This window comes from Syzygium oleosum, unplaced genomic scaffold, assembly GCF_021117445.2.
Source record: "Syzygium oleosum isolate NSW1041296 unplaced genomic scaffold, Sole_v2.1 Sole_v2.03, whole genome shotgun sequence".
In the NCBI taxonomy this organism is placed as follows: domain Eukaryota; kingdom Viridiplantae; phylum Streptophyta; class Magnoliopsida; order Myrtales; family Myrtaceae; genus Syzygium; species Syzygium oleosum.
Genome location: NW_026607487.1, coordinates 16,108,247 through 16,179,966, shown reverse-complemented (window position 1 = coordinate 16,179,966; position 71,720 = coordinate 16,108,247). Strand labels below are relative to the sequence as shown.

Genomic DNA, 71,720 nt, shown 5'->3' with positions numbered 1-71,720 from the left:
CACATTCGCCTTCGGGATCGGCTTCTGGCAGCAGTAACCATGTAAGCTATCATCCCTTCCTACTTCTGCTTGGTACTATTTAAAGGAACTGTACATTAAAAAACATTTATTAAAGAATTTTATTTGCTCAATAACAGTGCCTAAGAGATAGGTCATTAATAAATTAACTGGCTACAAGCTGAGGAAAATGTGGGAATCAGTTCTTCGCCCAATGCCAAAGAAGAATTGTATACTGGTCTCGCATGAAGTTTTTTAGGCGGTAATTTATTGAGAGACTGATACCTAAATTAACTCTTATGACATGACGAATGATATTTAACTTCAGATTAAAAATGATATTCTGCGATACTACTGATTACATGACACATTTTAGAGTAAATCAACTGTGGCGATTGAATCACTATGTGTGCAATGAAATTCCAGTGCTTGGATAAACATAATCCTCCAATGACTGTGGCATGAGTAATCAAAATTGTAGAAACTAGACAAAAAAGAAGAAAATATGATGTGAACATTAATAAGCTCTCTAGATGGATATCGAGTTTTATTACTTGGTTAGTGATAATAAGTCATTCTCTTGGTTACAGGAATGAAGAGAATTGCAGTCACAAACGGCATGACAGAGGATATTTGGAGAGCACGAGGGCATATCGGATGTTCCGGTATGCTGATGCTGTGTATCAACATAAGAGGAGCCGTTGTACTTTCCTTCTTCTGCGTCCTTTTTATTTTGCTAAATAATGAGCTACTAGATCGAGCTATTTTAGAGTTATCTAATGTTGTGATATTAATTAAGTTTCTATGCGTATGTGAAGCTTTATGTTTTATCAGTCAATATAGTATCTTAGACTAGGTCCCTAATTAGCTCAAATTTATTTCACACATACCATCAACTTAAGGGTAACCGTGTGAAAATTCATTTAGAATGACAATCAATTAACCTAGCTAAGAAAGTTCTTTTTCTTCTAAGAGTTGGGACACAGTTCATGCTGTGGCTGATCCAATTAATTTTGAGGAGGAATGATCAGTGCCTTACAGTTCACTCACTCATAACCTTGTATATTGGGGAGTTTAACAAAACATGGAATGCTTAAACAAGCATTAATGCTTAAATGTGGAATTACTGGATTCATGATTCGCAGAGAGACTTCAGCTGTATAGGATCAATTACCTGACTGATAAATACTTGGATGATTGTTCTAAAAGACGGTCGAGAAAAGAACTTTCTACTGACTACTTATGCATAAATAGTCTAACAAGCTTCACAAGTTCTTGACGAAGTGTATGAAAATCACTAAGTATTTCAATACTGTTATATGCAGTCCATAGGGTGCTTCGACCTTTGGAAATGTGTGGACTTCCGTTTCACCAATTTCTTCCCATCTACAATGAATGTTACCAATTGAAACTTGTAAGAATGCCAGAACAAAGGGATAGCTGTGTATGTTATCGAATGTTTGAAAAACCGTTGCAACACCGGATATAGATATGTACTGAAAAACAAAAGACAAAAATTACTTTAGGTACATTGAAGATCTTATTTTCCACAATAAATTTCAGAAAATCCATATGACCATATGTATTCCTAGAAGATCCCAAGTCAGTATAGCGTATTTGGACGACATGCCGTGTGTAAGTTAGGGTTTTGAAAAAAAGAGTGCATTATGTTTGAAACCCTGTCGATTACATGAATCTTTTCACATAAATAATCTTATTCACATGATCACTCAAATTGAAAAATAGACATTGTTACTATTTTAACACTGTATGTACAAAAAACTAACATTTCCCACCTTACGAGTACACTCTAAGAGTCCTAAAATAAAATGACAATGACTGATAGCTTAGAGATAGTGATCAAGGAGTGATGTAGTTTAATTACCTGTCTTTGTCAAAATGGAAGCGGCAGTTATGAGATTCCAAGCGCTTATCCTGCGTTATTTCAGAAAGAAAACTCAAATAATGAAAAAAAAGCATAAAAGAAACTTAATTAGTGCACTAGAACTTGTCGATCTCAGTTCAAAGAATGCAATTTGACCAATCGTCTCCATGGTTTGAAGCTAAAATGGTTCTGGATAGAGCGACGGGTCATAGTTGATCTCTCTCGTGGAGATGTAAATAGTCCATCCTTTTGGAATGACAGATGCTGCGCATTCCAAATATAAACTTGTTACAAATTTACCAAACATGCTTAATTTTTTGAAATTAGAGAGTTAAAAAGCTGTTTTATGATCAAGTCCAAAGAATACTGAGGATGAACTCTCTACTTAAACCATCCTATATCAGTCCAACTTGCTTTGCTTGCGAGTGAATAGTGTTGTTTAAAATGGAAAATGCAAGCGATCGATCGAAAGAGAATTTAAGAGAAACGATAAAGCAATAGTACAGAAGTTTGCTTTCGAACATCCTTAGACAATTTATTATTGCACCTCTCAATTCGAGTCTTTAGTGGTTTTTCTCATCAAACCATTCACTATTGGGGCCAACCTTGAGGTTTCCAAGATAACCTGCATGGAATTAGTGTCAATAACTTAAGAATTTGTTAAGTAGTTGATTAAAAAAAAAAAAACCGAATCAACGTAAACTCAATTCGCCCTTACAGCACGAGTGAAATTCATAGATCTGTAATCATTCCAATTAACTGCTTCCTCTGGTCCTTTTGTTTCCTGTATCACGAAATGCTCTTCCTACACGAAGAGGTTTTTCGAAAAAGACAAGGAAATTATAGTGATATGCATTGCAAATATAATAAACGCACAAAAGATTTTCATTCTTACTCGCATTTGTTGAAGAGCGCTAGGGTGATCATGCACACTGCTTCGTAGCCTTGATATAAGACGGTAATGATCTGATCAAATATCTCGTCGTCGTTAAGACTGTATCCCAATTCGTCATTCATAAGGTGATGTAACATGTCGTCGTGAGATGCTGAAGCAGCTCTTCTTGCCTGAGACATACCGATGACACCTTTTCTTGCCTGAAATATATGGTCAAGCAGTTAGTCAAGAGTCTGTAACACCCAGTGATTGGTAAACAATCTCCTCTGCTCGTCAATTCTCTCTACGAAGCTGTCTTCGATCATGTCTGGGCCGACTAGAGATAGAAGGGCGCCTCTCACGCGCTTGTGCGCAGCGCCAATCACCGAAGCAACGTTTAGATTTTCGACCATCTTCGCATGTGATTTTGGGTAACCCGGCACGAGCCCTTTCCCTTCGTTCAGAAGGATGCATCTGGTAAGCTCCGCGTGATGGTCGGAGCACCTAGGAGATGCGATCTGAACACGCTTCCTGTGTCTGTTGAAACGAGAAATAAAAGAGGTGAAGATCCTCATCCGAGTTCAACTGCAAGCCTACCTCACTGCTAAAAAATTTCCATGAGGTTTGGGTGGATTAATGTACTTTCAGAATTCAGAATTATAATTTGGGCAAACAATAAAATAAAAATAAGAGAAGATCATATAAAGGCTATATTCGAAGAGATTGAAGTCAAAAGTCTGCTTCAAGATTTTCGCAGGCGATCAAATTATAGAACAAAAGAGGAGCATTGCACTGGTTCCTCAAGTACTATTATTCTTTTAGCAAAAAAAAAAGTACTATTATTCTTCCAAATTACTCCTTTTTTTCACTCCTTGTGCACTCATTTGAGCTAGAAAAGTTTGGAATTTAGAAAAATTATGTTGGTAAACCTTAACCTAGTTGGTAATTTAATTGAAGAAAAGTTGATTATTCACTCAAATAAAAGGTGGTAATTTCACGTGAGAGTTGGTAAAATGTAAGCTTTGGTAAGCAAGTCAAATAAAATGCAGATAATTTCCAAACAATCAAATAAATATCAACAAATAACTCAAATAAAAGCTGGTAATTTAATGGGAGATAAGTGAGTAACTCAAACTAATAGAGAAAATTACCAAAAAAGTTTTAAATATATTGCGATTGTGCCAATTTTATCTTAAATCCTTTTTTTTGGTCTAATTGAGTCTTAAACCTTTTGCATTTTTGTTAATTTAGCCCATTCGGCCAATTTTAACCGGAAATAGCTAACATGGACACTGGCTGTCCTACGTGGCATGGCCGGCGACCGGCGCTAATATGGACATTTTAAAATAATATTTTAATAATTTTTCGAATTTTTTTTTATTTTTTCTTTTTCCTGCTTTTTCTTTTCTTTCTTTCTCTTTCTTTTTTTTTTTCAACCCTTCTTCCTCTAGCTAGTCACTGGCGATTGGCTTGAGGCGAGGGTCAGCAAGGGCGAGCCTTGCCCCCCCATGGCAAGGCTCGACCTCATCGTTGCTAGGCGAGGTCGGCCTTGCCAGTGGCTCGGCAAGGCTCGACTTGGCTAGCCCGGTAATGATGAGCCTCGTTTGCCCCTAGCGAGTGACGGTAAGGTCGAGCCTCACTAGGGGTGTGGGAGGCTCACCCTCACCAATGGCTAGCGAGGTCGAGCTCGCGGCTGTCGCCTTGGGCTAGTCTTGGAGATATGGCGACCGGCTAGAGGAAGAAAGGAAAAAAAATCGAAAAATTATTAAAATATTATTTAAAAATGTCCACGTCAGTGCCGGCCAGCGTCCATGCTAGCGATTTTTGGCCAAAATTGATTAGATGGACTGGATTGGCACAAATGCAAAAGGTTTAGGACTGAATTGGCAAAAAAAAAAAGGTTTATAACCGAATTGGCACAATTTCAATAGGTTTATAACTTTTTTAACAATTCTCCCCAAACTAATATGAGTTGGTAAACTCGATGCATCGATAAGGTATACAAACAAGTTGTTAAAATAGTACAAAAGTTTGTAAATTGCAAACTAATATAGCTTGTAATTAATATCTTACAAATGTTTGTAAATTAATAATAAGTTACTGATAATTTATTTCGAACGATAATTTTTTTCACTTATTAACTCTTTTAGAAATTTGCGGCCGTAAAAAAAAAACCCTTCTTCTTTTTTTGGCAACGGAATTTAGAATCGGTCGCTAATGCGAGAATGTAACGAGGGAAAAACTTGATTGCCGACAGATCACTCGAAGAACATAGCCACGCGATGCTCCTCGATCCGAATACACACTTAGGTTAGAGATTAGATTAGCTATTCAATGGGTGTCAAATGCAAGAAAAAAAAATTAAATGATTCGAGTTGACCCTTCAAGAAAAAGCAATCATAAGCACAACCCATTGGTACAATCATCAAAAGAAATGATGCGATGAACTTACCTTGCTTGCATCTTATTCAAGAAGTTTGGTCCTTGCATGAGAAAAGCTATATGCTCTCACCAAAGAGTGGCCAACCCAATGTCCCTGGAGGCAATCCTGTCCTGCCATACCTAATCTCATTCCACTTCAACAGTGCAAAATGCACAAGAACACTGGCCACAATTAACCCTAGGGTGATCTAAAAGAGAGTCATTTTGTGTTCCCAGAGGTGACAATTTGACTTTAATCCTTCCCATAGTTAGATGGATTATATTGGAATTGAAACTGTATGCAAAACTGCAAATAGAAAAGAGAATATGTTTTCTTCTCTAATTACTCAGGATGTGGTCCGGCTACCAAGACGCCTCTAGAGGCTCATGGAATAATCCACATTACGAACTGCTTATGTCCATGCATATGGCTTATGCAAGTGGCTTGATTTAGAGTAGTTTCTACACTGTTGGTGGGATCTGAACATGTGAACTTCAGTATTTAAAGTAGAAATCTCCTAATGCTCCACTAATTACACCAACTCTAAGGGTTACAAAGGGAACAATATTTCTATAGAGCTATGCTCGGTTAGCTTAGATTGGTTATATAGTAAACGGAGGAAAATTGTCCAAAAAGTCCTAAACCTATTGCATTTTTGTCAATTCAATTATAAACCTTTCAATTTTGTCAATTGAGTCATAAATCTTTTCACATTTTACCATTTGAGCCCATTTGGCCAATTTTATCCGGAAATCGCTGACGTGGACGCTGGCCATCTTACATGGTATGGCCGGCGCTAATGTGAACAATTTTTAATAATATTTAAATATTTTTTCAATTTTTTTATTATTCTTAATTATTTTTTATTTTCCTTTTTTACTTTGCATTTTTTTTATTTCAATGTTTTTTTCTTTGTCGGCAAGGGTCATCGGCGACCCTCACCGACTGCGGAGGCCCAAACTAAGACTTTTGTCACTGATGTACCAGTTTGAAATTTTCCATGGTATTAACCCAAAAATTTATTCAAATCTTTTTCTTTTATTAACTCTAGTTATGTCTATTGTCGTATTCCCATGCTATGGATCCAAGTAATATAGCGCGGCATCTTCAATTGTAGTCCTATCTAAAATTTCAAATGCATTATGCTTTATTACTTTTATTATTAACTTTAATCATCTTATAAATATAATATTGGATCTATCAAAATGGGTCATAAATCCATTTCTTAACCCATATTTGATGGGCTGAGTTGTTATAGTTATATTTAGTAAATTAGTCATAAATAAGTTTAGAATGGTAAACCTTAAAATAATATGGATATTAAATGGGTTTACAATTTACTTAGACTAACCAACCTCTATGACTCTCTCTCGCCCTCACTTGATATTGCGTTCACTCACTCCGCGCTCTCATCTCAGTTTGGGTATGAGTTTTTCTCAATTGGGTTAAATATGAAAGTGTTTTAATTATATGGATTGGTTCGGGTATGGGTGACTAAATTTCTATTGCATGGAAATAGGTTAAAACGGGTTAAATGGATTAAATTGGGTTAGACCATTTTTTACTTGACCCGACTCACCAATTTGACAGGTCTATAACATAATCTAAACAAATTGCCTTTCGAACAAGCGCAAGCATGTATGCAAGTCATAATTGAAAATGATGGTAGTAGACTTCACTAGCAAACTACTGTCGAGTCATGTGGGAGTTGCAAATCAAATCGAATCGGCTCAGCTCAATATGTCTCTTAGCTCTTGACTTCCTCATTTTCCTACTAAACATGGAGACATGCTGCAGATCATTTGGCCAGTGAGACGTGCCACGAATTGAGTCATGTTATAAACATAAAATCGACGAGGTTTCGATGCCAAAAATAATTGACTCTCTTCACGCCGGGACCTTTCTTCTTCCCGAGAACGAGGCAAATGAATTGATAGCGCTTGTCCATCACACACATGCACTCGAGAGATGGAAAGAACTATTAAAGAATTGCAAACTGGTGCGCCTACAAAGTCAAAAGATCGGACCTTTTTCACATTGGTCTGTGATTTGCGAATGTCATCAAAGTTTACTCATTAATTTTATTTGGTATCAGATCTCGAATCATAACACATATCTTCAATAAAGCGACTCTAATGTTTACACCAAAAAATAAAAAACATTGCTCGTATTTTTTCTTGTATTGTTAGATCTACCGAGATAATTAAAAATGCGGTAGATTCTAGATAAATATTAGATGTGACCTGTTTATTGATGTCTATTTGCAATTTGTCGCGTCACTTTGCTTATGCTTATGGTAAACTTAGTCTCATGTAATAATTTTTCTCGCGGCGCTCAATTGTTCTCAATAATTAGCTATGAGGAGGGATCTTTAACTATCTGATTGAGAAGAAACCAAGAGAAGAATTTAGGTAAAAAGACAAGCAAAACAAGACAAACAATTCTGATCTGTACATCAAAGAGAAAGAACTAAAGGGGACTTCCAAAGATGCTGATCATCAGCAGGAAAAACAAACCAAAGCAAAAAGTCTAGGACGCGATACTGACAAAAGAGTATAAAAAATCAAGATTGATTAGCCGCAATTGAAAGGTACTAATTACAGCTCAAAATGCAGCACCAGAAACTGCTGTTGATGTTGCTGATCCTCTCTTGATGCTCTCAATACAAGTGGTCTCGTATACCGGCAACCCGCTCGAGCAGTAACCACCGAGGTCGTAATTCTGCAACTCAAACAGATCGGAGCTTGAGTCGCTCTCTGCGCCATCGTCTTCTTCTTCCTCATTGAATCTCTTCACGTCTGTGCTCTCCGATGCATGTTTCTCGAATCCATTGTTGCCGAAACTCTTCTTCTTCTTCTCCGAGCTCGGTTCTATCAGCTTGAACTTCTCGTCCAACCAACTCAGGTCGTTGCTTCTCTTGTTTCCTGAGACAGCTTCGTTTCCCAAGTTTGGCCCTTTCACGTGCTCGTTGTCGCGGTTATTCTTCGAAACCACCACTTGCTTGTGATCAGAGTAGCTTCTAAATTCCTTATAAGACTTGGTGGGAGTGTTTAGTATGTATGCTGGAGGAGTTTTGGACCCAGAGCTCAAAGAGGCATACACCGACTTTGAATCCGCCACAGCGCTCGAGCTCCTGAAATGGCTGATGCTGCTCCGCCTTCGCCGCCTCCACCCAGGGCTCTCGTCCTCATCCTTCATCGACTGCGATGAGGAAGGCTTCGATGATGATTTCTTCTTCTTCAAAGAGGACTGGCTGAAGAGGGAGTTCAAGAAGCTGGCGAGCCGCCCCCCAGGCGAGCTCGGTTGCCGCGGTTTGGAGATCTTGTTCTTCTCTTTCGTTTGCTTGTTCTCACTTGGGATGAGATGAAATTGCTGATGAGCGACAACTTGCTGATGTTGATGATGATGGTGGTGATGTTTCATTGGCACGTCTAAGCTCATTCTTCCCCCTCTAGAATTGGCTTGCCTTTCTTGATCTCTCACCATTGCCGCCTTTTGCACCGAGGTCGGGGCGTCGTAGCCGGAAACGACGTCGTTGTAGCCGGAGAAGTACCGGGCAGCCTCGAACACATCGAGCTCGCCGGAGTCATTCCTCCGGTGGAGCGATTTCCGGCTGATCGTCCTGTCGGCATCTGGATATGGAGTGATGGACATGACTACTGCCAGGGCTCCGATGTTCCTCTCTTGTTTTTCGTCTGTGCCCTTTTCTCGGAGGTTGCTGTGTTTCTAAAGCGTGGGAGGTACTTATGATGAGGAGAGAACTGTGGGGAGAATGGAGATCATAAGACTTAGAAAAGCGAGAATTTGTGAGGTTGTGTGGAGAGAAATAAATCACTGATGCGACTGTGAATGATTGAGAGGTGGGAATAAGGTGGCCTTCAAAAAATTGTTAGTTCTTCACTGTTCATAATACAGTGTATGATGAGTAATAATTGATTTCGATTGGTTAACGGGTCAAGTCAATCCACCTAATAACATACATTTACGAACATATTTGTAAGCTGTCATTTATGTCTGTCCATGGCATTATACAACGAGTCTATATAAAATAATTTTACATCATCACATCAAATATTGGGTAACCCTCTTATTTTTTCACTCATATTTTATGTAGTCCACGACGTTATTTAAGTTTTTCACGTATCGAGCATTCTATTTTCAGCCCAAAATCCGCTTACATCTGTATAAGGAGGCTAGCTTTAGAGGTTTTTGGACCACACATGATGGATTTTTCTTTTCTTTTTTGCTTTTTCCATCTATGAAGAAAGAGGTGTGGGGGCAGAAGGGAACAAGCTTTCATGATTTTATGCTTCTGAGATATGAATTTGCAGAAGTGATGTTGGGGAAGATGGGGGGCAATGATCTGTGAACAACCTTGGATTCTAGGGTTGGACTTTGGTTCTTAGTGGAATTGATGCATCTATGAGCAATTTGTACTGGATGGGGGCTTAGCCTTTGATGGTCCGGATGATCATGATAGTGATGAAGAAATTTTTCATGGTGTCCCACTTTGTTCTTTTTTCAGGAAAGACATTATGTGCTCCTATCTGTATCCCCTCCATGTTAAAAAGTAGTTGGAAAGTATATATCAGTGGTGTGGAATTGAAAAGAAAAATTGACAGTTTGGTCTTTGATTGAGAAGTTAGATAGACAGTCCACATTATTCGATTTGGGATTTTCTATGGCACAATATTGCACCGTGCAATTTTTCTTGCATGGCATTATTGCATAGAAATAGAACGAAATGTCGTAAAATAAGAAAAACTAACATTTTACTAACGAGGAAATGTCGGTTGCACGGTTTTCATTATTGTACTATGGACAATCCCCATTGAATTTTATTTTCTTATCCTTGGATTGAAAATTCTTAAGGAACAATGGGAAGATAAAAGCTTCCAATAGCCCATGCATAGCCTTTGTAAGAGAAATATAAATCGTACTGCTTTAGATCTAGCGAGGTAAATTCAAATTTACCTCCTTGGTCGATATATTAGCAATCGAATTGGAGGCCCAAACTAGGCTACATCTTCCAAAAATATCCTAATTTTATCAAAATATCTTCATTTTTGTGAGGAAAGACACCAATCAAAGTCCTAGTCTTAAATTCTCCCCTAGGATAATGATACAAATGGTTCCTAAATTTTGGTTCAATGATTTGTAATTCGTTCAATAAGATCCCTTAACTATTGGTAAATGTTGAATCTAGTTCCTATACTATATGAAAATATTCAATGGCATCATTACACTAATTCAAGTTAATGGAATCTGCTCATGTGGCTTCAAATCTGTTAAGTTTGAACAATGGACAATAAAAAAAAGTTACATGTAAATTATCCAAGTAAGATATTTATCTCAAATTAGGATATAATAATCCTGGTCATCATATATTGATGGGCATGTTCCATAATTTTTTTTTCCTTTTCTATAGTAGATGGATAAAGAGATGGACATTATTGACTAATCATTTTTAAAAATCTAATTCATCATATAAAATAATCCGCGTCATCAGATAACATCTAATTTGTCGTTTGAGCAAATAGAAGTTCTACATTGAACATTTACAAATAGAATTTGTCGTTTTTATGAATAGAAGTACTGTATTGACTAATCATTTTTAAAAATCTAACTCATCATATAAAATAATCCGCGTCATCAGATAACATCTAATTTGTCGTTGGAGCAAATAGAAGTACTACATTGAACATTTACGAATAGTTTATGGATCATATTGAACTAATTAAAATTACAATGACGACATTGAATATTGAGCCAAAGTTTAGGGACCATACCCTCTCTCTTTGGTCTATCTAACCCTCCCAGCATAGTACTCTTCTATGGGACTCTTTCTAACATAACTCACATATGTATCAAAACAATCTCCCCTTCACATGTGATCTTGTTGTTATATATACTCCTCCTGAATTTAGGTGTTCATCTGCACCAACATGTCTTAACTTAAATCTCCAACGTCCACCTTCATTTTTGGTTTCTTTCTTCAGACCTTACCATGAAGGGTGGCCATCAGTTTAGCCAGCTACACCACTTGCTCGGAAACGTTGGTCACCAGATTCATTTCTTGAGATATTCACCAAACACTAATACACATTGGAAGTAGGCTACCAATCAACCATCGACTCTTATACCATTTGTTGGAAACGTGCAATAGAAGCCTGATATCTTTACTTGGGAAGATCGTCAAGAGAAAGCTCAAGTGTGAGTCCGTCAACATATTTAGTTGGATTCACCTTCACTTAAAAGTTTCATTCAATGAGTTATGGGCCAACTAAGATATATTAACTGTTATACACCATATCAATTCTCTGATGTGGGACTTTTTAAGATAATTCATACGTGCATCTCAACAATACATAGATGAAGAGTGTGTTTATTTCGAGCAAAACTTCATAATAATTTCTATGGAAAATGGTTAATTTTCGTTTATTGGTGGTGTGCTGAAAAAGTGTGTTTGTAAATGTTTTCAGGTGTTGGGATTTCGTCTGGACAGTGGGTATTGAGTTTTTGTGAGTTAGTGTGTTTGTTCATCAGCAAAGAACTAACGAAGAGTGCACCTTGAAGAAGGTGAAAATGGAACCAAGCCTCGGCAAAGAAAAGTGAAGAAAGTGAAGAAGAGCGTTTGTTAAGAGAATTTTATACTTCAAAAAATGATTTACCCTATTTAGAACTGGAAATCCATTTTCCTAATTTTAAGTATGGATATTTTCAATGACCATAAATATTTTTTCGTTGACTAATCACTTTCAAACCAAGCGCGTGAAAGTCCGGAAATCTAATTCGCAGAAAATTCTGTCATTGAAACCAACACAACCGAAGCTTACATTTTCACTAAATGTTCGAATGTCATTAGTAAATGAAGGTATTCCCTCTGACACTTTTCGCAAATTTGATTGTGCTTCTAATACGGTGGATCATATGACGTAAGTATACCGAATAAACATCCAAAGAAGAAGTCATACAGCAACCCATCCTATGCGTGAATATATTTTAGTGCATCCAAGTCCTGAAACATTAAAGGTTTTTTGGCACTAATATCGACTTCTTTTTCAAAAAGCAAAGCAAACCAAGCATGGCCCAGTAATATTTGCATGCCTTCCACTTACCACGCCGGTGATGGAGCCTTTAGAAAAAGGAGTGTGCTCCTAATTTGCATCTTCCTTGATCTCTGTGTCTAAAACGGCTACGACTTCTATTTATCTAGATACAAAAATTAGAAATGGAATTGATGAATACCTAGCTATGTGTTCGTCTGGCTTCGAGCCACCTTCAACTCTACATCTATACTGTAATGCAAAATAAAAAGAACCTCTTATCTTTAAGATAAAGATTAAGTTCGTTGGAAGTTTTAAAACTTGTCACGAAAGTATAATTGAGTCTCAAATCTTTCAAATAGTGCAACCAAATCTTAAAACCTGTCAAGTTAATGCAATCAAGTCCTTGCATTAACTCTGTCTAACTTAATAAACGGAAAATGCTAGCAAGTTTTAGGACTTGATGGTATCGACTTGATAAATTTTAGGACTTGATTTCACCTTATGAAAGTTTTAGAACATGATTGCACTTTTATGATAAGTTTCAGGACTTGATTACTCTTTTGTGAAAATTTTAGAACTTAATTGCATTTTTGTGACAAGTTTTAGGTTTTTCAGCGCACTTGTCCCTTTAAGATATCTCAATCTTTTTTCCCCCAAAACCGTATCCCCTGTCGGCATATGTGTAAGTCAATAATTCTATTTTGATCTCTCACTTGTTTCCAATATTAAAATTTATATTTTTTCCATCCTAAAACAACCTTCCCGAATAGTTCAAATCTTGAAATATCTTTATCTTTCTACATATAATTATACAGTTTCTTTGTATTGTATATATTTGTCTATATAATTTATCTTCACTATTAAATGATTTGAATATTACATAAGAAAGTAGTTTCATTTTATCTTTCAAGTGTCATTTTTTGTACACTTGCAATGCATGTGCACGTTTCTTACTAAAAAAGATTTAGAAGGTGCCGCATGCCAAGTTTGACTAGGAAATAGGATATCATTTTTACGCGAAGCATTTAATGGGCGTGAGATATATTAATGGGCTCAAATTGAACTCCAAATGTTAATAGCTCAAATTCGAGTTTCTTTTTGGCAATCTCTCGAGTATGAAAGTACAAATGGTTCTACTACTCGCTCTCAACAAGTAGCATCGGAGCTCATGACCGATCGCATGAGCCGCACCCTTAATGTGTATGTACATTTTGTGCATATCTCATGGAAGAAACATCGGATAAATCTTGAATCAGGTGGCAAATGGTGAATCAAGAGGAGTTGGAATTTGGTTATTGCCGAGTTTGGTTAGGTCAAGATGGAGATTTGAGTTGAAACATGGTTCAAAAGGATATCTAAAGTAATCTAACATCAAAGACACACACGAGGAGAGATTTTGTTAAGATGCAAGTGTGGGAATGTTGATGAAGCAAAATCACACGTCCAATAAATTATGTGAAACAAAGCAATTCAGCAATTCTGGGGATATTAGTTTGCGCTCCAACTATGTGACTTCTTAGAATGTCTTAGAGTTTTGCTAACACATCAAGATTTATTTTTTAGGAAAAATAAGAAGTACCATCAATGATCAACAACTTTAATAAGATAAATGAAAATTTTCTGATAGAAAAAATTTTGCTATGTCTTGTTTGGAAATTGCTTTGAAATGACGAGGATGAGAAACAAAAGAAAAAGAAAAAGTGAAAGGAACTTTTGACTATAAAAGAACAAGATCGAAAGAGATAAAAAGAAGATACTTATTAAGTACCTCGACAGAGAAACATCTTTCTTTTTTGATAATTCAGTGACATGACCGCATAGACCTGACTATCTGAAAATCAATGAAAAACTCTCCAAATCTCATGAATAAGTAAATTACGAACTTTGAGCATGTACAAGTAGTCTTGCTCTAAAATCTTTATTCTATATAGGCGGCGTGTTCAATAACAGTTTACACGTAATTTGTGGGATTTTAAGAGTTGATATTCGATTTCCGAGCCATAAATTAATCGCGTAGATAAATGCGAGTGCTTCGACAATACTTGTTGATAAGAATCTATAAGGATTTGCACATTATTTAATCCTAAGAGATTAGCTAACAATCACTTCATTTAGGTCCATAAAGAAGAGCTCCCTTCTCCTTTTGTGTCGGCCTGCACTCGTGCCATCACACATGCAAGCATAGAATTCCACGCAAGAACACATCAAACCCAACTAAAGAATATACCCAAGCAAACAAATTTGCCAAAACCAGACCGGAAACTGAGATGATCTGATCTCGACAGTTGCATTAACAATACTATGGTCTTGTCAATATCCAACAGCGATCACATTTTTGCCATGGATTTTGGGGAATAGCCTCAGCTTCGTAGAGATTCAATGGCGATGGTCCCTTGCTCTTTCATCAGTCGCCACCACAGTTTGGCCCAGCACCCAATCCAGGACCAGCATACACAGACCTCGAGGGGCTGTGATCATTCACTGTCAACGTTCTTCTTGATTGAATCTTTTGTTGGTATGTTTCAGGAACTTGCATGTAGAAACCCCATGTGAGAGTTTGCGAACTGCAAAAAGCAACCTTTCTGTTGGAGTTTAGAAGCATTTTGTCAGTTTGCAGATCATGTGATCAGACAGCCTTCTGGGAAAATTGATGCTTTGGTGTGAAAATGACGGAAGACAAATGGTCTCGGTACTCCGTTCATATTTTAAGTTCAAACACCAGAAGTAGACAAGAAAATCAGTATCAATTCAATCGTGACTGAAAACTAATATTTAGAAGCATCACCTTCTTATTTACAGTCACATAATGTTATAATCAAGATAATACGATATATACCTATAAATCTCATTATAAATTTAAAAACTAATCTGAAAAAATTTATCGTGGGATACTCATCAGTACGCTCTACTTCACAAGACTTGATGCCTCCGAATATTTTGCAAGTTTGGGGCTTATTTAGCAACGTATACTATTTTTTTGAGGATAGGATTGATTGCCGGGAGACATGGCGATTCTGACAATACTATGTCAGTAGTCCCACGAGTAAGTTAGACACAACTGTGATTCATGCCAGAACATCGGAGTGAGGTGTACCTTATTACCGCATTGTAATGCAAGAAAATCGAACTGTCTTCACCAGGTCAAGGAAGTTCCTAACCATTTTACCATTTTCTTTTGGATGGTTGCTGTCTACTTTGTTTCACATTACAAACGTTAGATTCTGAAAGACTTATTTTGTGAAGTTAGTTGAAGCCTTGTAGATACATTAAGATGGCATCTCGCCCTCGCCCTCGCCATCTGAAGTTGTGTTTGGTGGATTGAGATTTCTTAATAGGATTGGATAGGATGAAGGATGAGACATCTACCGGATAGTGGTGTTTAGAAAAGGACTGGAAATTGCTCCCAATATGCATGTCCTGTTTTGTGGAGAGAGAGAGAGAGAGAGAGAGAGAGAGAGAGAGAGAGAGAGAGAGAGTCGCCGATTGGTAGAAATCGCCACGAGAAGTTGAACCTGGACCACAAATACGATCAACTCAACCCTAGGCCTACCATTTTTTTTTATCTAGGTTATATGCATATTATGTCAGACTTCATTCGATCTCACTAAACGCTTGATAGGATGTCGGATGTCTTTTATATCCATGCCTCATATTTTGTCGGCTAAACTTGGCCCTGGACTTTTATTTTGGTCTCGTTTATATCTTTTATGTATAACTGTGTGCGTTGCTCACAGAGATCGAATCCCGGATATAGTATTCTCCGGCCCACCCATTCAATCTCTCTACTAGTAGGGCCGCATGACTTTCGGCAACTTGGCCATGGACTTAAGAAGCTAGACAATGTAGTTAAATGGGAAGATTTCTAGTTTGATCCTGATAAACAGGCCAATAACTGTCAAGTATCATATGCCATTCACATTGCATGGTCGAGAGAAGGAAACAAGCTCCATTGACCAGCCCTATCTGGTGCCCCATCTCAGAACTCCATGGAGGACCCACACCCTCGCCAAGAGAAACCACCGATAAGACACTCACCGGAGCCGAGTTACACCATGATAAGATCGACTGATTTTTGTCCAAAAATAAACCATAGCCTCATCAAATCCGAAACATTTACATATTAAAAAAAAACCCAATTGCGGTGAAATTTCTCCGTATGATATTGTCGATCACATCATGGAATCAAGTTTACGCAAAAAAATGATTTTAGGATGGGATGAGTTTGGGATCGCGAAGCTCGAAAAGCGCGTGCGACCCGTTTTGTCGCCGTACAGAAAATTGCTTGACCTTGCCTCCCCACCCGCTAGGCGAAAACCGACATGCATATCATAGTTTATCTCGGGGTCGATCTCTCGTTCTCTTTCTTATCTTTTGGTAGACACATTTGTCTGCGATGTTCCGTTGCTTTCTTTTGTTGCGCACCATGAGTTCATAAAGTCAGCTTTTATGGCCTTGGTTCGTCCGTGAGTCCCATCTAATGTCGCCCCCTCGTGTCCACGTTCGGTGTCCCAAAAAGTCCCCATTGAAAACGACGCCCTAGTGTCGTTATTAGGGGTCCTCGAGAAGTGCCATTCTCTTCTCTGGGTCGAATGCCACAATATACATGTGTTGTCCTTCATATTGACGGGAATGAATGCTTGGAGCCAAAAGAGTGTCTGTCACTATTGTTCAATGAACGCGGCTGCGAATCGATCGATCTTGATTGTGTCCAATGCTCGGTCGAGTAAGAGAAGATCGTGCTCGATCGAGTCTAGCTAACATTTTTTTGTCCAAGAGCATCTCATTCATGGAAAGTAGTGTTTAACGTATGCACGCGAGTGCGTGTGAGCTTAATTTGGTAGGGACAAACTAATAAGAGGGAAACATAACATTAAAAATGTTTTAAAGCTTGATTTTTTTTTGCTAGAAAGTTTTAAAGCTTGATTGGTTTAAAGACCACCGTAAAGTTTTCGTGAAAATTTAGACTAGCTATATCTAATGCATATATAACATGCTTTTAAAAAAATGCAACTGAAGTGGGATCTCTATCGAATTGTAAGGATTACAGTATCATTCACTTATCCAAATCCGGATCGATGATATGTTTGCATTGCTCAAGTGATCTCATCCTATTTCTAGGATTTGTCCTGTCGATCATGAAATGAGCTCAATGTGGTTTAAGCTTAGAAAACCTCTACCTAATATGGGGATTGTCGGCTGATGAGCTAGCTAGACATAAACCCCCATTCCAAAATGGAATAATAGCTGGAAAAGGAACTAGCTCAAAATAGATACAAAGTGGAGCTTTCCCGACACCCTCATCAAACCCTAGTTACATATCTATATCCTCAATCCTCGTAGATAGCATTATTTTCTCCAAGCCAAGTCTTGATTTGAGAGTGCATGCTTCCTCCAATTCATCGGACCTACAAGACCCAACAGGAATTGCTCATCATGCCAAGTCCAGATGGGACACGACCCGAATCTGTCCCTTCATGCCACCTCAAAGCGGTCATTAGTGGTCTGGTTTGGCTGGAGCTAGAGGCCCATCCCCAACTGAAATGTACACTCAGTTCGAGTTGGCCAGTGCTTACCTACCCATAAAGAGTACGGATGAGATAAGATGAACATGGGTGATGTGAGAGCTCTTGGGTTTTGAAGCTCATTCATAAAAGCAAAATACATATATTAATCTGATACAGAAGTGACAGAGTAGTGATCTGTGAAGTGAATCTGTCGATGCGAGCTATGCCTCCTCCTCTTCTGAGTTCGAAAAGGCATATCTTTTTTAGGTCAAATGGAGTAACGGGGCCATGCTAGCTGCACCTAGAGTGCTGCATTTTATAATATTTGTATGCTTTATCGTCTGAGTCCGAGTGTCCATGGAAAGGCAAAGCTCCATGCGGCTTATCTTCTTGGGTGACCTCCCAAGTTGATGAGAGATAGACCTGATGATGATGTTGATGCAAGTAGACAATAGAGCACATACGGGGCATGTAATACCAGCAGCACACCATAGTGGACTTCAAGGCCTTGCTCTTCAAAAGTGCAACCGCACTACTGAATATGTAATCCACTACCTAGATCTAGTGGGACTTCTAAGTGAGCTAGGCGGGGAAAAAAAAGGAGGGAAAGTGGTCCACTAGCTCCGCTCCTTCCATGAAATTGGCACTCTATGTTTGCTTGAATTTCGCAAACAATTTGAAAATTCTTAATGGACATCTGTTATAGAAAATTATGAAACACGCATTCAAGAGAAAGTCTCGAGTATAACCACATATTCGAGATCCAATTGCTGCGGACCACGGGCTTGGGCACGAAGGTCACGGTCGAGGCCGCGAGAGACCTGGGCCTAGCTGTCGGGGTCCCAAGCCTATCCTCGAGGAACCAAAATAGAGAATTGAAATCGATAAGAGCGTCGTAGATTCACATGCACGTAACTGAAAAGCCCAAGATCATAAGAATTTGATTTTCGCAGCCGGACCAATTTTCCTCCCTAGGTGGTTAGATGATTTCTCTAGGACACATATAATTTTTAGGATCCTGATCAATTGAGTGAATAAATCGATAAGTTTGATCTCAAGCAATTCTTCGGTTGGTAACTTACCTCAAATCTAGAACGATTGAAGATTCTAGAAGTTCTAGTTCTGCTCTTATCTGCCCTGTTGGGCTCTATGACGAGGCATACCTATTGGAGAGTCCTAAAACTCAGATTTTAGTATTCAAATCGATATTATGATGCCCTAATCATTTTTGCTTCTATAGACAATTGAAGTCGGCAACATCATAACATTAGAGACAAGTGATATATTTAACCAAACATTATAACGTCTAAACAAAGCACGAAAATTGCACCTAGACGTTAGTGTCACGGGCCGGATAATCTAATGTTCCCTTACCCATGTGGTATCAGCCATGGCCTATCATGGATAAGGAAACCTCTGGACCGTGACATTAGAACTTTAACTTACAACCAAAAGAAATGAACAAAAAGAGACATGACAAGGTTGGTAACTTGATTGACAATAGTACTAACAAAATACAACTGTCTCTAAGCAAACTAAATATTTATTGAATAATTCCCCTGCTCTCGTTCGAATCAGCAATTGGTGGGTCGAACATGACAAAAAAAGTCCTTTCATTAATCAACTGCTCATACGGAAAATTATTTAATTTTGTCAAGCTGGATGGGGTATACATCATCTTCCAAATCACCCTTGCCTCCAGTAAGGCAGACATAATGTTGCTTTGTATTCTTCGATTTGACGAGGGGTTCTTACCACTGGGTCCAAATTGGAATTCGCAAACTCGGAGGAGGATGATTCTTTGTCCGGCGTCTCGGTAAATTTTTCTGACGCACACACTTGTCTTTATATAATTATATAGAAGTAGATTTATTTGCCTCTAAAAACATATTTGAGGCATGTAAATTTACCTCTAAAAATCTGTTTTGAGGTAAAGACTTTTGCTAATTGCCAAACATACTTGTACTTACCCCGTGTTGTTGCATTAATAATATTTGGAGGTAAATTAATTCCGCCGATGTCAAACTAATCAATTCAAAATTTGAGAATTAGAAGGAAAATCATGTAATTGGCTAAAAAATTTCGCTTCTATTTGTTATTGCCATTGTTGCAAAAAATCGATGGTTGCGATTGAAATCGATTTTGCCAATCATCTGAAATCAATTTGTGTTCCTATTCATCTTGTGGAGCACTTCTGCTCTTAACCACAATTGGATCGTCCGGGCCCAATTACCACCCCCTTTTATTCAACACACGGGAAGGCCCAACAAAGGAAAACCGGCCCATGATTGATCCGACCCGGAATTCCCGACCCGTCATGAAGAGGATTCGGTTCGGATCCGACCCTCCCCTCGTTCATCCATTACTTTAAATTTGGAGAATCGGTATGTGCCAACGAAAATGACATAAACAATCTCTAAAATTTGATCAAATGTGTAACGTGATCCATAAACTTTTCATTTGTTTAATATAGTCTCTGAATTTTAACCCACTGTATAATATGTATAATGAATTTTTAATTTATTCAATGTCGTTTCTGAACTTTTGGTACATATTCAATTTAGTATCCGAATTATATGAAAATATTCAATATAATTTTTCCATTAATTCAAGTTTAATGACTACATTCACGAACTACTTTGAACATTATTGTATAGTGTATGGACTTTATGAAATACGTATTAAAAATTTATGGATCATATTGAATAATATTAAGCTAAAATTTAAAAATTATATCGAATAAATTAAAAATTTAGGGACTGCATTATATATGTGAGCAAAATTTAGTTTTTTATGTCATTATCCCGTCATTCGACTGGTCACCCTCTCCATAAAACTCTCATAAACCCTAAAAACCCTTTCAGTGTCAACCGTCTCTCCCGCACCAATTTCAGCTGGGAAAATCCATCGCCATGGCGAAGAAATCCGGGCTCGCCGGCTCCGGTTCCGGCGACGGGGCGGCGAAGAAGAAGAAGGGCAAGGGCAGGCCGCGCCCCGGTGCGGTCGCCATGAAGGCGAGAGCCCCGGAGCCCAACCCTTTCGAGACCATCTGGTCCCGCCGCAAGTTCGACGTCCTCGGCAAGAAGCGCAAGGGCGAGGAGCGCCGCGTCGGCCTCGCCCGCTCCCGCGCCATCGAGAAGGCAATTCCCACCGACGCCGGCTCGGCCATCCCGTGTGCCTTTTTGTGCTTCATGCGCGGGATTTGTTTTGATTGGGGGTGTTTCGGTTGAATGCAGAGGAAGAATACGCTGTTGAAGGAGTACGAGCGGAGCGGCAAGGCTTCGGTCTTTGTGGATAAGCGGATTGGGGAGGATAAGGAAGGGATGGAAGAGTTCGAAAAGGCTATTCTGAGGTCCCAGCGGGAGTACAAGGTAAGGGATGATGTGAGCGCACTACATTTTGCGTGCCCATTACTTTTTACTTGCTTGCGTTTAAGTAGCAAGAGTTAAGTTGTGGTGGCGGCCGGGAAGTGTCTATACCCTGTTCGCGTGGCCAACACTTTGCAAAGCTGTGTTCAATGAAGCAACTAAGTTTTGAACTTTCTGCAGCGCACTTAACAGGGATGATGTCCTCTTCGGGTTGATATTACACGTTTGCATTTAAGGAGAGGAACCCGTCGTGTTATTTAGTATTGCGTGCACATAACATGCTCGGCCACTGCTGCAGGATTCAATAATTTGTTTAATGAGATTAAATTGGAGTGTTTCCATTCACCTCTCTATAGTGTTCATCGTAGTGTTGTAATTGTATCTTTCATTTTGCAGTTGAAACTGAATAAAAAGAGCAAGTACAATTTATCTGATGGAGAAGAAGATGATCATGAATATGAAGCAGGTGCATTTATGGGAAGGGACGATTTTGAGGATGAAATGTTGCCGGACGATGATGACAATGGTGGTGGTGCCGAAACAGCTGGATCTTACAGTATGTCATGACTCTAGCAATTTCGTGCTAAAGTACTACTGGCCAATGATGTAGGAAATTGAATCTATCTATCTGATAGTTTCTATTTGATCTTGTGAAGAGCATGAATACCTTATTCTCATCGCTGTGCATGATTTGGAGCAGGCATTGGATTAATGATAGACTAGCAACGCAGAATCCAATGCATAGATATTGAATTAGTGATGTTATTTCCTTGCACTTGGGGATGAATGTAGAAGGACTTTGGGGGGCCAAAGTGAAGAAGTTTTAAGGAAGCAAACTACTTTCATTATTGTTAAATGTTAACTTCATATATGTGGAAAAGTCATTTAGATGAAGAGTCTAGATTTGCTTCCTCCATATAAGAAGTCTCCCTCCCAAAGAGCCACCTTTAATGAGGTGAATATCTAGAGAGATGCAGTTTATAGTAAGAATGACTGTGTGGAGTTGATGACATATTTTGGATTTTGACTGAGAATAATAACCCCTTGGATTTTGACTTATGATCTTGCCCATGTCCATTCTTTTATTTGTTTTTTTTAAGGCCTTGTCAATGTGCATCCTTGTAGTTTATTCAATGTCCATTCTTTGTTGTCTTTTTTTGGTTAGCCCTGTCAATGGCCATTCTTATGATTTATGCGCATTTGGCTTGGCTGCTGATGACTCTTGCTGTTTCCCTTTTGGATAGTATTGATATCTGGTAACACTAACTCGTCTTATTGTAGAGAAGTCATCTATCTCAAAGCAACTCTCTACTCAAGGTGCGAATTCACTTGAAACAAATGTAATAGAAGGTGAAGAGAATGTAAGATTTGCTGTATTATCTCACTTACTGCTTATTATCTAACTTACTGCTTTGACATCATTTGAAGTGTGTTTATGCTTTTAGCACTAGGAACTATCCTCCTGGTTGCTAGCTGCTACATCTCCTGTATTATGTTTGAGATATTGGGCGAAAGTTATTTCTCTTAATTTCTGCTTGTGCATCGGTATGGAGAGCCAATGTGATAATTTGGTTTAAGTTGCATCTTTGTATTGTCGATATTATACTTCTTCCTTTGAGTTCCAAATATTCTTTTTATTACTGGGCTACCCTCATGATTAGACATACACCACTTTCTAGCAATTTTTTGTTTTATGGTGAAAGAGCGATGCATGTCAGTTGATGTGACTTCGGATATCTTCCCGTTGTTGCATTTGCACCTGCATCATGCATTCCAATAGATTGTCAACTGATGCTAGATACTGATGTGGTCTTCTTTTGATGGCTTTTGACTTTAGAAGCACAAAAGCAAAAAAGAAGTTATGGAGGAGATTATATTTAAGAGCAAGTTGTTCAAGGTGGGGACTTTTCTTGTTATTGTGTTGCTTCATTCTTGAGGCTGTATTGCACAACGTTTTGATTCTTCTCAATTTTAACCAGGCTCAAAAAGCAAAAGATAAGGAAGAGAACGAGCAATTAATGGAAGAACTAGACAAAAATTTTACCTCCTTAGTGCAGTCTGAAGCTTTACTTTCTTTGACTGAGCCTGGCAAGATGAGTGCATTAAAGGCACTTGTCAACCAGAGTGTCCCGAAAGAGCCTCTGAAGATTACTAAATTCACCGCCACAGAGAAAGCAGAAACTTTTGCTCAGGTAGAGTTCTATTATAATGTTTTTTCCCCATTAATTTGTATTTATCATTCTTAGATAATTTGAACCTTTTGTTCTGTTGGTAGCTGTCAAAATGGTCTCTATCTACCTTGTTATCGGTTCCATTTTGTAGCTTCTGCAGTGTGGCCACCTTTAACACTGTCAGAATTTTTAATCCATCCTGTGAACTGTGATCATTTGTCAGTGTCAGACGCTTAATTGGATCTACTTGTGACAGGACAAGCCTGATACCTATGACAAACTTGTAAAGGAAATGTCATTAGATATGCGAGCTCGGCCATCCGACCGGACGAAGACACCGGAAGAGATTGCCCAGGAAGAAAGAGAACGACTTGAGCAACTCGAGGTATAAAGTGCAATATTTTGTATCTTTTTCTCTTTGATTTCCATCCAGGGCAGTTCTATTTTGCTGGAGTTCTGTAATCAACCATTTAAGAACGCTATCTTCTAGTTCTTATATGGATGGGAAACAGTGGATTAATAGTGGAAAAGATACTGTATTAATGATGTTCGATGTCGTAGCTCATACTTTGTCCTTTCTGGTGTTAGATGTGCTGTTATTGTCTTTGAATAATATCGTCTCTTTATGGTGGAACAATTCAATTCATACAAAATAGTTGTTCTCAAATATTTAGTTTGGTTCAAGTTGATATCTCATTCAAAATTTTGAAGAATATCATTTACTCAAACCATTGCATCACCCTATTAGATTGCAAGTTGTCAGCTAGCTTTCAGCAGTATTAAGGAGGAACATGGCAACTACAGGTGCTCTAATCATCTCAGTAGGACGCTTGCGTAGTTTTCTTTGACCATGCTTATAGTGCTTGTGTGGGCTTTGCTATTTCACCTATGAACCCCATCTCTGACAAGGATACGCTAATTAGGTTTTGGAAGTTGGACGTCCTCTATTAGCTTATAATTATTCAGAAGAGATTGAACCCTTCATTTCAAAGTCGAATGTGATTTTTCACTTTATGATTTTTACTACATGCCAGGAAGATCGTAAGAAAAGGATGCTTGCTACTGATGATAATAGTGATGAGGATGATGAAGATGGTGAGAAACTATCTACTGAGAAGATTAGATCCTTATCAGGCGATGACCTTGGCGATTCCTTCTCACTGGATGAAGAAACCCAGACTAAGAAGGGCTGGGTTGATGAGATTCTTGAAAGAGAGGCTGCTGCTAACTCTGAGGATGAAGATGAGGATTTTTCTGAGGAATTAGACAGTGCTGAAGATGATGGTGGATCTGATGATGACAAAGATGATCATGACAAAACATATCTTCTCAAAGACTGGGAGCAAAGTGATGATGAAACACTTGATGCTGATCTAGAAGAAGAAGAAGAAGGGGAAGAAGAAGAAGATGAAGGGGAAGAAGAGGAAGATTACAATGATGCTGGTGAGAATAGTAAAGTACAAGTTGGGCATGTAGACAATAAAACAATGAAGAATGTGGATGTGCATGAAAATAAGAAGAAAGTTGCCAAACTTTCTGAAGGGACAAGCATCCTTCCCTTTTTGATTGAAGCACCAACAAGCTTGGAAGAATTTAATGTTCTGTTGGAGAATCGTTCCAATTCCGATATCGTTCTATTGATTACTCGAATTCGGGCTAGCAATGCAATAGCTCTTGCTGCAGAAAATCGAAAAAAGATGCAGGTATGAATCATTATCTGGCTATATTATGCTTTGACAGGACATTCTACTGCATGTAATCTTCTATTTCTTAACTGTTTACTTTAGCCAATTAATTGTGTTTCACTTGTGGTTTTCTCTGATTTGATAGAGTTCTGAATTATTTGATATAATTATTGTTTAGGGTAAATGTTCATTTAATAAAATAATAAGACCTATACAATCAAAGTAGGCATTTATTGCCTACATAAATTCAGGTTGTTTTCCAGCATTGTATTGTGTTGAGTATCTATTTGTTTTCTTTGATACAGGTTGAAAAACTATCTGTAGTTAAATAGAACATTTTAGGCCGGTTTTACAATTTCATTTAGAGTAACTTTGCCCTTTTCTTAATGATTTTTGGTGATGCATTTGAGGAGTAGCCAAACACTCTACTGTCCAAATTTGTTGCAGAAGCCTATGGTCTGAGTTTTCACTTCTTGTCAATACAGTTCGCAGGCATTTCTGAGGATGATCTGAGATGTATCTCATTTTGCAGGTGTTTTACGGTGTACTGCTGCAGTATTTTGCCGTCTTAGCAAGTAAAAAGCCATTGAATTTTCAGTTGTTAAATATGTTGGTCAAGCCATTAATAGAAATGAGCACAGAGATTCCATACTTCGCGGCAATTTGTGCTCGTGAAAGAATCCTAAGAACTCGAACACAGTTCTGTGAGGTCATTAAGAACTCAGGTTAGCTGCAGGGGAAAATTATATAACAATCTTATTGCTGGATGAAAGTTTGGAAAAGTTTTGTTGAATGTATTAGATGCTAATTGTCTGTTGTTCCCTTTACATTGGATAGACATCAGCAGTTGGCCGTCTCTGAAGACGTTGTTCCTTTTGCGGCTATGGTCACTGATATTTCCATGCTCCGACTTTCGTCATGTTGTCATGACCCCGGCTGCCTTGTTAATGTGTGAATATCTAATGCGTTGCCCCATTCTTTCGGGCCGGGATGTTGCTCTAGGGTCTTTTCTATGCTCTATGCTTCTCTCGGTATGTTCTCAAAACATATTTCTACTTCAAGTTGTTGCATATTGGATTTCTTTCCACAACAGGTCACTGAGATATATTTTTTATTTTGGTCAATAATGGCATGCAATGCACTGTAGTTCAATGTCACTAATTTGAGGGTCCATTATCGCTTTTGTGCCTTGGACTTGTTTGGGTGTGTGAACAAGTTCTTTTAAAAACTCCTTGTTCCTCTCATTGTGGTTCAGTTGGTTACTTTTTCTTACCGTGTGAGTATTTCCATTGTTGTGTTGTGGAATTTCTTCTTGTGGGTAGTGCCTTCGTACATGCTTAGCATTTCGTTAAGATCAGTGTACATTGTCACAGCTGTCCTACAAATTAAGGTCAATGGTAGTTGCTAAGTGATTGATTTTATTGATTTATACTTGCTACCATTGTGTAGACCATGTATTATTATCCATAATTCATAAATGTTTTTTTTCATGTCCTATAGGTTGTTTACAATGATTGGACATGATGTAAGTTAATTGCTTGCTAAGAATGCTTGCTGCTGGGTTTCTGCTTGAGCTAAATAGTCATTTTCTTCAGCACTCTTGACATGGTGTTTTCAGTTTTTTACATTCAATTTGCAACCTTGATTATATAGTGGTTGGTATTTTGAAGCTTCATTATTGGTTTTTAGATGTGCAGCTGCAATTAACTGATGTCACTTGTTTTTATTGAAGGTAACTAAACAATCTCAGAAGTTTTGTCCAGAGGCCATAATGTTTCTAAAAACTTTGCTCTCTGCAGCGATGGACAGGAAAATAGGACCTAACCAAAATTCTCAGGTACATGTCATGGTTTTCCTTTCCATATGTGAATCTGCCTGACAACTTGGGAATTTCAAGGAGACTGATGGGTTGCGATGAAATTGACTGGTATACATGTGTATGTTTTCTTGTGACAGTTTGGCGGTCTTATCGAATTTAGAGTGCAAAGGCCTCTACTTTGTATTCGTGAATGTGCAAGTGAATTTAGCCCTTTGAATTTTCTGAGAATAATTGACATGCCTGAGGAATCCCCTTTTTTCAGCTCCGATGGTTTCAGGTTAGTATGTTTTGGGTTTATCTTTTATCTCTTCTTTGCCCACCGTTCTTTTTAGTGCAGTACGGATGTTAGCTAATTGCAGTTTTCAAATGTCCATCCCTGTAATCAGAAGAAGTGAAATCTGCTCACAAGGATCTCATTGTGTATAAAATGTCATGATGGCTAAATGCATCCGTATGTCTATCTTCAGTCAAGTAATCTAGGTGGTGAGGTGGTGGTGTGTGATTGAAACTATCGTACGACCAGGGTACCTACATATATTTTCTTTATTGAAGAGTTTCAGGAGTCATATCATTTTGTTTAAAATACGAACTCGTTTATATGCAGGGCTAGCGTATTGGCTTCTGTGATTGAGACCCTTAGCGGTTTCGCCAGTATATATGGGAAATTAAGTTCGTTCCCTGAAATATTCATGCCAATTTCAACTTTGTTACTTGAAGTGGCACAACAACAAAACATGCCAAATGAGTTGCAAAATAAATTTGAGGATGTTGCTCAACTTATCAAGAGAAAAGCTGATGAACATCAGATGCTCCGGCAACCACTTCAACTGCGGAAGCAAAAGCCAGTGCCCATCAAGCAACTTAATCCTAAGTTTGAGGAGAAGTACTCTCTCTCTCTCTCTCTCTCTCTCGCAGATGTGGAGGTGTCATGCATGTAGTGTTTTGAATACGTGTAGTGCACCTTATTCACTGTATGCTTGGTGAAGACTGCATTCATCGGAATTTTTCCCTCTGTTAGTAAATGATTTACGTCAAGTATAATCTGATGGAGATATTTCCTTTTTTTTTTCCTGACAGCTTTGTTAAGGGTAGAGATTATGATCCAGATCGTGAACGTGCTGAAAGGAGAAAGTTGAAGAAACTTATCAAGCAGGAAGCCAAAGGGGCGGTTCGTGAACTTCGTAAAGACAATTATTTCTTATTTGAGGTGAAAGAAAAAGATAAGGCATTGCTGGAACAAGAAAAATCGGAGAAGTACGGAAGAGCTAAAGCTTTTCTGCAAGAGCAGGAGCATGCTTTTAAATCGGGACAACTTGGAAAAGGCAGTAAGAGGAGGAGATGAAAGCAGGACTTGGCAATACTTTTTCATCAAAGAGTATGTTGGACTGTAAAGGAGGTTCAATGCTTGGGACTTGTGAATTCGGCTTCCGATTGTAGAAGAGCTGCTTGTTGCGTAGTAGAGGATATTGATGCAATGCGGCTGAGTACGTGCGGCATATAGATATTGCAGCAGATGAGTAAGTGATATACCAAGAGCAGTTTTTCCAGTCATGCTCCAGCTTGTTGAATCAAGGGCTAGTGTGAAAAGGAATCCAATATTTTGAGGGACATTATTCCTGTAGGAATGTCATTTGAATTTTGAAACAGTTATGTAAAACAGTGCTAATATTATCGTATTGGCTTTTGGTTCCAATACCGGCGATTTATGTTTGATTCTAGTTAAAATACATGTATGATCTATGGTTGTTGCTAGACCATTTACAATATCTAAAAGATATGAGAAATGAATGTAACGGAAGAAATCCTTCAGTGATGGCATCGCAATGTTGAACTGTGTGAAATCCCATTCTTTTTGGTTATTGAAGTCCAATTAAATTTCTAGAGTAACTTGAGGAAGTACATATTCTCGAGATTAGGCATCACTGGATCTCTTCAAGAACAAATGCAGTGCCACTTTGAATGTTGATTTATCCAGCTTTAAGTCGGATGCCACAGTAGCATATATAAGGCATGGATGACAAATTATGCTCGTCTATTTACTAATAGTAAGTTCTCTAATTATGCTTATATGTCTATATAGTATTTTCTAGCCATATATGTATTTCTATACATCTGTTGAATGTAGTTACATTGCATTTGGCATATGACATGAGCGTAGCTATTATTTCTCAAGAGTTTTGTCCCTCATCTTTAGAATATGTTGGTAGCTATGACCTGTGAAAATTCAAGATTCATCTTGTATTCAATTCTCTAAAAATAGCACTATGATAGAGTTGTTCTCTCTAGGATCCAGAGCGACATCCGAAATTGGTTGACTGGATCGCATTTACCCTTTTTTCTGTCCGAACGAGACAGGTTGCGATTCCTCTTTCTCTGTACGGGTTGCCAGTTGCATGTACTTTTTTCATTTCTGGAGTGGAGAGTGATGAGCAAAGATTGATACGAAAGTGAAGAAGAAGACCAAAACAGCAATTACACAACGGGATCTACTTGAATTTAAGTTTTACAAGGAGCAGCAGTGAACATAAAGATATAGCTACACAGACAATAGCCTCTCTGGCTTCACTTATTGATCCTTCATCGAGCAGAAGGGTGGATAATTTCAGAAAATTCTGCCCCGATATTCATATGGGAGTTATATAATTGATGAGCTGCTAATATTGACGAATCGCCGGTAAATATCTTATTTGCTGGACCACAGAGCTTTTCTCCGTCCGCCCTGCTCTGCTGCTGCAAAGCTAGCTCTAGATTGCATAAAACTTCTCCCATTGACGGTCTCTCTCTTCCCGTTTCTGCCAAACACTTTACTGCTATATCAGTGAATGTCTTGAAACATCCAGGGTCGATCTTTCCTTGTAGGTATGGATCCATGATCTGACCAAGCGTACCTGAATGATAACATTTTAGGGCCCATTCAGCCAGACTCTGCGGTCCATCCTCGTTACCATGTGCAATAATATTGCAGGTTTGGCACAGAGAACTTCAAACAACACTACTCCGAATGAGTATACATCTGACTTTGCTGTAAGCTTGAGACAGCGATAATACTCGGGGTCAAGATATCCTATGCTTCCTTTTACCACAGTGCTAACTTGCATGTCGGGTTGGTTCATTGCATCGGCCCAAGTTTCGACAATCCAAAGTCGGACACCTTAGCTTCCCATCTGTTGTCCAACAGTATGTTGCTGCTCTTCACATCTCGGTGGATGACAATCTGCTTGGAGCCAGTGTGGAGGTAGTGTAATCCGCGTGCTGCGCCAATGCAAATTTTGAGTCTTTTCTTCAATGGAAGTGGAGGGCTGTTGGTCTTATATAGATGTTCTCGCAAGGTCCCTTGACCCATGAAGTTATAGATGAGTATCATTTCTTTGTCCTCCAAGCAATACCCTATAAGAGAGACAAGGTGGTGATGGCGAAGCTTTGAGAGCATGGATATTTCGGTTTGAAACTCGTGTAAGCCCTGGTGCGAAGAAGGATCGGCACGCTTTACAGCAACCAAAGTCGCACCGCCATCCAAGGATCCCCTATAGACCTTCCCAAATCCCCCGGTTCCGATGAGAACGTCATCAGAAAAGTTGTTGGTTGCGGACTTGATCTTTGTCAATGGGACGGCATTGTCCCCAAATGGCTTGCAGCTTTTTGAACTTCGGTTTTGGCATAGGGAGATTGCGCCAGACCACTCTGAAGGTATGTACAACAGTGTAAAGGAAAATAGAAAAAGCACTGCAACAACCCCATACATGATGCCAAAACCAATTCGAGTAGCTTTATCTTCTCTGTAAAGCGAACCATGAGAAGTTGCTGTACCAAATGGATCGAGCCCTGCCAAATTATCACTGTAGTCTGGTAATTTGAATATCTCCAACCCATTCAAGATGCCCAGACAATCACATTCAGGTGGACCATTATCTCTACGTATTGTGATCTGCAGATGCTCCATTCCTCCATCTTGTTCTGAGCAATTAATAATATAATCTCGATAGACTGGCCTCCCAGGCATACCACTCCATCTCACTATATCAGCGTTATTTTCGACGGTTATATTATTGATGTAGACTTTGAAAACCCTTCCATTTTGTCGGATCTCTCTTGTGATATCGCAGAAATGAAGCCTGACAAGGTAGCAGGACCCCGAATTCACGAGGAATGACCAGTTCATATCTCCAGCAGAGTGTGGACTTAATGTTCTTGCTGTCGAGTAGACCTTCTCTGGTGCAGTGTACGCAGGCACCTCAGGGCTGTACATTATTTCAAGCTCAGATCGCAGAATAGAAGTGGGGGGTCCATGGGCAATGAAGTAATATTTATCTCCTAACCACAAGCGCGACAATCCGGCATCGCGCTCAGGAGGGATGTCATGGCCACCTACATTTACCCTGTGCACTGTCTCGAGCACTGTGTAATTTGCAGCATATATTCGGGAGGAATTACCAACAAGTGGATGTGGAACATCTTGTATGTATAGATTCGCAGGCATAGTCACGACTTCGATCTTGTTCACAAATGCATAGGCTTCGGAATGACTGGATGAAGGGGTAAATGTGATGCTTAGCATTTGGGCATCCACCTTTAGGACAAATTCTCGAATCACATACTTAATATCTGAAGGATCTCTTGAATAAGAGGACTGGGAGGTTCGCAACAAAGTGTATTGACCGATGCTGATAGAGAATAGTGCATCCGATACATTTAGGCCTGGATACGTGGCTAGACAGAAATGAAGTCTGATGAACTTGTGTCCAGGAGAGACAGTAAAGTTGTGGGTAAATTGTGTACGAAATATACAAACAAATATCTTGGAATGCACCGTGGTACCAGAGTCCTCGAGATCGGCTTCATTGGCTTCAACTTTGAGGCTGAGACTTTTTATCTGGACATCAGATGTTATCACTTCCGCGGAAGAATCACAGTAGTATGTCGTTATCTCCATTGGCACGGGAGAGTGTTCATCTGCATACACGACTATAAAGTTTTTTTCTAGGAAGAGACCGAGGTAACATAGAACAAGAATTAGTCGCATGTTGGTTTTGACCATGGTGTGTACGTACTACATGGAACTTGAGAAGAATGATGATGCAGAAACGGAAATTTGAAACTCCCACAGAGCAAGTCTTTTTGGTTAGATATCAAAGTCTTGTTAGCTTCCGTAATACCGCGAACAGAAATGGACTCCTGGAGCTTGACCTCTTCCTGCCATCTAATTCTGAGATAGAAGTAGAAGAAAAAGGCAATGCAGATTACGTGTTCTAAGCGAAGACTTTGGAATATGACACATCAAGTCTGCTCAAGTGGCTATCCTGGCTGGATCCTACAATGGAGATTGATTGTGAATGCAGAGAGGTATATGTTTCTTTTGGCAACGGGTACATTGTATAGATGCCAAAGGGAAATCTTCTGAGAGTAATTATAGAAGTATTGATGATCTCAGAGAATTGATATAGCAACTCTTTTGGTTAGACAGCTGTCCTACTACAGGGGAAAGATGTAGCCTCCTAGAGTTTGACCTCTGCAGCTCAACAATTCAGACACAAAGAAACAAAGGAAGCAGTCAGTCACGTAGCATATACGTTCTTGGCGAGACTTGACTGCTTAAATTGGCTAGTTGTCAGTCCAAATCAAAGACCAATTAATTCTGGGATCAATTGTCAAGAGTGTCTAAAGGCCGCTCAATGTAGCAATGCTAGGAAAGTTACTGGACATAGGCGCTTCAGTACATTCCTATCGACCATCACCGTCTCAAAGTCCTAGTTTTGAATGGATCAACGTCGTTGGAGGATCTGAATCTCTTGAAAGAAGTCATCGAATGAACCTCTTGATATATATATTTTATTTTTTTTCGGCCATTACAGATTCCCATAAGTCAGGTTCTACCCTAAAATCACGTTCACCCCTTATCTCTTTGACTGCATAGCCAATAAAAAGCAATCTCTCATGTCTCTTTATCCTGGGGGTTTTCGTCAAAAGGCAAAAGAATTGTCCCATTGACAATGAGATATAATGATTTCTAACCATTGGCTAGGCTCAGACAATGGAAGAATACTTTAATATAGTAAGAAATGGTTATGTGATGAAATTTCAAATTCGTTCTTTTCGACGTGCAAATATTGACTCGACATACGAGCTATAATTAAATGATAAGAAAGTTAGATAGAATGAAGTTTTGTGGTTGAGCCTCATCATCACAAAGCTCCATTCTCTCACTCTTCCCTTTACATTACTTAAAAACCATTACCTTTTATATTAATTAGTAAAAACAAACTTGAATAATCCACCTAGTTCACATTGATGCAATATAAAGCGGTCATGCGTAGTTACTTATATATGCTGATTGATATGTGACTTAACTTTATATGTTGGCTAATAAGAAATACAAGCTGATTGAAATAGTTTAAAAATTATATTAACATAATAAAACAGTTAGTTGTGTCTACTTAGAAACCATTACCTTTTACATAGGCTAGATAAATAAAACCTAATTATTTCATTTATCTAACATTGGTTTCCTAAAAGATTTTAAGATGGATTCATCTCTAATTGTATTATCATCTATAATCACCTTATATACATATAATTAAAATTAAAATGTTGCGCATTAATTATTTACAAGTTAATGCTTTAATAATTTAATTTTCAAGTAAATCGATGATGTTTTATCTTGGAATATGTCATGATGGGGTGGTCCACGATGTTGTATGATCGGTAACGTGACGGAAGCGGATCGTAACTTTGCAATTAAATCGGGAGCCGTAGAAACGATAGAGAAATAAAATAAGAAACAATAAAATGACACGAGAAATTTATGTGATTCGGTCCGAATGTCGAAATCTACGTTCACGGGGAGAACCGATAAATAATTCACTAATAAATCGGAGAATTATAGGATTATAATCACTCACGCTTAAATATTTTCTAGCCCTAATATATATCTAGTACCTATAGTATTTAATAACTCAACTCGATGGACTCTCTCTCTCTCTATGCACAAATATCTCCGAGCTCACGCCTCTCTTCTGGAGCCCTCTTCTCGGCTTGCTTTTTTTCTCTACGTCCTCTGCTCCCCCTTTCATAGGAGAATGGATGTAGAAATGAGACAAATGGCGCCCATCTTCAGAAGCCAATGCGTCTTCGTGCAATTAATGATGGCATGTGCGCATGACCATCATGCACCGCCACAAGAAAAATGAACAAGGCTTCTGCCTTCTTTCTTTCTTTCTTCATTTAACAACAAAAGACAAAGGAAGCCCACAAAAGTTGACCAAAAATAGAGAGAAAGAGGACAGCGGCGCTCACTTCTTCCTCTATGGGCGTGCATTCACATCATGTGCATGCATTTAAGAGGAAGAAGAAAATGGACGTGGAGGCATGCACATAAACCCATGTGCAGAAGATTTGTCCATCTTCATTTAATGCTCCACGATTGGCGCTGTTCTTGTTGAATGCTCCACGGATGTTCTTTTCCTTTCCAGAGTATTAATAAACGTTGAGCGTGCGAATTAAGTATCACGTATGGCTCAAACTCGAGACACAATTTAACACACGAAACAAAACATTACAGAGTATATACTCAGTACACACCACAACGGGTTGCCAGTTGCCTATACTTTTTTCATTTCTGGAGAGTGATGAGCAAAGATTGATCCGAAAGTGAAGAAGAAGACCCATACAGCAATTACACAACGGGATCTACTTGAATTTAAGTTTTACAAGGAGCAGCAGTGAACATAAAGATATAGCTACACAGACAATAACCTCTCTGGCTTCGCTTATTGATCCTTCATCGAGCAGATGGATGGATAATTTCAGAAAATTCTGCCCCGATATTCTTATCGGAGTTATATAATTGATGAGCTGCTAATATCGACGAATCGCCGGCCAGTACCTTATTTGCTGGACCACAGAGCTTTTCTCCGTCCGCCCTGCTCTGCTGCTGCAAAGCTAGCTCTAGATTCCATAAAACATCTCCCATTGATGGTCTCTCTCTTCCTGTTTCTGCCAAACACTTTACTGCTACATCAGTGAATGTCTTGAAACATCTAGGGTCGATCTTTCCTTGTAGATATGGATCCATGATCTGACCAAGTATACCTGAATGATAACATTTTAAGGCCCATTCAGCCAGACTCTGCGGTCCATCCTCATTCCCATGTGCAGGTACTATTGCAGGTTTGGCGCAGAGAACTTCAAACAACACCACTCCGAATGAGTACACATCAGACTTAGCTGTAAGTTTGAGACAGCGATAATATTCGGGGTCAAGATATCCTATGCTTCCTTTTACTTTGGTGCTAACATGCATGTCGCATTGGTTCATTGCATCAGGCCCAAGTTTAGATAATCCAAAGTCGGATACCTTAGCCTCCCATCTCTTGTCCAACAGTATGTTGCTGCTCTTTACATCACGGTGGATGACAATCTGCTTTGAACCTGTGTGCAGGTAGTGCAACCCGCGTGCTGCACCGATGCAAATTTTGAGTCTTTTCTTCCATGGAAGTGGAGGATTTTTGGTCTTGTACAAATGTTCTCGCAAGGTCCCTCGAGCCATAAAGTTATAGATGAGTATCATCTCTTTTTTCTCAAAACAGTACCCAATGAGAGAGACGAGGTGGTGATGGCGAAGGTTTGATAGCAAGGAGATTTCGGTTTGAAACTCATGTAAACCCTGGTGCGAAGAGGAATCTGCACGCTTTATAGCAACTGCCCTGGCTTCTCCATCTAACCATCCCCTATAGACCTTCCCAAATCCGCCGGTTCCAATGAGAACAGCATCGGAGAAGTTGTTGGTTGCCGACTTGATCTTTGTCAGTGAGATGACATTCTCCCAGTGTGGCCTGCATGGCTTTGGGCTTTGATTTCGGAATCGGGAGAAAAAGCTAAACCACCCCGAAGGTATGTAAAGTATACAGAAACACAGAGAAATCAATGCTGGGATCCCACATACAATAAACAGGACAATCCGGAAAATTGTCTGATTGTTGTGAAGCGAGCTCTGAGAAGTATTGGAACCAAATGGATAGAGGCCTGCAAAGTTACCAGTAGAGTCTGGTAATTTGAAAATTTCCAGCCCATTCAAGATTCCCTGATCGTAAAATCTAGGCGATGCATTACTATGTATTGTGATCTCCAGATACTCTAATCCTGTTTCTGGCGTATCCCTCAATGAGGTTGAAGTAAAAGAAGAATTGATAATATAGTCTCTATAAACAGGCCGTCCTGGCATACCGCTCCACTTCATGATATCTGCTTGATTTTCTGCAGTAGCCTTATTAAAATAGACTTGGAAAACCCTTTCATTTTGAATGATTCCTCTTGTGATCTCGCAAAAGTGAAACCTGACGAGGTAGCAGAACCCAGAACTTACAGGGAATGACCAGCTCAAATCCCCTTGAGGAGTAGTACTACCGTAGGGAATCAATGTTCTAGCCGTGGAGTAGACCGTCACTGGTGCAGTGTAATCAGGCACCTCCGGGCTGTAACTTATTTTGACCTTGGATGAGTGAATAGCCATGGAGGCTCTAGAAGGCATAAGAAAACCTTCATCTCCTGACCACGAACGCAACATGCCGGTGTCATGTTCAGGGGGGATGGGTTGCCCGCCTATGTTAACCCTGTACATTGTTTCGAGTGCTGTACGATTGTAGGCATAGAATTGGGATGGATTTCCTATAAGTGGAAGTCGAACATCTCGGATGTACAGGTTTCGAGGCATCGACATGACCTCAATCTTGTTCACAAATGCATAGGCATTGGAATGATCAGGTGAGGGGGTAAATGTTATGTTCAGAACGTGGCAATCCACCTCCACAATGAATTCTCGAATCACATGCTCTATATCTGAAGGATTACTCGTATAGGAGGATTGGGAGGTTCGCAACAATGTGTATGGCCCCACGCTGACAGAGAACAATGCGTCAAATATGTCTAAACCGGGATAGGGGGCTGGATAAAAATGAAGTCGAATGAAGTTGGGGCCGGGAGAGACAGAAAACGGGTGGGTCATCGGTGTGAGGTAAATACAAGCGGATGACTTGGGATCCTTCGGGGTACCGGGATCCTGGGAGGCATCTCTATTGGCTTTGACTGCAAAGCTGAGGCTTTTTCTCTGGACATCAGATGATATATCTCCTGCTGAAGAGTCGCAGTTCAGTGTTACCTTCTCGGTCGGCACGTAAGGAGGTTTACCGGCACGTGTAAGGACCACAAAGTTTGTTTCTAGCAACAAGAACAGCACGGAATATAGCTGAAGTATTGAGGCATGTCTGTTTTTGCAATTCGTGTACATTGGATGGATATCAAAGGGAAATATTCTGAGAGGAATTAGAGAAGGATTGATGATCTCAGAGAAACAGGACTTTGATACTTGATATAGCAAGTGTTTTGTTTAGATAGCTCTCCTACTACAGTGGAAAGAAGTACACTCCTATAATTTGACCTCTGCTGGCGAATAATTCAGACACAAACAAACATGAAAGCAGTCAGTCGCGTAGGATATACGTTCCTGGCGAGTAATTGACTGCTTAATTTAAGCAAGTTGTCAGTCCAAATCAAAGACGAATTAATTCTCAGATCAAATTGTCAATAGCGTCTAAAGTCCGCTCGATGTGGCAATGCTCGGAAAGTTCCTGGAAACAGACGCTTCAGCACATTCCTATTGCCCATTCACTGTCTTGAAGTCCTAGTTTTGAATGGATTAGCCTCGTTAGAGAATCTATATCTCTCGACCAGAGGATGAATCTCTTGATTACATATGCCGCTTCATCATTGGGGTTTTCATCGAAAGGATTAAGAGTTGTACCAATGAAAATGAGTAGATAATGATTTCTAACTATTAGCTAGGCTAGGACGGTGGATGAGTAATCTAAATTAGTAACACACGGTCAAGTGGTGAGATTTAAAATTCATTTTTGGGAAAATTTCAAAGAACATGAAGCGAGGCACTTTATTTAAAAGATGATTTGGAGTGGATTTTGTCTCAAATGAAGACATAAAGTGGCTAAGTTAATCTCAAATAAGGGTTTGAACTCGTGGCTGGTCGAATTTTCGCCGAACGGCTTGTTCCCAGGACTGGGGCAGGGGTTATATTGTCCAAAAGAATTCTACGTTGGCCCAATTTGAAGAAGCTAGGTTTCACGTGCCACCGAGGTCAAATTGATTTTACCTGCACGCGTAAGGACCACAGAGTTTGTTTCTACCAACTTTGGAACAGCACGTAATGTAGCGAAAGAGAAGAGGCATGTTTCTTTTTGCAATGCTGGAACATTGGATGGATGCCAAAGGGAAATCCTCTTAGAGGAACAGGACTCTGATACTTGATATAGGAAAGTCTTTTGGTTAGATAGCTCTCCTACTACAGTGGAAAGAAGTAGACTCCTAGAGCTTGACCTCTACCCGCCAATAATACAGACACAAACAAACACGAAAGCAGTCAGTCACGTAGGACCAACGTTCTTGGCGAGTTCTAGTGGGATGTAAACGTTACGCTGTCCTAGTGCTTAATTTGGGAACTTGTCAGTCCAAATCAAAGACCATTTAATTCTCGGATCAATCAATAGTCAAGTGCCTCTAAAGTCTGCTCAATTTAGCAATGCTTGGGAAATTCCTGGAAACAGGCGCTTCAGTGCATTCCTATCGGCCATCACCGTCTCAAAGTCCTAAGTTTTGAATGGATTAGCGTCGTTAGAGGATCTGAATCTCTTGATAGAAGTCATCATATGAATCTCTTGACAGCAGTCATCGGATGAATTTGAGCCCGTCCAACAAATACACACTTGTCTGACTGAATGAACAAAGTCCAAGTCTTGACTCTTCCTCGTAGAAGGAAGAAGCCAAAGAAAGCAACACTCGGGCCTTCCTAATTTCCTTGGCTTCACATGGGACTGCAAGGAAAGTAAGAGGAGAGATTTGCTTCACCCAAATCGAAGGAGTCTACACGACCTTTACATTAAATAAAAGAAACGTGCAGGAAGAAGAAAGTTGGACTTCATTAAATGCATGTCTCCTACGTCCATGTGCATGCATGCCCATAAAGTCTTGTGGGCACCGAATGTCTCTTCTCTTTTGTCATCATTTGTGGGGGCCGCTCTTGACATTTCTAAGCCCAAATTTGTCTTGTTTTTGCTCCCTTTCTCCTATGAAAGGACGGGTCGTCTGAAGAGCAAGAGAGAGAGCTCATCAACGTAAGAGAAGAAGAGGCAAAATTAAGAAGTGGTGGAGAAAGAGCTCGCGTAGGACGAGAGAGCACGAAGCAGAAGCGGAGGTGCTCTTGATCACCTTGTGTTTGTGCAATATATTTACATCTATTTTGAGTGTTTTACGTGAGGTTAAACACAGTGGATTTCGGGTATAATTATAGGGCCGAGAAACACTTGACCGCGAGTCATTATAATTCTGTAATTCTCCTTATGTTTGATAGTGGATTATTTACTGACTCTCCCTACGGACGTAGGTTCCGAAACTCGGATCGAACCACGTAAACTTCTCGTGTGATTTTCTTCTTTCACTCTGTTTCGCGTTCTAATTCCATCGCTCTCGTTTATGCTTCTGCGCACAGCAGACAATGAGATATAATGATGTCTAACCATTGGCTAGGCTAGGACAGTGGAAGAATAATCTCATTTAGTAAGAGATGGTCAAGTGATGATATTTCAAATTCATTCTTTTTTATGTGCAAATATTGACTCGATATACAAGCTATAACCAAATAATAAAAAAGTCGGATAGAATGAAATTTCGTGGTTGAGCCACACCGTCACAAAGCTCCATTCTCTCACACTTCCCTTTATGTTACTTAAAAACCATTACCTTTTATACTAATTAGATGAAAGAAAAAGCTTGAATATTCCACCTATTTGACATTGATGCATAATAAAGCGGTCATGCGTAGTTACTTATATATGCTGATTGATGTGTGAATTAATTTTATACGTTGGCTAATAAGAAATACAAGCTGATTGAAAATAGTTTAAAAAATTATATTAACATAATAAAACAGTTAGTTGTGTCTACTTAGAAACCATTACCTTTTACATAGGTTAGATAAAAAAACCTAATTATTCCACTTATCTAACATTGATTTCCTAAAAGATTTTGAGATTGATTCATCTCTAATTGTATTATCATCTATAATCACCTTATATACATATAATTAAAATTAGAATGTTGCGCGTTAATTATTTACAGTTTAATGTTTCAATAATTTAATATTCAAATAAATCTTTTGTAATCTGATCTAATTAAATTAGTGAATATAGTTCCCACTTTCCTCTCTATTCCTAATTCTCATCTCCGTACGTGGGAATGTATGAGAAAGTTTCACAAGCCAACAAAAGAACAACTGTACATTGAATTCGTGCCTAAAGTCATGCATAATTTATTTACTCTTTCAAAATTATTCTCTCAATGGAATGAACCCAAATAGGAATACCTATGCAGACCACTCGAGGGCCATGACACCTCTTTGCTCGAGTTTCATTGCAGTAAAGAAAACTTAGGGAATCCGATACGACAAGATCCAACATTCCAACAGGGTTGCATTGGTGAAAGTCAACATCTCCATTTGATATTTTAATTTTATACTCAGTTTTGAGAAAATTACCAAAAAAGTTTTAAATATATTATGCAGATATCAATGTAATCATTCCAGCCGATTTTGATTGGAAATTGTTGATGTGAACGCCAACTGTCTCACGTGGTACAGCTGGCGCTAATATGGACAATTTCTACAAATTTTTATTATATATATTTTTTATTTTTTATTTTATTATTATTTTTTATGTACTTTTGTTTTCCACTGTGAAAAAAATGAAAAGAAAAGAAAAGAAAAGAAATATATTAATAATTTAGAAATTTTTTTAAAAATTCGCAAGAATTATTTACGTCAGTATCGGCTGTGCCACGTAGGATGGCTGGCATCCAAATCAATAATTTCCGGCCGAAATTGACCAGAAGGACTATATTGATAAATTGTCAAAAGGTTTATGACTAAATTGACCAAATTAAAAGATTTATGAATGAATTGATATCTTTATAATAAATTTAAGACTTTTTTTTATAATTATCTCGGTCGGTTTTACTACCTCTAGTCTCTCCTCCTTACGAGAAAATATTCAGTGGTTCGTGCACGCCACGTCATGTGCCTACGTGGCGTGCATGAACTCACGTGGATCCATTAGTAAGTGACGTGTGGCTCTTACCTGAAATTAGAAGAAAAGATATATTTTCAGACTCTTTCCTCTCTGGCGCCCTAGAGGACTGACTCTGTCTCTCTTCTGACGCCTCTAGATAGACTGAACAAGCAACCTTGCATTTAATGCTCTCGTTTATTGCCGCGTTCTCTCTCTCCCTCTCCTTCTCTCTCCTCTTTCACGTTTGAATGCCTATTTTCGTTTCACTTTGGAGTCTCTTCCTTCTTCCCCAGAAAGCTTTCCTCTCCCTCTCTCTCCTCGTCGGGCTCCAGAAACAGCCATTGAGCTTTGGGGTTTCGGCGAAAAGCGAAAGGCCGGTCGCAGCGGCTGGGTCCCGAGCTACCTCCGCCTCGTCGCCTCCGCATTGGGACTCTCTCTCTTGTTGGTCATGTCTTAAGGACCATTTTCAGTCATTTTTGTTCTGGTTTGTTAGCTGGTTGTTTTTTGGTTTTACTTAGTCAACAAGATAGTAGGAGTTTGTTGTTTTCAGTTCCTATTTTGTTGCTAGTTAGTGGTGTAGTGGTTTTTGTCAGTTACTAAGTTAGTGCAATTCAGTTTTCGTTGTTTTAAAAGTGCTATGTACTCTTCTCGTTTTTGAGAATGTAAAAAGTGCATTTTCCAGATCAATCTTCTCTTGTTCTTCTATATTTGAGAGCACATTCTCTGTAACAACAGAGAGCACATTTTGTGCAACAAAACTGGTATCAGAGCATTATTGATCTTAAGGGACTTGTGAGAGAGTGCTAAATTTGAAGTAGAGCAAGAAAGATGGAACAAACTGGTGTACCTGTTGCCTCATTCTCAACCATCACAGCTCCAATCTTCGATGGAGACAACTACCAGGCATGGGCAGTGAAGATGCAAGCTTTCATGGAGGGTGCAGACCTATGGGAAGCTGTGGAAGAGGACTACGAGGTTGCTGATCTACCCAACAACCCAACTATCAATCAAATCAGGTACCATAAAGAGAGGGTAACCCGAAAAGCAAAGGCAAAATCTTGCTTGTTTTCTGCTGTCTCCTCGACCATATTTACTAGAATCATGAAAAAAGATTCAGCACATGATATATGGAATTATTTAAAGGAAGAATATGAAGGGGATGAGAGAGTGAAAGGAATGAAGGTGCTGAACTTGCTAAGGGAGTTTGAAAGGCAGCAGATGAAGGAGAATGAGTCTGTGAAAGAGTTTGTTGATAGGCTAGTTGATATAGCCAATAAGATAAGGGTGCTAGGGACGGATGTAGATAATAAAAGGCTGGTTCAGAAGGTTTTGGTTGCAGTGCCCGAAAGGTTTGAAGCAACCATTGCTTCCCTTGAGAACACTAAGGACATTTCAGACATCAAACTTGCTGAAGTCCTAAGTGCTCTACAGGCTCAGGAGCAAAGAAGGCTTATGAGGAAAAATGAGCCTATCGAAAGTGCTCTGCAAGCCAAGCTGAAGCTGCATAGTGCAGAAAAGGGAAGAGGATGGAACCAAAATAGAAGACATGTTGAGGCCAATCATAGTCATAGTCAGGGAGGTTCAAGCAGTGGTGGATATGACAGGAAGTGGAATGCAGTTCCATGCAAGCATTGCGGGAAGAAAAATCATCCTCATTTCAAGTGTTGGAAGAGACTAGATGTGAAGTGCAGGAGGTGTCACAAGATGGGCCATGTTGAGGCCATTTGCAGGGAGAAGCATCAGCAATAGCAAGCTGAAGGTCAAACTGCAGTAGCCAGTGAAGTGGAGCACCTGTTTGTTGCCTCCTGCTTCATCTCAAATGCATCTAGAGATGGATGGCTCGTGGACAGTGGATGCACCAACCATATGACAGGTAATGAAGGATTATTTAGCAATTTAGACAAATCTGTGAAGTCTAAAGTCAGGATTGGCAATGGAGAACGCATAGAAGTAGAAGGCACAGGTGATGTAGTGCTTGAAGGTCCTGGTGGTGTTAAGCTTATCACAGAGGTTATGTTTGTGCCAAAGATAGATCAAAACCTGCTGAGTGTGGGTCAGTTAGTAGAGAAGGGGTTGAAGGTCGTGTTTGAGAAGAGTGAATGTGCCATAGGAGATGAGAATGGTCACATCCTTTTCAGGATTCCTATGAGGAACAAGTGTTTTACATTTGATCCAGTTGATGAGAATTTTGAAGCCATGAAAAGTATACAAGATGAGGAGGAGTTATGGCATAGAAGACTGGGTCATTTCCATAGCAAGGGGCTGCAATACTTGCAGCAAAATGAAATGGCAGTGGGGCTACCTATGTTGCAGAAGGAAGTAACTGGCTGTAGAGCATGTTTACAAGGCAAGCAAGTGAGGATTCCTTTCAAGAGGTCAAATTGGAGGGCCAGTGAAAAGCTGCAACTAATCCACACAGATGTGTGTGGTCCAATGCCAGAAGAATCACTGAACGGCAGCAAATACCTCATCACTTTCATAGATGACTGCACTAGAATGTGTTGGGTGTACTTCATGAAGAATAAGGCTGAAGTTAATGAGATTTTTTTGAGGTTCAAAAGAGAAGTAGAGAAGGAGAGTGGCTGTAATATCAAGACAATTAGGTCAGACAATGGAGGAGAATACACCTCAGGCAGTTTCAGGGCTATATGTGATGATGCAGGGATCAAGCACCAGCTCACTGTGCCATACACTCCACAGCAAAATGGAGTGAGTGAAAGGAAGAACAGAAGTATCATGGAGATGGCCAGATGCATGCTACACGAGAAGAACTCCCTAAGAAGTTCTGGGCTGAGGCTGCCAACACTGCAGTCTTCCTTCTGAACAGACTGCCCACTAAAGCTCTCAACAAACAGACACCATTTGAAGCATGGCATGGATATAAGCCTAAGGTGAGTAACCTGAAAGTGTTTGGCTGCATTTGCTATTCACTGGTTCCTTCTGTTAAGAGAGATAAGCTTGATCTAAGAGGAAAAGCATGTATCTTTGTGGGGTATAGTTTGCAATCTAAGGCTTATAGAGTTTATCATCCTGCTAGTAACCAGGTTGTGGTGTGTAGATATGTGAGTTTTATGGAAGATAAGAAGTGGGACTGGACTGTGGAAGGTGGCAAGGCTGAAGAGGAGGTAGTGCCATTGCAGGTTGAACCAAATGAAGTGGAAGTCGAGGATCTAATTGATCATGTTCCTGCGAGAGGCACTAGATCTCTTGCTGAAATCTATGAGAGATGCAATACAACTATGCTTGAACCAGCTAGCTATAAGGAAGCAAGTGAAGATGTGAAATGGTGTGCTGCAATGGAAGAAGAAATCAGAATGATTGAAAAAAACCAGACATGGGATCTAGTTGAGAGGCCCAGAAGCAGAAAGGTGATTGGAATGAAGTGGGTATTCAGGACAAAGTTGAATCCTGATGGCTTTGTAGTTAGAGGCAAGGAATATTACGTGTACAAGTTGAGGAAAGCCTTGTATGGCTTGAAGCAGGCTCCAAGAGCCTGGTATAGTAAAATTGATAAGCATCTGCAAGAACTTGGGTTTAAAAAAAGTTTGAGTGAAGTGACTCTATATGTGAAGAAGGGTGTGGAAGGTGTAACTATTGTCTCTCTTTATGTTGATGATCTTTTGGTTATTGGTGATTGTGAAGAGCAGATTGCAGAACTAAAGAGAGAGCTGATGAAGCAGTTTGAAATGACTGATGTTGGACTAATGTCCTTCTTTGTGGGAATGGAGGTGCAGCAGAGGAAAGGCGAGGTATTCGTCTGTCAAAGAAGATATCTAAGAGAGATCTTAAAGAGGTTTGAGATGGAGGAATGTAGAAGTGTGAACACTCCTATGAATCTAAAGGAGAAGCTGCAGAAGACTGAAGAAGCTGAGCCTGCTGATGAAGGTTTTTATAGAAGTTTAGTCGGTTGCTTGATGTATCTAACTGCAACAAGACCAGATATCCTGTATGCAGTAGGTGTGCTTTCATGATTCCTAAGTTGTGCTGGTGAAGAACACTTGGTAGCTGCAAAAAGAGTGATTAGATACTTGAAAGGCACTCAGTCATTTGGTGTCAAGTTTACTAAAGTGGACAATTGCAGGTTGCAAGGCTTTGCTGACAGTGATTGGGCTGGTTCAGTCGAGGATATGAGGAGTACAAGTGGTTTTTGTTTTACTTTAGGATCTGGATGTTTCACCTGGAGCTCAAAGAAACAAGAAGTGGTTGCTCACCCACTGCGAAGCCGAGTTTCTAGCAACTATCTGCAGCAGCCCAATCATGCAATATGGTGAGAAAGCCGATGCAAGATCCGGAAATGGAAGTTGAAGGACCAACCGAGATACTTGTGGACAACCAAGCTACACTAGCCATATCTCAAAACCCTGTCTTTCACGGGAGAACCAAGCATTTCAAGATCAAGTTCTACTATCTGAGGGAAGTGCAACAAGAAGGTGAAGTGAAGCTACTCTATTGCAAGATAGAAGATCAGGTGGCTGATGTGTTTACTAAGCCATTGCAAGCAAGCAGACTTGAGTTACTGAAGAAGAAGGCTGGAATGTGTTCTGCTCCTTAAGCCAAAGAGGAGTATGTTGGTTATGTCTTAAGGACCATTTTCGGTCATTTTTGTTCTGGTCTGTTAGCTGGTTGTTTTTTGGTTTTACTTAGTCAACAAGATAGTAGGAGTTTGTTGTTTTCAGTTCCTATTTTGTTGCTAGTTAGTGGTGTAGTGGTTTTTGTCAGTTACTAAGTTAGTGCAATTCAGTTTTCGTTGTTTTTAAAGAGCTATGTACTCTTCTCGTTTTTGAGAATGTAAAAAGTGCATTTTCCAGATCAATCTTATCTTGTTCTTCTACATTTGAGAGCACATTCTCTGTAACAACAGAGAGCACATTCTGTGCAACATCTCTTTCTCATTTGCATGTTCTTCCTCGGGGTCCGGCAACGGCCGTGAGGGAGGGTCGTCTTCCACCTCCGCTCCTCCTCTTCCTCCCCCCAAAAAGAACAAGCTTTGGATGAGCCACCCAAAAATCCATTCGTAGACATTTCAAACTGTCAGTTTTGGTTTAATCCGGCAAAGAAAGTTTCGGTTTTGGCCAAGTTTTTCCTTGTTAAGAGCTTGTCGCTGTTGTGTAAGAAATCCCGGAAGCCAATACGAGCCTTCCACCTCCCTCTCTCTCTCATGTTTTCTTTGAATTTTGCTGTTCTAGAAGAATCGAGACTTCACCATTGGAGAGCTGATTCAGACCTGGAATTGGAGAACGATTTGCTCACTGCCTAGTATTAAAATTCCATCGCGTGGCAATGTTTTCCACGTGATATTACTGTTAGTGTCTGTGTAGATGCTGTTTTTTTATTATTATGATCTTGCTTGGTAAAACACTTTAGGAGGGGGGATTGAGCTTTTGCATCCTCGTACTCTGCTGTTGTTGAGCGACAAGTATCCGAGTATTTGTACTGATAATATCGAATATGGTTATGTTTACTTCATCTTTCAACTACTGCCATTGTGTATGAAGATTTCGGCAAGTCTTTGCCGTGAATGGAGTCTATTCATGATGAATGGGAGTTCTTCAATGGTTGATTTGAGTAGCTTCCCGATCCCTTTCCTTATCGGGGGTAGAAAAAGGACATTTGAATGAACGGACCAAAATGTTATTTGGTGCTTATCGCATCGGGAAATGCTGTGTGGGGGATCCATTTTCTTGATATCCAGATCTCGCTCTCAAAAAAATTAACTTTTTGCAACCGGCATTAAGAAAAGTTCGCCATGTTGCAACTCATCTGTTGCAAACTCCAGGACAAGAAGTGAAGCCAATGCATGATCATTTTGAACGAATGAACAAAGATGCACACCACAACATTAGGACATAAATCATGTATGGACGACTTTCACAGCCGTGACAATGCAAAAGAATATTTTTGAAGTGAAATCAGCCGATAGACCCACGGATAAAAAACACATGATGATACAGCAGCTTGATCCTTAATCTAGCTTTCATTAAATGGATAGAAATCTCACAAGCTTCTAACACAAGCAGAGTTTGGTAACTCAAGTTGTTTCGGAATGGAAGTGGCTAAGGTAAAAGAACTTAATTTCATATAAACCTGCGACTCGGTATCTTTTTACATGTAAAGAATGAATAAAATGTTCTGAGAGCCTCAATGCGTTCCTTTTCATCTTTTCCCTACAAGGCCTACGATTAGATGTGAGAGCCTCTGCAGTGCCAGCTCTACAAAGAACAGCTCAACAATCTCCAGCGTTAGACACCAAGTGGTTGCCCCTTCTAATCAACGCAGTTTTCCCAGAATGAGCCGCCTCATGATTCCTCATTCAAAAAATCCAAATCGGTCTTCAAGTAACCATGCTTCATAGCGTCTCTGTTTCATCCTCGTCTCTTCTCACCACTTCATCTATGATATTCTTATTCATGTTTTCCGCGGCAAACTCAGCAGCATATTCAACAAAACTTGAGCGCATTGAAAAAAGCTGTCAATCATGGAGAACAAAATGTAAGGAAGATGCAAATTTATCTTGTGTTCCCATTGCACTCGTTAAAGTGTGCTTTCGCAGGTAATCAAATGCGAAGCCATTTGAACTTTGCAAGATAAGTTAAAGTACGATTAACCATCAGAACGCAAAAATCAAATGCTAAAGGCACTTTGTGAAACTTTTAGCTGACCAAGAGAATTTGATTAACTGAGACACCCTCAGCAGTTAAATTTCTACACTAAAGTTTTAAATTTTGCTTTGTGCCAGCGAGTCATTAGCATGTCCACCAACACGCTCAATTTAACTTCATAAATGAATGATCTTTATCAGATCGCATCATGCAATAAACAGGGGACAAGCACAACAGTTATACACATAGAAGCAAATAAACAAAAGGGAGGGGGTTACTGACAGCATTTGGAGGATTGATATCCATGGAAGTCACCCAGCATGCAAAGAGAGAGAGAGAGAGAGAGAGAGAGAGAGAGAGAGAGAGAGAGAGAGAGAGAGAGAGAGAGAGAGAGAGAGAGAGAGAGAGAGAGAGGGGGGCAACAAACGACAAGTCCCTGCTATCTTATTTCCGGGTAAGTGGGGTCGATGAAAAGCTTCAAGGAAAAAGACTGATCTTTTGGCTTCTGGGATTTCTTACACAACAGCGACTAGCTCTTAACAAGAAAAAACTTGGCCAAAAGCGAAGCTTTCTTTGCCGGATTAAACCAAAACTGGCAATTTGAAATGTCTACGAATGGATTTTTGGATGGCTCATCCAAAGTTTGTTCTTTTCTGGGGGAGGAAGAGGAGGAAGGGAGGTGGAAGACGACCCTCCCTTGAGGCCGTTGCCGGACCCCGAGGAAGAACATGCAAATGAGAGAGAGAGAGAGTCCCAATGCGGAGGCGACGAGGCGGAGGCGGAGGTGGCTCGGGACCCAGCCGCTGCGACCGGCCTTCCGCTTTTCGCCGGAACCCCAAAGCTCAACGGCGGTTTCTAGAGCCCGACGAGGAGAGAGAGGGAGAGGGAAGTTTTCTGGGGAAGAAGGAAGAGGCTCCAAAGTGAAAAGAAAATAGGCTTTCAAACGTGAAAGGGGAGAGAGAGGGAGAAGGAGAGAGAGAACGCGGCAATAAACGAGAGCATTAAATGCAAGGTTGCCTGCTCAGTCCATCTAGAGGCGCCAGAAGACAGAGAACTACAAAAAAACATGAATTTTGCAACAGGACATTTTTTGTTGTTAATTTGCGACAGAATTTACCACGAAATGAAAATTCGTCGCAAATTAGCGACGGAAAATTAGTCGCTGCTAATTCCGTCTCAAATTAGCAACGGAAAAATTGATCGTCGCTAATTTGCGACGGATTTATTTTCCGTCTCTAAGTTGCGACGAATTTTTAAATCCGTCGCAAATTAGCGACGACCAATTTTCCGTCGCTAATTTGCGACGGAGTTATTTTCTATCACAAATTTATGCAACGAAATTTACCATTTTGGGACGAAATTAGCGATGGATTTTTTTACCGTCGCTAATTTGCGACGGATTTTGCGATGAAAACGAATTCGCCGCTAATTTGTAATTTATGACGAAAAATAACTTTCGTGATATTCATCCCACCCGTCAATTTCTCTCTCTCTCTCTCTCTCTCTCTCTCTGTACTGATTCCTCATATCCCCCTCGCTTTTCTCCCGCCTTCTCCTTCTTTCGTTTCTCTCAATAAACCTATCCGTACATGCACAAATCAATCTCGGTAAAGCTTTTCTACCGGTAAGTATCGTAGTTAACTTCGTGACTAATTGGCGACGAATATGGTTCGTCGCAAAACTATTCATCGCTGGATTCGAATTTTTATTTTATTTTATTGACTATTTTTTTCCTAAATTCTTCGCCGGTCGCCGGTCCTGCGACCGGCGAGGCCGCTTGGCCTCCCCCCATGGTCGTCGACCTCACCCAGGTGTGGCGGTCGACCTCGCCGTCGCCCAGATTTGGACGAGGCCGAGTGACCTCGCCGTGGCCGCCGGTCGACCTCGCCGGCCTCAGCCGGTCACCGGACCCGCGACCAAAGAAAAATATAGGGGAAAAAAAAAGAAAAGAAAATTTAAAAAAAATCGAAAAAATAAAAAAAATTATTAAAAAATGAATCTTAAGTGATTTTTATTTTTTTTAGGTACGTGTCCATTTGAAAGTCTCGCAATCCAAGTGAACGTTGCAATTCTCAGCAAATTGACCACTTTCTACTATAAAGATTTCAGGCAAATATTTGGGTAAGTCTTCTTTACATGGTAATTTTTTCATTTTTTTTCAATTTCAAAGTAATTGTTGAGTCAAAAACAAAATTTTAATTTTCATAATTTTATGGTTTTAATTAAGAACAGTAGATATGATATCTTTAATATTTTACGAGATTTTTTTTTTCAAAACAGACACAATGCAAAGAGACAGGGCTTGAATGTATAATAAGAACTTACCTGGACGTCGAGGATTGACCGATGAGTTTCGTACTGGGTTGGAACTATTTTTAGACTTTGCTAGTAGTAAATATGAGTTCATGGATAGAAATAAGTTAAGGTGTCCGCGTAAAAAGTGCAGTAATGGTAAATTTCATGTGTGTGATACAGTTAGAGAACATCTTTGTAGATTTGGGTTTACTCCGAATTATTATAATTAGACTTGCTATGGTGAACAATTTATATCTGATGAAGGATATCGAAGAAGTGACCAATTTTTAGTTAGGGAAGAATGTAGCTATTATGACCAATTGAACCCATACGAGAGGATGGTGATTGATGCAGCTGGTCAGAATTTTGTTTCAGAATCGAACCATGCAAGTACTAGTTTTATTCCTACACTTGAACAAGTGGGTACTAGTCATGCATCACAATTAGAAGAGATAAGAGTAACGGGTTTTGATGAGAATATGTGTAATGGAACTTTTCCATCTAATCAGTTCTGGGAAGTGTTGAAAGCAGCAGATGAACCTTTATGGGCAGGTTGTGACAACCACACTAAATTATCAGTGACAGCAAGATTGTTAAATATCAAGGCAGAGCATAATGTGTCTGCAGATTGCTTCAACTCTTTTATTGAAGTAATGCGGGAAATAATGCCTCGTGATAACATCATGCCAAGTGATTTTTACGATATGAAAAAGTTAATGGATAACTTAGATTTTCCGGTTGTAAGGATTGATGTATGTAGTAGGGTTGTATGTTATATTGGAGAGATGATGAAAATGCAGAATCTTGCAAATTCTGTAGCCAACCTAGGTACAAGATTAACAGGAGATAGAGTCGTAATTAGAAGCGTAGACCATGTAAGCAAATGTTTTATCTGCCCTTAATTCCTAAATTGCAAAGGCTTTATGCGTCTCAAGCCACTGCTGAACACATGACTTGGCATGCAAATCATGAAACAGAAGAGGGTCTAATGTGTCATCCTTCAGATGCAGAGGCATGGAAACATTTTGATAGAACATACCCTGAGTTTGCAATAGAGCCTCGAAACATCAGGTTAGGTCTCTATGCTGATGGATTTGCCCCATTTGGGAAATCAGGAAAAAGTTATTCATGTTGGCCAGTTATCTTAATGCCGTACAATCTTCCATCTGGTATGTGCATGAAGACACCTTATATGTTTTTTACATTGATCGTGACTGGCCCGCAAAATCCGAAAAAGTTAATAGATGTTTATATGCAACCATTGATTGAAGAGTTACAACGACTATGGGATGAAGGTGTCCTTACATATGATGTTTCTACCGATCAAACATTTGTAATGAAGGCTGCTCTTCTTTGGACGATAAATGACTTTCCAGCTTACGGAATGTTATCTGGATGGAGTATAGCTGGGATCTTAGGATGTCCGATATGTTTGGAGAGATCAAAGTCATTTAGATTAAAACATGGAAAGAAGCCCTGTGACATTCCGAATTTCGACTCATTTTTGGGATTTATAAAACGTGTAATTCGTCAGTGTGCTTATAGTAAAATCTCGCCCGGGAACTGATCACTCCCGGTTATTGTTTTTAAAATTGAGATTTCGCTAGAATCGCATTCGATCGAATTTGGCCGTTATTTAGAGCCCAAACTTTGGTGTCGAATTTCTCGGAATTCCGGAACGAATTTAATTGGACGGTGTCTAGTGTGGCTAATCTCGATATTACCCGGGATACGTGAAAAGTGAATTTTTGACCGGGTGCGAATTTGGATTGGTAGACCACCTTCGCAGTGTGTTTTTATTAACACCCTTTTGGCCAAATCCAAATATTAATTAGGATTTTTCGGGGACCGTCGGATCGTTTTTGGATTTGAATCGCGGCCGTCGGATCGCATTTGAGTACGATTTGACCATTCTCTCTCTCTCTCTCTCTCCTCCCCTTTTTTCCCGCCGGCTTCCCCCCCCATGCGCCTGACACTCTCACCAACCCATCATTTCCTCTCTTTTTCCTTTTCTTTTTCTTTTCCTTTTCTTCTCTTTTCCTCCTCGCCGTTGCTTCTTCTTCATTCCTTTCGCGTCCGCTTCTGGCTTCTTGTTCTTGCTTCTGTTCATGCCGATCGCTCCTCGCCAGAATCGGCCGCTCGTCGCGCCACCATGGCTCCGCCCTAGTCGAGCCGCGCTGCCGCTGTCACCCCAAAACCGCTCATCGTCGGACCACCGAGCCACGCTCGGGTCGTGTCCTCGCCGGTCCGCCCGCTTTTCTTCCTCCACCACCGAGCGTCGCTCCTCCCCGCCGTGAACCACCGCCGTCCCGGACGTTTGTCGGACCGAGCTCGCCCTACCCAGCTCCATTCGCTGCCGGGACCGACTCCGCCGTTCACCCCCGACCGTCGTCACGCCGTTCGTCACCCCGACCGAGCCGTGTCCGCCTTGTCCAGCCGCCGCGGTCAAGCTCCGCTCACCTCCGTCGCCCGCCACCGCCGTCCAGCCTGAGCTTCGCCGTGCGTGCAGGCTGTCCCACCTCCGACCGTCGCCGCTGCTTGTCCCGGGCCGTCGGGAACGGCCCGAGCCACGCCGGAGCAGCCCCCACAGCAGCCGCGCTCGTTCGTCGCCCGTCCGTCACTCGCCGGGCCGAGCCGGAAATTACCATGGACCGCCCTCGTCGCTGCCGTCGTCCTCGCGTCATCGCCGGCGTTAGCCGAGTAAGTTAACCCCTAATCCCGTGTTTAGGGCGTTAAACTTGCTTAGGGTAGTTTAATTTATGTTTAGGTTGTGTTAATTGTGGGTTAGTGGTTAATTAATTGTGTTTAGGGTATAAGTTATCAATTAGTTTATTGTTATTGATTATTATATGAAATGTTATTATTTTCGGAATTTAAATATTATTTTATTAGTTAATAAATTAATTCCGAATTAAATATTATTATTTTATTATTAAATAATTAATTTCCGAAAATTAAATGTTATTATTTTCGGAAAAATTCTAGCGTCAAATTGTGATACCAATGTTGGTTTTCGCCGTATAAGTTGGCGTATTTAGGAAATGATTTGAATGATTTCAATTCGAGGAAATATTTTGACATTTTGGAAAATTAAATTATTTTCGGATATTATTAATTAATTAATTCCGAATTTAATTTATTGTTATTTCGGAAAATTTATAATTTCAAATTATGATTTCTAGCTTGAATGTTGGCGATTTTGCCGCGTATTGTCGTATTAAATTGATTTTATGGCAAATTGTTTGATCGAAAGTTTCTGTGGAAAAATTTATGAGACTTTTGGAATTAAATTATTTTATTCTGTTATGCCAAGTAATGTTAGTGATACTTTGTGGTTGATATTCGTGTTTGATATCGAAGATTGCAAGAATTGATTGACTGTTTGCATGTGTGGCCACTTGGTATTATTGTATGACATCGAGGAGAGCACGATTCATGTATGCATGGGCTAATTGAGAAGATAATAATTGGCCGGAATGCTTGTGTGCTCGTGTGGTCACACGTTGGAACCGTCTTGCTGTGTATCGCTTGACGATGCCCGATTTATCGGATGCCTGGGGATTATCTGGAGTGCCGATACCCCGGATGCCTTGTCGCGACCCGAGGCCGTACTCGATGCTCCTTACGGGATACCATTTTACTGTAGATCGTTTGATGTTGCCGTATTGGAATGCCGTCTTACTGTAGATCGTTTGACGTAGCCGTGCCCGACGGGGCGGGACGGAGCCCGGTTTTTACCGGTAGACCGCCATCTTGCTGCGTATCGCTTGATGTGTGGTGGCCCCGAGGGGGCGTAATAACTGGAATACGTGTGATGCATAGTGCCTGATTATGTGGTAGAAACTGCTAGGCATGGTATGGGACGTGCTCAAGTGGATTCTATCTTATAATCGGGACACGCCCGCTTGTGATGCATTGATGCATGAGTAATTGATCTAGATGCTTCGAGTTTGCAACATATGCATTTCATCAACGAGTGTCCCAAGGCGAGGTAAGGATGCTGTATTGTTTAATGATGTCTTTGTTGATCTTTGTATTGCACGGTTAGGGACCCCGTGCGAGTTAGCCTCTAAGCGGGGCTTAGGCTGTTAACTTATTGAGACTTTCGTCTCATTTGTTGTTGTTAACCACTTTTCAGGCCCCTAGCATATTGTTGCACCCAGTTTGGTTCAGGGCGTCTAGAAGCTGGCTTTTTGGGATCGACTTGTTGATGGAGTAGATTAACCCTAGCCTTTACTCTTTTTGCTGGCTTTTGTGGTAGCGCCCGATGTGGGCTTGTAAGAATTTTCCCAGGGGTTAATCAAGTGAAAATCAAAATAGTGTGGTTTGACTGTTGTGAATTGTTTTCCTAACTATCCATGTTTATTGTTGTTGTCCGGGGATTGTTGTGATCGTTTCCGCATGCGTAATTAAAAGATAAAAAGAAAAGGGTCGGCGACGAGTCCTGGGTCGTCGCATCATAACGACCATAGCGGGCTTCGGGGCGTGACAAGCCCAGCTATTTTGACTGTCACAGACAATTTTTACCGATAAATCATACATTCAAAAGGAATAAAAAAGAGTTTATCAAGAATAGGACTGAAAGAACACCTCTACCATTGAGGTTGACCGGTGAGCAAATTTGGGAGCCGGTGTAGAACTTTCCAACTGTTGTTCAGAACCCTCACGGTATGACTATTGAGTACGGAAGTACACCTAAGTGGACTAAACGCAGTATATTTTGGGATCTACCATATTGGAAGGCCCATCTTATTCATCATAATCTTGACGTTATGCACATAAAAAAGAATGTTTTCGATAATGTCATAAATACTGTGATGGATGTCACCGGAAAAATAAAAGACAGCTTGAACGCAAGAAAAGATATGAGAGATATTTGTGATCGGCCAACACTAGATGTGGATGCAAGCAGCAGGGGACCAAAACCAAAAGCAGTTTATACATTGGATAAGGAGCAGAGACAAGTTGTTTGTCAATGGTTGAAATCTATGCGGTTTCCCGATGGATATGCTTCGAACCTCGGGAGATATGTTGATTTGAATGAATGCAAGTTGACAGGTTTGAAGAGTCATGATTGTCACATATTTGTGAAAAGATTAATTTCAATAGCTTTCAAGGAAGTTTTACCGAACTTTGTATGGGACGCCATTACAAAGTTAAGTAATTTCCTGCATGATATTTACTCGACAATGTTAAAATCATCACACATGGAGAAACTAGAGAGAGATATTCAAATTATTCTTTGCAACTTAGAAATGATATTTCCTCCATCGTTTTTTGATTCGATGAAACATCTCTTAGTTCACTTGCCTTATGAGACCAAAGTTGCAGGTCCCGTCCAATTTCGATGGATGTATCCATTTGAGAGGTAAATTTTTTTTTAAAATAAAGTTCAAATTACTTTATTATATATTATGTTCCGATAAGCTTCTTTCTATTGCAACTAGATTCTTATATCATTTGAAGAAAAAAGTGAAGAATAAGGCATGTGTCGAAGCTTCAATTTGTAATGCACATATTGTGGAAGAAGTGACAACATTTGCATCATACTATTTTGAGCCGCACGTGCAGTGCAAGAGGCGGAGAGTAGGCAGAAATGATGAGGGCCTCATTGATCCCAATTGCAAATCATTCTCTATTTTCAATTATCTGAGTCGACCAAGCGGCGCATGTAAGTTTCGTTACTTAACAGGCGAAAATGGCATGCAGCCCATACATATATTTTACTGAACTGCCCAGAAGTCGAGCCATACTTCGAGTAAGTGTAAATTTACAAATATATGTATTGTGTGTCAAATATTTGCTAATATATAAATGGTATTTATTACTAGGATTTTCCAAACTTCAATGTATGGACTACCACCAAATGAGTTTGACCGTTTGTGCGATGAATAATTTGCAGCATGGTTCAAAACATATGTAAGTTGCCTATGGACCAAAACCAAGTTATTAATATTTTATACATCATTTATTAAAATATATTATTGACTTTGCGTGTGTAACCTTAGGTTTGCAGTAATCATGATGAACTTGGAGAGCAAGGATTGCTATATCATCTGTCATGGGGTCCATAGTTAAGAGTACGAAGTTGGCCAGCATATTTCATAAATGGATATAATTTTCACACTCAAGAATATGGAATGGGAAAAGCCACAATGAATAATGGTTGTTCGCTCGTTTTACGACGAGGAATATCCTTCACCGAAATTTCGATCTTCGGTTTTTATTAAGGTAGTTTCTGTGGTTTGACTACTAGGAGAGTTGTGGTGAAACGTAAAGTGTAACACATGATTGTATGGAATGGATAGAAATCTGATGGATTGAAAATGGATCTGGACTAAACAGAGTTTCAAGCTACGTTACAATACTCCTACGAAAGCTGTAAATGACTCGAAAGTTAACTAGAGCTACAGGAAGCTGTAAATACAGGAAGTAAAGATGCATAGGAAACTAAAGTGCAGATAAGCTTGAGTGTTTTTGCATTGTTGTTAGTCGTGTCCTTCTTCTTTGTTTCCTCTGAGTATTTGTATCTCCCCCTGTCCTGCAACTGCTCGTTGGTTACTTCCATGTTTTTAAACTTTGAATATTTTGGCGCTTACAATAACTGCCTTTCTAACCACGTTTTTTTTTAGTTTTGTTGTCCGCCAAAACTTGATCTCAACCGCTAAGATGATTTCAAATTTGGACAAGTAACTTTTCATAATATGCTCGTGCTCACTATCCCCACTTATGCTCGTAACTTCTTGCTGTCGTGATTTACGTGATTGGACTGTGATTCTTCAGTGCATTCTCGAAGCGTGAACCTCCCGAATTTCTGGAAAGTGTTGTTGTCCTGAGATATAAATATTCCAATGTCCCGAACTATAACTCTCCATATTTCGGTAAGTATACATATTTTCATCAACTACCGAATTCGGGACACGATACCATTCACACTTGCTTCTCAACATGTTTCCGAATTTGGTCTAGACGTGTTTCGGCAAATGGTTGATTTCCATTATACACTATATTCGGCATTAAAGCCGATTCGGCACTTATGCCGATTCTTATTTTGGTGTCAACATATGCCCCATTTTAAAAGAATTAAAAGAACTTTTAATTCTTTTAAATGCCGAAAGAAAAGACACTTACGTTTTATTATTGCTGTCGCTTCGTCACCTCACTTCGCGCGCTTTGCCCTTTCGTCTTGAAAACCTTCTTCTAAAATCGTTCCTTTCCTCGTGCCCTTGCATTCTCACTTTTTCGACTCTCTGCAACTTCTCGATTCTCTGCATTCTCTCTCGATATTCATCTGAACCCAATGGCTTCCAAGGCTTCCAAGGAGCAAACTTTTTCTTTTTCTGCATCAGATGCTCTTGATCGTTACCATATATTCCGAGATTCTGAAGATTTCCACGAAGAATTTCAGCTGTTCTTCGTGGAGAACGATTTCGAAGATTCTTTCATCCTTGGTCCAGCAGTGCACAATCAGTTCTCTATTCCAAGGTGCCTATCAAGCCACTTCCCACGTCATCAATTTGAAGTGCTTCCAGTCCACGAGTCATCTATTTTGGCATATCAGTGGCATTCTCATCCACCTCGCCTTAGGGCTTTTTCCGTCTTTGAATCAGACTTCTACCAGTGGTATCTTCGACTCCTCCCTTCTAAGGGTCCCCTTTGGGATACCCTTTCAATTCATAATGCTCTGCGTCTTAGCTGTTTTGATTACCATTTGAATCGTGAGCTAATCGGAGCATTATCTTGCTTTTGGTCGCCTTCCACTAATTGCTTCTTTTTCCCTTTCTCTCCTATGTCGGTAACTTTGCTTGATGTATACTGCCTCACTGGGCTCTCTCCTTTGGGTACAGACCCATCTACCCTGTCTCCCGATTCTCGCTCAATATTTGATAAATTATCTGATTCTGAAATGGCCTATGGGGCATTCATAAAAAAGTACTTCAAAAAGGAGAGTGTAGTTACCGACGAGGAGCATACTGCTTTTCTTTTATACTGGCTCTGTAAATTCCTCTTCTGCCATCCCATAGTTAGGATTTCAAATGATTTCGTTGTTATTGCTTCCACTCTAGCATCAGGGACCTCACTGGCTCTAGGCAAAATCATGTTAGCCTTGTTATATTGGGGTTTAGCCCATGCTTCCTCCTCCATTGCTTCAGAAGAAGTTAGTGGAGTTTTTGGTGGTCCTCTGTGGCTTCTTCAAGCATGGGCGGCTTTCTATTTCCCTGCCTGGTTTTCTAAGGACCAAGTTATTCAGCCCCTTTCGATCTCCATTCCTGACCATCCAGTTTGTCAGGCCTTGAGTAGGAAATTAATCTCTGTTGCCGAAGAGCCATCTTCTTATCTTCGGTATTTTATTTCTCAAATCTATTTTGCTGAGGAGAACCCATATTCCTTCACTCCTTTCTTCGTTTCCCGATTCAAGTCCTACCTCCCTGCTTTCCAGAAGAATAGGAGTGACTTTTGGCAGACCATTCTGACTTGTGTTGATCTTCTTGTAAGATTTTCAACAAAAGGCAGATTTGTTGCTGGTTTTGAAATTTACTCTCCCCAATACTTTGCCAGACAACTTGGGCTAATTCAAGGGGTTCCTGTTCCAGCCCTATATACCTTTTCTTATGCTCCCTTTGACAAAATATCCTGCAAGCTAAAAGATAACCAACCTTTTATTGAACTGACCACACTAGTTCGGGGTGTTTATCGATTGTTTCGTATTGTCGAGTTCATTGGATATCCCAACCGTTCTTCAGCCGATTTTGACCTCTGGTGGGATGGTTATCGAAAGACCGTATTTTCAGATTCTCTGGATCAAATTCTCCTGAAGATAAAGGATGCTATTCCTCTCACATTGTCAAAAACAATCGAAGCTGCCAATGTACCTTCAACCAAACCAGCAGAGACTTCTAAAGGTAGCTTGATTATGCTTTTCCATATCCATGTATTTTATTTGATACTCAACTTCCAATCTGACTTTTTATTCTTATAGTGAGTAAGAAAAGGAAAGCTTCAGACTCACCTGCTCCTGCTCCAAAGAAAGTACTAGCAAAACACAAGGTGAGGAAAGTACTTATTCGATCCTCAGAGTCACCTCCAGAGAGCTCTCCCTCAACGAGTCAATCTCCAGAACCCACACTACGAGCCATGATAAAGCCACGTACACCAAAAGGTAATCCTCAGGCTTTACTTTTGGAGATTATTACAGCCTTAACTTGTTTATCTTCTGATTAATCCAGGAACTCTTAAGACCTATCAGCCCCGTGCTGCTTCTCCGGTTTCTCTTCCTGGCAAGGCTCCTACTCCACCAGCTTCCAATCCTTTACCACTGATTCTTGCTCCTTTGTCAAAGGCTGAATTAATTCAAGAACCACCTTCTGTTCCACATGCGAAAGAGAGTATACCGCCAAAGGATACTCTTACCCCTGCTATTGGATCTGAAAAAGATTTTTCTTCGTCTTTCATCGGTAAATATTATTATCTTTTGTCTGATTCAAGATTTTATGTTGTTGTCTAACATACATAGGCCAACATTTGCAGTTACTGATGAGACTATTCCTGTGCTTCAAGAAACTTCAATTTCTAAAGAAGCATCAAAGGTACCACTACTTGCAATTACCGATGAGCCCATTCCTGTGCTTCAAGAGACTCCAACTCCTGAAAGAGCATCAAGTGTGCCACTACTAATAATTACCGATGAGCCCATCCCTGTGCTTCAAGAGACTCCAACTTCTGAAAGAGCACCAAGTGTACCACTACCTGCAGTCACTGATGAGCCTCAAGAGATCTCAATTCCTGAAAGAGCATCAAGTGTACCACCTGCTACTTATACAATTACTGTTTTGCCTCCCTCCACATCTCAGGCTGTGCCTAGTCTACCTGCCGAGATAGAAATCTTTTCTCAAGCTGAACAGGTAGAACTGGAAAGGATATTAGCAGGTACTCATCCTAGCTCTTCCACAGCTCCTGATTCTCCAGAGTCCTCAACTTTATCAATATCAGCCGAAATTCCTAGAGAAATAACCAAAGCTAAATGGGAAAAGCTCCTTAACTTTTTGGAACCTAGCTATGGAAAGTTGATCAATAACTCTGATAAGGAATGCCAAGCAAGGATTCTCCTCCAGGAAGTGTGCTCTGGTAATCCATCCTTTGTTTTATCTGAGCCTTTCCAGGACAAGATGGATCTCTTTGCTGTTGGCTTTGTGGATGCTGTGAGCACAATAAGAGTCAACCTTGATCAGCTTCCTTACCTTCTTTTTGGGGAAAATCGAGGACTGGCAATCCAAGATGAGCTAGCCCGTAAGCGTGAAGATGCTCGTCTTTTCTACAACAATTTCAAAGTTGAAGAGAGTAAACTTCAGCGCTTGGAGACCAGGAGAGAAGAGCTTGAGGCAGAGCTGAGGATGGTGAATGCTCAATTGGAAGAACAGAAGCTCACAGTTTCATCTTTCTGTCCTACACTCAGACGCAAAATGAAGCAATGTCGGGAGTTGGAGAAAGAATTTGATGCTACCATTGGAGTGGTTAGAGTCCATGAAAAGAAGAGAGCTGAGATCATGGATGAAAACTATAGGCTTGAGACTGAATTGAGAGACTTTGTAATCAAGGCTAAAACTCTGTTGGCCAAATGGCAATGAATTGAAAGTCTTGCTTGCTGGATTTTGATCTCCTTTACATTCACTCAATATCCCAATGACACAAACTCCCGACGCTGTACTCTGTTCACATCAATAATTTAATCCTCTTGCTCAAAGTTTAAACTTAATCTCGATTCGGCTCCTTTGACATTTAAATCAACTCAAAGATAATTGCTCCACTGCAACTTTCATAACTTAAAGGTCAAATAATAACCTTCCCTTTTGCTTATCCTCTCCGGAATTACTAACTTCAAAGATAACTGTTTGTCCATATGCATAAACCACGTTCTGCCTCTATCTTAGTTCCCAAAAATAAGATAACTGTTTGTCCATATGCATAAACCACGTTCTGCCTTTATCTTAGTTCCCAAAAAGAACTCTGGCGCACTACTACCCACAATCTGCTCCATATCCTTTACCTTTATAACTGCCCAGGCTACCAAATCTTTCCTGGAAACTCACAGTCCTGTTCATGATGTCTTCACATGGCTCTTCATCCCAATTGCTTCTCTGGTCCCGATCAAGACATCGCATTTCCTATGAAGGTAAATTTTCCACTGAACATTACCAGATTTGGGCTTTGACAACTATCTAACATGGACAACTTGTTTATTCCACTACCTAGGTGATCGGTCCTTATGGAAGTGACTGCACAAATTACTATCTCAAGGACATCATGCTTTATTATTGAATTACAAGCATAAGGTAGAAGTTACCGATTTGACCAACTTCTTTAGATCCAAAGTGTTTCTGTCTGCGGATTCTGGCTTCTTGGATCTGGTTTGGGAGCTATGCTCTTTATCCCCTGCTAATTTTGATGAATTCGAACATAATGTGAGGGAATTTTGGAATTTAGAGCCTGTTATTGTGGAAGCTGACGCCCTTCATCTTCAAGTTGAGGAAGAATCTTCCCGATTACGATATTTCAAAGAGAAATATGCTCAAGCTCAGGACTCCTGTACTCAAGCTAGAGATGATGTTGAGATGACTCGTCAATTTCTCAATTTCCTTTCTAATCATCATCGTGTGGAGCGGAGGATACTCAGAGATGAAATTTCCCTTGTCAAGTCTATGGTTGAAGTTGCTTCAAACAAGTACAAGCAATTGCTTCAAGAAGCTTGGGAGAAGTTTGAAATTGTCCGCTTTCTTTCTCGTCGCCTGGAATATCTCGAGGGACAACAATCCAAACTCCATCAGGATCTTGCTTTGCATTCTCATCATGTAGCTCAAAACCTCAAACTTGTTAATGACTTGCAGACCTTTGTGACCAAGATTAGAATGTACTTTCATTTCGAATGAATAGATTAATTTCCTTGTGTTTCCCAGATTGATGGATGAAATTTCTTCAAAAATTTCCCATTTATAGAACATGATAGTTCTTTTCCATTGACATCCATGAATCGGTATGCATTCCCACTAAGCACTTCGGTAACCAAATACTGACCTTCCCAATTTGATGACCATTTACCGAATTCCTTGTTTTGGAGGTTGAATGGCAAGACTGCTTTCCACACTAAATCTCCCACAATAAATTGTTTGACTTTAACCCTTTTATTAAAAGCTCTGGCCACTCTTTTCTTTTGTGCAATCAACTGATCCAAAGAAGCCGCACGAACCTCATCTAACTCATCCAAATTTATGTGCATCCAATCTCTATAATCCTCGGACAACATTTCACTCTGTAATTGGACTCTTAAAGATTGTACTGTTATCTCCATCGGTAAAACTGCTTCTTGTCCATATGTAAGCATATAAGGACTGACACCTGTGCTTGATCTTCGTGATGTTCGGTATGCCCACAACACCGTCGACAGTAAAACATCCCATTTTCTTGGATTTTCTTCCAGATATTTCTTGATCAGTCCAATAACAACCTTATTAGTTGCTTCAGCTTGTCCATTCGCCTGGGGATAATATGGTGTGGAATAGACCATTTTGATTCCTCTTGATCGTGCAAATTCTATTACTTCACTTCCAATGAATACTGTTCCTTGATCCGCAGTAATTGACTCAGACAAGCCAAACCGATGAATTATATTTTCTTCAATAAACTTGACCACAGTCTTTTGTGTAATACTCTTATACGGAATGGCTTCCACCCACTTTGTAAAGTAATCCGTAGCCAATAAAATATAACTATGCTTATGAGAAGAGGGTGGATAGATCTTACCTATTATGTCCATTGCTCATCCCCTAAATGGCCATGGCTTTATGATAGAATGGAGCTCCATAGCAGGTACATGTTGTAACGGTCCATGCTTTTGACACGAAAGGCATGCTTTGGCATAGTTGATACAATCCTGCATCATTGCTGGCCAAAAATATCCATACCTTTTTAACAGCCATCTCATCTTGATTCCTGCTTGATGGGCTCCACATATACCTTCATGTGCCTCTGCCATAACTAATTTCGCATTATCTTCATCAAGACAGCGTAAGAGCAATCCATCTGAGGATTTTTGGTATAATTCTTCTCCTAATATAATATATTACTGGGCCTGCATCCTCAGCTTTCGATCTCTTGAATCTGGATTCTTCAAATATTCGATGATAGTTTGTCTCCAATCCTCTTGAACTATTTTACTAACTGCTATCGGTATCTTTCTTTGTTCAATAGAAGGTACTGACAGCGTTATAGTAGTTGTGATGTCTGCCAACTCTTTTGATATTCGGTATCCAGAAGCTATTTGAGCCAACTCATTAGCCTCGAAATTTGTGTCTCTTTTAACATGGATTATGTCATACTCTCTGAATTGCTCTAATTGCTTCTTAGCCAAATAGTAATAACCAATCAAATTTTCATTTGAACATTGGTACTCCCCCTTTAACTGTTTCACTACCAATTGTGAATCACCAAATACCTTGATGAACTGTGCTTTCAACTCAATCAATATTCCCAAGCCAATAATTAATGCTTCATATTCAGCTTGATTATTTGAACATTCAAAGTCTAACTTACAGACGCACCTTGTAAGTTCCCCATCGGGAGAAATTATTATCAATCCTGCTCCAGCCATACTCTTAACACGCGATCCATCAAAGTACATAGTCCATGGTAGCACTTGACTGAAGCTCTGCTCATTTTCTTCCATTTGTAAACATGGATATTCGGTAAGAAAATCAACAATGGCTTGGCCTTTTACTGCTTTGATCGGCATATATATCAAATCAAACTCAGACAAAATAAATGCCCACTTTATAACAGGTCGGGATAGCATGTATTTTATTATATCGGTCTTGCCGATCACATGCACTTTAGTTGGCAATAAGTAATGTCTTAACTTCATACAAGCAAAGTATAAAGATAGACATAATTTTTCAATTGCGGTATATCTTTTTTCAACATTAGTTAGTGTTCTGCTCAAATAATAATATACCGCTTGTTCTTTTCCACTTTCATTTTCTTGTGCCAACATACTCCCGATAGTTATATCGGTAGCCGATAAGTATAATTTCAGTGGTTTGCCTGCTTATGGCGGCACTAATACAGGAGGATTCATTAGATAGGCTTTGATCAAATCAAACGCCTTTTGTTGTTTCTCTCCCCATACAAATTCGTTCTGATTTTTAAGACGCAAAAGCTGTGTCATCGGCTCCATTTTAACAGACAAATTGGCAATGAATCTTCTAAGAAAGTTTATTTTTCCAATCACCATCTGCAATTGTTTCTTTGACGTAGGATGGAAAAGCTCCATGATAGCCCTTGCTTTGTTCTTGTCAATTTTGATTCCTCTTTGATTAACCAAAAATCCCAAGAAATTTTCTGCTCGTACTCCAAAGGCGCACTTGATTGGATTCATCTTCAATTTGTACTTCCTCATCCTAATGAATGCCTGTTCGAGATAATCCAGATGATCTTCTTGGGCTGACTTAACCATCACGTCATCAATATAAACTTCTAAGAATTTACCGATCATATCATGAAAAATAAAGTTCATTGCCCGCTGGTATGTAGCTCCTGCATTCTTTAATCCGAAAGGCATAACTACCCACTGAAAAGTCCCGATTGCACTAGGACATCTAAATGCTGTCTTCGGGACATCTTCCTTAGCAATAAAAATCTGGTTATAACCCGAATGACCATCCATCAATGATAACATCTCATTTCCCGACGCTGAGTCTACTAACATATCTACTATGGGCATTTGGTATTCATCCTTTGGAGTGGCATTATTTAGATCCCGAAAATCAATACAAACTCTCAGCTTTCCATTCTTCTTTTTCACAGGGACAATATTTGAAAGCCACTCAACATACCTGGCTGTTTCAATAAATTTTGCCTTCAGCAGCCTTTCTATTTCTTCTTTGACTTTACCGACCACATCTGGAGCAAATCTTCTTGCTAATTGTTTATGCGAACGAAACCCTTTCTTGATTGGAAGGTGATGTTCTACAATATCTCTTGATAAACCAGGCATTTCATGATAATCCCATGCAAAGCAATCTTTGTACTCTTTGATCAGATTAACCAATTTGTCTTTCATGCCCCCTTGCAAAAACGTACTTATATACACTGGGCGAAAACAACCAAGCTCTCCTATATTAACTTCTAATAATGGATCTTGAGCCTCCATTGTTCTGTCTTCTTTGACTAGCAACTCTTCCCATTCATTAATACAATCTGAGACTTCAACATTTTGCTTTGTCATTTCCGCCAAATGTATGAAGTACCTTTCACAAACTTCTTGCAATACGAACTCGTTTTCCATAAAGAATGTGTAATTCTTCTAATGCCAAGCTTGACTTGGGGATCCATTCAACTTTCATATCCCCGAAGCGGCAATAAGCAAAGGACTGTAGATCTGTCTTTGGTGATTCGACAGCATAACCTTCACATGAACAATCCCGAATGTCAGTCCATCCAATTGAAGCATATCCCGAATCTGCTTCAATATATTCCTCTTTCTCGCCATTCCAAAATGCCAATATTTGATGCAAAGTTTATGGTACACACTGATTAGAGTGTATCCAATCTCTTCCAAGCAACATATTATATGAACCATCAGCCTCTACTACAAAGAAAGTTGTTTTGGACGACCTGGACCCTATAGTTAAATCCAGCACTATTGGCCCCTTGACTTCGGTAACTTCCCAAAAAATCAGATAACTGAACATTGGATGTGATGATGTCATTGTCATCTTTCCCTAATTTCTTGAAGTATTTGTAAGATATAAGATTCAAAGTAGCTCCAGCATCTATAAAGATTTTACCGACAGACCTACCATTGACCCTTCCTGAAATAATCAAGGATCTTAAATGCTTTACTTTTTCAGAGGGTACCTTCTCAAACTTGATAGCTTCTTTGTCGGGAAACTGAAATTCTGCCATGGCTGTCTCTTTTTTTGAAATATGTTCGATGTCTTCTTCCACTATCAAATTAGTTCCATACTTCGCTGGAAGTCTAACATGGACCATGTTTATCCGTATTGGAGAACCATATCTCTTTGATATCTTGGAATAGCCAGTTCGGTAACTTCTGCCATCTTTTTGTGACAACTTAGGATCCAAGTCCTTTTGTTCCACCTTCCCTTGTTGCTTTGGGTTGAGAGCTACAGTAACCTGCCCAAAATTAATTGTTTGTTGAACCTGAGCAGCTTCTTTCTCCCTTTTCATTTAGATGTGAGAGCCACTTCCCGAATCACCTGATTCTAATTTACTCTGATATTTTTCATCGGGATTTCTTCTCCAAACCCAATTACCTTTCCTACTGACAGATGTGAAAGGTAAACCTTGCCTTGCTATACCTCTAGCTTGGCCACTCTCAAAATTCTTTTGTCTATTTCTCATTCGCTGGAAACGCTTCTTGATGGTTCTATAAGACGCTTGTCCCGGCGCTTTAACTGTTGACCATTTTCCCTCGGGAGGGTCATACGGTACCTTAACCGTTTTTCTTCTGTGAATTTCCTGAGATATTAATGGTAGTGGATCATCGAACTCATCTCCCCAACCAGTTTGTTCAACTGGCAATGATAGAGATGGATAATCGTCTGTATTTCCATAATAGACCACATAGTCAAACTTCCCACTAGGTTCTCCAAGCAATCCAACCTTGGGATCACCTTCTTTATATCGCTGCCATAAACTCTTTTTCTTTGCAGACTTTGGTAATGTTTCATTTTCTTCATGAACTTGCGTATCCAACTCCCGAATTGGTGGGGCTAATCGAGATGAATCAGTGTCATATTCCTTCCTCTCATGCTTATGACCAACATCTTTTTTTTCTAACACCTGTGCTATCTGCCTTGGGTAAATTGCCTCCTCTCTTGTTTGTACTGAAGAATTTTCAGTAGATACAATCTCAGATCTTACTCGTGGTCCGCTTACCCTACGAACAAATGATCCCGATCGGTATCTCCCTCTCGTTCCCCTCATGAATTGGAACCTGGGAAACTCCTGATCTTGCCGAGTCAGCTCCTGGTGACAACGAGTGCAAAGTTGTTTGTTGTTATCGTCTGTTGTCTCTCGTATATTAACCATGTTGATCATGTTCGGGATGTTGAGGAAAACTCCTATTGATTTTGAAGTTGACAAAACCTTCTATGTTATTGTAAATCTGATACTTATTCTGAACAAATTTATTCCAGGTCTGTATATTCTAGAAGCTCAGAAAAAAGTTATTCAGACTTTACAAACTGTCAAGTATGTTTTTGAAGACCCACATAATCTAGGTTCTGAGATTCAGACGTAGAAGTTATTCAGATGCAGACGCAGAATTTCTTCAGACGCAGAATTCAGAACGTAACACAACAGCTAGTGATCTGGCATGGATTTCACAGAAGGAATGTTCTGATTGTCTCAATCTCAATCAAATTGATTGACAATCAAACATCACGACAAGAATGCATTACAACGGACAAAGCTCTACTTATGGAAATCAAGATTCTGATTGTATGGGCGACCAGAATCAGCGGGATTCAGAATCTGTCATCCAACGGCTACTCAATCCTTATTATACAAATCTGTCCAAGGTGAAGATTGGAAGATGATCCTCTGAAAGCTGTCCAACGGCTAGTAGAGGAGTATTTAAGAGGATCAACGAGCAGCAGAAGGAAGTACATAATCAAGAATCAACAAGTCCAAAGTCTAAGTCTACTCCAATCATTTCTCTTGTCATTCTGAGCCAAACATTAAGATCTTGAGGGACACTTTGTAAGAGTGATTGTGTGAGATAGAGAGTCCTATCATACACAAGAGTGTTAACACTCAGAAGTTGTAATTCCTCTTGATTACATAGTGAAATCCAGCTGGTAGGCTGTAAGCGTGGGAGAGTGGACGTAGGCTTGTTATAAGCCGAACCACTATAAACTTGTGTGAAGATTCTCTATCCCTTATCTCTTACTTTACATTCTGCATATCAAGAGCATCGTCTTTATAATCTATCTTGAATCTGAATTTTATTCAGACTCTACTATGATTTATTTTGTTTCCGCATAAATTATCAAAAATTGTTTAAGATCACCTATTCACCTCCCTCTAGGTGATCCTTGCTAGCTACATCAATTGGTATCAGAGCAGGTTGCTCATTTATTGAAGTGTCTTACTTCTGAGCTAACGATCTATATGGCTAGCTATGGTACTCCAGGGCTCATTGAAGGATAGAGCAACAACAGACCACCATATTTCGATGGCAAGGAATATAGTGTCTGGAAGAATAAGATGAAGGCATTCATAAAGTCAATTGATCACATGCAATGGGATGTCATCATCAGAGGAGTCAATCCAAGATCTTCTGATTCAAAAGAAAAGGCAGAAGCATGCATAGCAACAGATCCTCCATTATCTCAAACTGAGATATCCAAAAGAGAAACCTTAGATTCCAAAGCAATTTATTCTCTCTATTGTGCTTTATCACCTATTGAATATAAAAAAATTGCTGCTTGTGAATCAGCTAAGGAAATCTGGGATACTCTCCTTGTCACTTATGAAGGAACAGATCGAGCCAAGGAAACTCAAATCAATCTTTTGCTTGGTCAATATGAATCCTTCAAAATGAAGCCTGGAGAATCAATTACTGATTTGTATGACAGGTTTACTGATATAGTAAACGATCTTGCTTATCAAGGACAACCAGTTCCAGATGCAATGAAAGTCAACAAACTTCTGAGAGGACTGACAAATCAGTGGGATAACATCAAAATATCTCTTCGAGAAACACAAATGATCAAGCCTCTATCAGTGAATGAGTTAATTGGAACTCTTCAATCATATGAGACTGAGAAACGGAATGAGGAGAATGAATCCAGAGGTAATAAGTCAATTGCTTTGAAGACTAACATTGATTCTGATGCAGATTCTGAAGATGAAGATGTTGATGATGAAGAACTAGCTCTCTTTATAAATAAGTATAAGAAAATGAAGATCAAAGGAAGAAACCTCAAAGGTAAGAAGCCTTTTGAGAAGAAGAAGTCTTTCGATGAAACAGAGAGATCAAAGGATGTTATATGCTTTCACTGTAAGAAACGTGGACATATTAAGCCAAATTGTCCACTTCTGAAAAAGAAGATCAAGTTTGAGAAAGCAAAGAAGGCCTTAAAAGCAGAAACCTGGAGTGATACAGAGTGCGAAGACAGTGACGAAGATATCTCAAATTTCTGTCTAATGGCTAAGTCAGACTCAGACTCAGATTCAGATTTAGATTCTGATCCCAAAGTGGAGATTGAGGTAAAACATTCTGACATGCCTATTGAAATATCAAATTACATTGATGAATTATGCTTTGAATTTAAGACTGCTCTTAAATGCATCTCCTCTTTGAAAAAGGAAAATTCATCACTGAGGCAACAGGATGTTTCACAAAAAGAAAAAATCGATTTCCTTCAAAAAGAATTTCATCAAGTCAAGGAAAGTCGAGATTTTCTTTCCAAAGAAAATGCGGTTTTGAAAAAGCAAGTTTCAGAAATTACTTCCAAGTTTTCAAAGGGTTCAGAAACCTTGAAGCATATCCTTTCTATCCAAATTCCTTACTACAACAAATCTGATCTCGGATTTGTGAAGGAAAGTGATAGCTTGATTGATTTTCCAAAGGTCAAGGAGAGATTAAAACAAAGACCTCCTCGACAAGCTTATAAAAACCATTTCAAAAGGAATTTTGTAAAACCTGTTGGCCGAAGTGCACTTAGGTGCTCAAAATGTGGAGATCCACAACATTTTGAGAATGAATGTCCTAAGGTCTGGAGACCTGTTAGAAGAGATTTTGTTAAGACAGCTTACACTAATACTCAAGGACCCAAACAAATTTGGGTACCAAAAAAAACTTGAGATGTTGTGATTTTTGCAGGTTACCACAAAGAGAAAAAGTAAGTGGTACCTAGACAGTGGATGCTCTAGACATATGACAGGAGATCCAAGTATATTCGTTGATCTATACAATCTGAATGGTGGAAAAGTTTCCTTTGGAGGAAATACCAAAGGAAAAATCGTTGGCAAATGAACAGTTGAAATTGGAGGACTTACAATCAATGATGTCTCTTTGGTGAAAGGACTTAACTATAACTTGATAAGCATAAGCCAACTATGTGATACAGGTTTCAGAATCAACTTTCAAGAAGATACATGCTTAGAGACAAGCAAAGATTCTTCTCAAACATTTACAGGAAGAAGACATGGCAATATCTATCTTCTAGATGTCAATCCAAACTCCACTCATTGCTTGATCACAATCAAAGAAGATGAAGATCTATGGCATAGAAGATTGGGGCATATCAGTATGAAACAAATCTCAAAGATCTCAAACAAGAAACTGGTTCGAGGTCTACCAGATTTGAAATACAAGAAAACAGAGTTATGCAATGCCTGTACACTAGGAAAGCAAGTAAGGAGCTCTTTCAAGACTATACATCATGTTTCCACTAATCGTGCTTTGCAGCTTCTTCATATGGATCTATTTGGACCAACAAGAACTCAAAGTATTGGTGGTAAGAAATATTGTTTAGTTATTGTTGATGATTTCACAAGATTTACTTGGGTATTTTTCCTTGCTCATAAAAATGAAGCATTTTCATATTTTTCAAAATTTGCAAGAAGAATTCAGAATGAAAAGGGCTATTCCATTTCCAGCATTAAAACTGATCATGGGGGAGAATTTAAAAATCAAAGTTTTTCAGATTTTTGTGAGGAAAATGGCTTTCAACACAATTTTTCTACTCCTTATACACCAGAACAAAATGGCGTTGTGGAGAGGAAAAATCGTTCTTTGCAAGAAATGGCAAGAACTCTGTTGATTGAAAGCAAAATTCCCTTTCATTTCTGGGCAGATGCAGTTTTTACAGCATGTTATATCATTAACAGAGCTTTTCTCAGACCTATTCTTGAGAAAACCCCCTATGAGCTTTACAAAGATAGAAAGCCCAACATTTCATATTTTTGTGTGTTTGGTTGTAAATGCTTTATTCTGAAAAATCCAAATGACCGCACTGGTAAGTTTGATGAGAAAGCAGATGAAGGATTTTTCCTTGGATATTCTACTACAAGTAAAGCATACAGAGTCTTCAACAAAAAGTCTCAGACTGTGGAAGAATCAATGAATGTAAAGTTTGAAGAAAACATTCAGACTCATAGAGATGAATCTAAACCATCTCCCAACATTCAAGAGTTATCAGAAGATCATCAACAATCAGTATCAGAAGAAAAAGAAGATACAATACAGACTCAACCAGAAAGTTCAGAGTCTGCAGATTTTCAGAAGGAAAGATTTGACAAAAACTGGAAACATAAATCCAGTCATCCGCAGAACCTCATCATTGGAGAAATAGATGATGGCATCAAGACAAGATCCAAACACAAAGAGAATATCAGCAACTTGGCATTGATATCAGAAATAGAACCAAAAGAAGTTGGTGAAGCTTTATCAGATGAAAGCTGGATCGATGCTATGCAGGAGGAACTTCAGCAGTTCAGAATCAATAAAGTATGGGAGCTTGTGCCAAGACCCAAAAATCATCCAGTAATTGGAACAAAATGGGTATTCAGAAACAAACTGGATGACAAAGGGAAAGTTACAAGAAACAAAGCAAGACTGGTTGCAAAAGGCTATTCTCAAGAAGAAGGCATAGATTATGATCAAACATATGCACCAGTTGCAAGGTTAGAAGCCATTCGGCTACTATTAGCTTATGCTTGTTTCCATAACTTTAAATTGTTTCAGATGGACGTGAAAAGTGCCTTTCTGAATGGATATATCAAAGAAGAAGTATATGTGGAACAACCACCTGGGTTCGAAGAACCTAGAAAGACTGATTATGTCTACAGACTTAAGAAGGCTCTTTACGGTCTGAAACAAGCACCCAGAGCTTGGTACGAAAGGTTAA

General features: G+C 39.6%; 5 protein-coding genes, 1 long non-coding RNA gene and 2 pseudogenes across 7 annotated transcripts in view; 3 read left to right on the top strand and 5 right to left on the bottom strand.

The window, feature by feature from the left end:
* Positions 1-835, top strand: part of LOC115671841 (protein CRABS CLAW) — a 2,439-nt gene extending 1,604 nt beyond the window's left edge. The window contains exons 6-7 of the mRNA XM_030593493.2: positions 1-41; positions 588-835. The exon at positions 1-41 is cut by the window's left edge and continues 16 nt beyond it. Of these exons, the coding sequence (XP_030449353.1) occupies positions 1-41; positions 588-593 (47 nt within the window). The 3' untranslated portion in view covers positions 594-835. The remainder of the gene's footprint in view (positions 42-587) is intronic.
* A 427-nt stretch (positions 836-1,262) lies between these two features.
* Positions 1,263-3,331, bottom strand: LOC115671842 (cytochrome P450 85A1-like; annotated as a pseudogene).
* Positions 3,332-7,584: 4,253 nt separating this feature from the next.
* LOC115671773 (protein BIG GRAIN 1-like E) lies at positions 7,585-9,058 on the bottom strand. The gene has a single exon (XM_030593408.2). The coding sequence runs from the start codon at positions 8,830-8,832 to the stop codon at positions 7,783-7,785; it is 1,050 nt and encodes a 349-aa protein (XP_030449268.1). The 5' UTR covers positions 8,833-9,058; the 3' UTR covers positions 7,585-7,782.
* An 11,494-nt stretch (positions 9,059-20,552) lies between these two features.
* On the top strand, positions 20,553-28,467 carry LOC115671769 (uncharacterized). 2 transcript variants are annotated; one of them, XM_056309765.1, is made up of 14 exons: positions 20,553-20,871; positions 20,968-21,102; positions 21,496-21,655; positions 22,381-22,460; positions 22,940-22,996; positions 23,079-23,291; positions 23,527-23,655; positions 24,305-24,973; positions 25,488-25,680; positions 25,793-25,986; positions 26,688-26,792; positions 26,912-27,051; positions 27,379-27,657; positions 27,852-28,467. In XM_056309765.1, the coding sequence occupies exons 1-14, from the start codon at positions 20,644-20,646 to the stop codon at positions 28,114-28,116; spliced, it is 2,847 nt and encodes a 948-aa protein (XP_056165740.1). In that variant the 5' UTR covers positions 20,553-20,643; the 3' UTR covers positions 28,117-28,467. The 2 variants fall into 2 exon arrangements, with proteins under 2 accessions (XP_056165740.1, XP_030449265.1); XM_030593405.2 differs by having other exon boundaries at positions 22,937-22,996.
* A 755-nt stretch (positions 28,468-29,222) lies between these two features.
* LOC115671771 (receptor-like protein kinase FERONIA) lies at positions 29,223-34,784 on the bottom strand (annotated as a pseudogene).
* On the bottom strand, positions 34,359-37,123 carry LOC115671770 (receptor-like protein kinase FERONIA). Its single transcript, XM_030593406.2, has one exon. It carries the CDS (start codon positions 37,051-37,053, stop codon positions 34,549-34,551), a length of 2,505 nt encoding a protein of 834 aa, XP_030449266.1. The 5' UTR covers positions 37,054-37,123; the 3' UTR covers positions 34,359-34,548.
* Positions 37,124-41,722: 4,599 nt separating this feature from the next.
* On the top strand, positions 41,723-42,643 carry LOC130137714 (uncharacterized). The gene has a single exon (XM_056309649.1). It carries the CDS (start codon positions 41,723-41,725, stop codon positions 42,641-42,643), a length of 921 nt encoding a protein of 306 aa, XP_056165624.1.
* Positions 42,644-46,781: 4,138 nt separating this feature from the next.
* LOC130137782 (uncharacterized) lies at positions 46,782-48,467 on the bottom strand. Its single transcript, XR_008816219.1, has 2 exons — positions 47,776-48,467; positions 46,782-47,360 (listed from the first exon to the last, which is right to left on the bottom strand). It is a non-coding gene; the product is annotated as an uncharacterized LOC130137782 (long non-coding RNA).
* Positions 48,468-71,720: the final 23,253 nt, after the last annotated feature.

Excerpts from the sequence above, each read along its gene's own strand:
- LOC115671773 (XM_030593408.2), bottom strand. The coding sequence starts at position 8,832 with ATGTCCATCACTCCATATCCAGATGCCGACAGGACGATCAGCCGGAAA.
- LOC115671769 (XM_030593405.2), top strand. The coding sequence starts at position 20,644 with ATGGCGAAGAAATCCGGGCTCGCCGGCTCCGGTTCCGGCGACGGGGCG. Across the intron at positions 24,974-25,487 it reads AAAATCGAAAAAAGATGCAG|GTGTTTTACGGTGTACTGCT; the intron begins GTATGAATCATT and ends CTCATTTTGCAG. Across the intron at positions 25,987-26,687 it reads TATGCTCTATGCTTCTCTCG|GTAACTAAACAATCTCAGAA; the intron begins GTATGTTCTCAA and ends TTTTTATTGAAG.
- LOC115671770 (XM_030593406.2), bottom strand. The coding sequence starts at position 37,053 with ATGTACACGAATTGCAAAAACAGACATGCCTCAATACTTCAGCTATAT.
- LOC130137714 (XM_056309649.1), top strand. The coding sequence starts at position 41,723 with ATGGAACAAACTGGTGTACCTGTTGCCTCATTCTCAACCATCACAGCT.